At 38.5% G+C, this 72,089-nt stretch overlaps 3 protein-coding genes across 9 annotated transcripts; 1 reads left to right on the forward strand and 2 right to left on the reverse strand.

Annotated features, from left to right (window-relative positions):
• Window positions 1–5,906: 5,906 nt before the first annotated feature.
• On the reverse strand, window positions 5,907–13,783 carry LOC104091311 (U4/U6 small nuclear ribonucleoprotein Prp31 homolog). Of its 2 annotated transcripts, XM_009596624.4 has the most exons (9): window positions 13,636–13,754; window positions 13,233–13,331; window positions 11,290–11,355; window positions 9,795–9,926; window positions 8,465–9,357; window positions 8,248–8,318; window positions 7,596–7,698; window positions 7,357–7,432; window positions 5,907–6,217 (listed from the first exon to the last, which is right to left on the reverse strand). In XM_009596624.4, the coding sequence occupies exons 4-9, from the start codon at window positions 9,897–9,899 to the stop codon at window positions 6,110–6,112; spliced, it is 1,356 nt and encodes a 451-aa protein (XP_009594919.1). In that variant the 5' UTR covers window positions 9,900–9,926; window positions 11,290–11,355; window positions 13,233–13,331; window positions 13,636–13,754; the 3' UTR covers window positions 5,907–6,109. The 2 variants fall into 2 exon arrangements, with proteins under 2 accessions (XP_009594919.1, XP_009594918.1); XM_009596623.4 differs by lacking the exon at window positions 13,233–13,331 and having other exon boundaries at window positions 13,636–13,783.
• Window positions 13,784–25,719: 11,936 nt separating this feature from the next.
• Window positions 25,720–31,310, forward strand: LOC104091309 (uncharacterized). The gene is made up of 5 exons (XM_009596622.4): window positions 25,720–26,193; window positions 27,127–28,334; window positions 29,230–29,376; window positions 30,245–30,361; window positions 30,451–31,310. The coding sequence occupies exons 1-5, from the start codon at window positions 25,899–25,901 to the stop codon at window positions 31,084–31,086; spliced, it is 2,403 nt and encodes an 800-aa protein (XP_009594917.1). The 5' UTR covers window positions 25,720–25,898; the 3' UTR covers window positions 31,087–31,310.
• Window positions 31,311–32,825: 1,515 nt separating this feature from the next.
• LOC104091308 (probable glycosyltransferase At5g03795) lies at window positions 32,826–36,947 on the reverse strand. Of its 6 annotated transcripts, none has more exons than XM_070182724.1 (6): window positions 36,773–36,947; window positions 35,371–35,980; window positions 35,142–35,272; window positions 34,536–34,884; window positions 33,602–34,445; window positions 32,826–33,517 (listed from the first exon to the last, which is right to left on the reverse strand). In XM_070182724.1, exons 2-5 carry the CDS (start codon window positions 35,782–35,784, stop codon window positions 33,756–33,758), a joined length of 1,584 nt encoding a protein of 527 aa, XP_070038825.1. In that variant the 5' UTR covers window positions 35,785–35,980; window positions 36,773–36,947; the 3' UTR covers window positions 32,826–33,517; window positions 33,602–33,755. The 6 variants fall into 6 exon arrangements, with proteins under 6 accessions (XP_070038825.1, XP_033510728.1, XP_033510727.1 ...); XM_033654837.2 differs by having other exon boundaries at window positions 36,150–36,947; XM_033654836.2 differs by having other exon boundaries at window positions 36,116–36,947.
• Between the last annotated feature and the right edge of the window lie 35,142 nt (window positions 36,948–72,089).

A 72,089-nucleotide genomic window follows, 5' to 3' on the forward strand; every position in this document is an offset into this window, starting at 1 on the left:
GCTCCACCAGTAGCCAGGAATGGTCGCCCCAAAATAATTGAAACCTCCTCATCGGCCATGTAGTCAAGAATAATGAAATCAACGGGAAAAATGAACTTTCCCACTCGCACCAGCACATCTTCAATAATTCCTTCAGACGCTACTAATGACCGATCTGCTAGCTGTAGAGTTATAGTAGTAGGCCTGGGGGCTCCAAGATTCAGCTGCTTGAATACTGATAGTGGAATCAAATTAATGCTCGCTCCCAAATCGCATAAGGCTCTACCAACCACGTGTTTTCTATCGCCAAGGAAATTGTAAAACAACCCAGATCCTTCAACTTAGGCGGGATCTTACTCTGTACTCTAGCACTGCACTCCTCAGTAAGTGCAACCGTTTCAAACTCTGTCATCCTTATTTTGTTGGCCACAATGTCTCTCAAGTACTTGGCATATTTAGGTACTTCTTGCAGCACTTCTATCAAAAGTAGATTCACTCACACCTGGCTCCAGATATCTAAGAACTTTTTGTACTTGGACTCATCTTTAGACTTTTGCAACCTTTGAGGAAAAAAGGTGGTGGCCTTACCTCTATCTCCTGCCTATGTTTATCATTTTTCTTTTCAGCTTCTACCTCTGGTTTAGGTACCAATATTTCAAAAACTTCTTTAGACGTGTACTTTTTCGGCGGCACCTCCTCCAATGCTTTCCCACTTCTTAGATTAATTGTTTGCACTTGTTCAATAGGATTCTTCTCAGTATCACTTGGGAGTGCCCCATTAGGTCTAGCATTCTGAGTGGAGGCAACTTGCCCAACTTGCCTTTCCAAATTATTGAATTCTGTCCGAAGTTGTTAATTATCAAGCAAATGCTTCTTTAACAAGTCATTAGTAGTATCCTCTGCCAGTTGTTATGGAGTCTGTGGTACGTTGAAATTTCCTTAAGGCCTGTTACTATTCTGATTACCACCCCAAGAGAAGTTGGGATGATTTCTCCAGTTTGGATTGTAAGTGTTCTCATACTAAGTATTCTTGTTCATAGGACCTTTGTTGTGCTGCCCCACATAATAAATGGATTCAGGATTCAATGGACAATGGTTACTCGTGTGGCGTTCTCCACATATCTCACAACTTGTAGACATTTGTTGTACCTGCTGCATTTATTGTGCTTGTTGCATCGTCATCTTATTTACCCGATGGGCTGACTTTGCTATATTTCCCTCATGGCTGAGAATTCATCAAGCTCAATAATACATACTACCTTCTGTTGAAGTGTTCTCTGTAGTTTCCTGTCTCCTTGCCAATTGTTATCATTAGCCGTGAAATTGTTCAACGGGGTTTGGATTTCAGTGTACGGCCTAGCCATGCAACTACCTCCACATGCCGAATCAAGAATCATCTTGGATGCTTCGTCTAACCCATCAACAATAGTATGACCCAGGACTTCATCAGCCTGACAGTGATGTGGGCAATCTCTAAGTAGTTTTTTATATCTCTCCCAGGCTTGACATAGAGTCTTGCCATCTTTTTGTTGAAACCCCAGAATTTGGCTTCTCGGTGACTTTGTTTTCTTTATGGGAAAGAATTTGATAAGAAATTTTCGTGCTAGATCACCCTATGTTCGGATTGAGTTTGATGGCTCTTTATTCAACCACTCTTTTGCTTCCCCCAATAGAGAAAAGGGAAACAATGTCAGTCTGACATAGTCCTTGGGGACGTTCGGATAGTTTGTAATCTCAAAGTGCTTAGTTATGTCACGCTTCACGATAGCCTGAGTCATGTTTGCGAGACTAGGCCTTGCGGCCTCAATCACCGGCCTTACTTCATTTTCTGCCATCTCGATTAGCTGTGGTTGGAATACAATACCCAACTCTGCAATTCTTGCTCTTTCTTCCATCTCCCTCTTTAACCTGTGGAAGAGTCTTTCGGGTTCAGGATCTGGAGGAGGAAGGTTGTTCAAACTGTTGCTTCTTCTTAGCATTCAATGTGAACACCTGTAGAGTCAGAAATAGATAAACAGATTAACACTTGAACAAAAATAAATAAGAGCTTATTTTCGACAAATAACTAATTTCTAAATCCCCGACAACTGATGGTAGACTATAATCCTGTATTTTAGTCACTTATTACACTTTAATTCACTATACTTTACTTGTGTTGAGCTTTAATTGGTAGTGTTTTTGCACTTATTGTGTATATATATCTTGCAGGAGTGATTTCGAGTTATGTAGATATTGTGGAGCTAATTCGAGTTATTTGAAGCTTTGAAGTCTGACTAGAAGCCCAAGAAATTAAGTCAAGATTACGTTCGGGGATCGAAAACCAAGTCTGAATGTGAAAATTTGAAAAACTCATTTCTGGCACAATTTGCATCGCCCCGCGGCATGCCCCGCAGGGCGCGGGGCGCTAGTGCAAAAAGTGGCCAGAAATCATATTTTGGCATGTTCTAGAATTTCCTACATGTGTGTCGCATGGGGCAGTGCAGCAGCCCAAAAATGTTATGGTGACTTCCCAATTTCACTAAAAAGGGTAATTTCATCCGGGGATTATTGGGGGCGGCTTAAATACATCAAAACACCATTTTAGATGGACTTTTGACACATTTTCGACCTAAGGAGGCTAAGGAGGAGTTGGGAGAACACAAGCACAAGGATTTCATCATTCCTTTCTCGCTCAAGATCCGGGTTTGGATTGAATTTATGTTTTTCTATACTTTAGTTACATTTGTGAAAAACTTCTCCATGTCTATGGAGTAGATCCTTTTGGGTTTTGATGGATTTGGTGTATTGATGATTGTTTGTGGATTATAACTCTTTTTTATGTATTTGAATCATTTTTGAAAGATTTAATTGTTGCATTCATATTCACTTGTTCTTGTAATTGAAAGAGGCATAACTTGTAATATCTTTGCATTATATTGTTGGTTGAGTTCATAGATTCTTCTAAGTAATCGAAACAGGCTAGTTGAATCATTGATTAAACCTAGTTAGGAGAATAATCGAAAGAGGTTTTTCTAAAGACCGATCCATTATGCATTCTTGCATATCTTCAGAGAGCTTAAATTGGTTCATATTGAGAGGTTGGGACATAATCGAGAGAGGAGTTTCTACTAAATAATTGTACTGATAATTAGGTGAATTCGAGAGACTTAGTTGAACATTAGAAGTGAATTATCTAAACTTAAATCCCAAAAAATTATCTTGCACCTAACCTATCAAAATCCTATTTTCTCCCATTAATAACTTCATTTGCTTAGGCCTTGCTTCGATTGTCATTAGTCAATTAGCTCTAGATTCTCAATTAATTTTAGTATTAACGACATAAATCTAAATTGTTGATCATCTTGGATAGCAATCTAGCTACAAACTATGATAATACTGTCTAACTCCAATCCCTATGGATACGATATTATACTATACTATCTTTGACTAGCGAGCACAATGTAAGTGTGTGTTTTGTGCTCGTCCGCAACGGCGCCAGAAACTTGTTGGATCCAAACGCACATGCAAGTATACGCGGTCGACAAGTAATAAAGTGATAAAAAAAAGTACCGTTGTCACGAGGATTTATGATCAACTATTTTTTAATCTAAGCTATTTATATATTTAATACTCGAGTAAGTGTAAAGAAGATGATTGTGATTCTTATAACTAAATTACTATGAACTAATAAGCAAGCAAGAAAATAAGATCGCAAGTAGAGCAAACAAACACTTAGAAAAAATTCAATGAGATGGGGATATTTCAGGGTTATGGGATTGAGGTCTCTCCTATTGCGTTTTTCAGGTTGATGTAATCACTTGACTTATCTAATTTGTTGATTAGCAGGGTTTATTATGTTCGTGAAGTTCTTTCGACGCTTCGCTCGCCTATTCAAGCCAACCTAAGACTATATATCTATAGAATCAAACTTGACAAGAATGCATGTATATTTCCTGCAAAAATAACCAAGTAAAGCAACTAGAATATGTCTATCCTAATCACGAATCTATTCTCCGATGCCCGGATTCAAAAACTTACTTTATTCAATCCTATATGCAATTTATAGTTCCCACTTTCGAGTTCAACTATAAATTCGTAGATAGTATTTTATTGTTAGCTACGCAATAGAATAATTAAATGTAAGATTGAATAAATAAATTAATATGATAAACTCAAGCAAAACAATCGACCGTCAATTTACAATAGTCAAGAATGACCCATTACCCCAGAATAATATAGTTCTTAGCCACTCATGTTCATAACAATAATCAAAATATTATTTTTAAACATAAAAGGTATGAATACTAGGTGAAGGATGGAAGAATCGATAAATTTCGTGCTCCCGAGTGTTTTGTGCTTGTGTTTTCCTCTCAAAGTGGCGTCCCTCCTCCAAAATAGGTTTAGGTTTGCTTTTATACGAGTTGGAGCGTCTTGGGGTCTAAATAACCAAGTCCTAGGAGAAATAGGACAAGTTCCCGTCACCATTGCCCAGGGTAGCGTGGGGCGCTAGCCCTGGCGCTGGAAATTTTGAGAGTCTGAAAACTGTGCCACAGGTAGCACCCCACGCTACCTGTAGCGCTACTTTGTGACTTTTTCTCGTTTCTTCCCCTTTTCGCTTCAACTCACGCACCTTCGTCCCAAATTGCCTCCGGATGATTCCTAGACATAAAAATACAACAAATTAGCACAAATCATTACATTACACATCCGAAATCTACAAAACATGAGTAAAATGCGAAGCAATATGTATATAATTATACATACTTTAAGCCAAAAATCACACACCCACCCATTGCCATGCCGGCCAAAATCATAATTGTTCTGCTTCATTTTACATAACATTATAACTATTTGCGAATCAAATATCTCTGATTACAATTTTTCATATATTTTTAAAATGTTTTTACTTATAAAAAGTTATTGATTTAGAGTATGCTTTTTATGTGAGTAATTTACAATAATCTATTTTTGTGTGTTTAAAAGGCTTAATGGATAATGTCTGAATTGACCAGAGTTAGAAAATTTAGTCCTAGAACTGCCAACTCCACCATTCGTTTCGAAACAGAGGAAGTAATAATTATAATGAACCCACAACCAAACACTTCTACTAGATTGTGCTTTTATTTTCGGTTGCTAAATTTGGTTTTGCGAGTCAAATACCCCCCCCCCCCCCCCCCCCCATTTTATAGTGAAGAAAGAACCGAAAGGAATAGGTGGGACGAAAATTTTCAATTATGAAACGAGGAAAAAGCATAAGCGTTTCATGTACGAGGTCCAATTAGACAAATTGCGTGTGCATATGATTGGTTTTGCACTTTCATCATCACCATTGTTAAAGTGGTTTTGCACAATGCTTTTGGTCATACCTCAATAGTGTGGTCCTATCGCCACTCGAATATCTATGTTCAACATCGGACTGGTGGTTGGTCCAATACTGGACTGGTCCTATAACAACTCCTTTTTTCTTTCCTTTTTTCTTTTGATAACCATAATTTTACGGGTCCTGTTACCTCCACCAAAACTTGGACACATGAAAAAATCATCTAATATTTTTGCCAAAATTGAACCTAAAACCTCACCACTTCACTATCCATTAGGTCACACCCGAAAAGAAATCACCAGTATTATTTTTCCTTTCCTTTTTCTTCACCGAACAAAATAATATTCTTTCGGCAACTCTTTCACTAAAGATTTAGCACATGGCAACTGATCCTATAACAACTTGGTCTTTATTAGAGTTGACCAAGTTGAGCCATGACCAGCACACACGAAGGATAACCTCTGCTTAACAATTCATTTTTCCAACTCTACTAAATCATATCAGTTCACAGAAGCTGACGCAAAGATTACTGTACCTATTTTTTTCGAATTCTGGATGCTCTTCAATAGCTAACAGAAGACGATAGTTAAAATGAGCTAGACAAGCAATAACACAATTGAAATAGAGGTTAGGAAAATTAGTAGTACGTACCTAATTCTGATATTGATAAAGCTAAAACATATGTTACATTTGATGTATCAAACAATTTGCATGGTGTTTTCTTCTATCAAAAGCACAACCAAGAAAGGACAAAAGGTTGTATTTTCAGTAGTAGAAGCTTAATGTACTGAAAGGGCAAGAAAACTGAACATTGGCGCCACTAGGTTTGCTTCATGTTCTCTTAATCTTAGAAAACGTTCCAGTCTCAGAGAAATAGGTGCTTTGCGTTCCGCTGCCAAGCTGATTTGCAAGCGCCTGAGGATTTGATAGCTCGATCCCCTGACATAAAAGTTAATATTAGGATAACCAACACAAAACACAGAGAAGTATAGAGACAGAATAAGACAAAGGGGGGGAAAAGATTGACCGAGTTAGACCAACACAATCTTAAGAAATAACCAAATCAGAGACTGACACAATGAGTTCAAAAGGGCAACCTCAAAAGTGCACACATTGACAAGCTTATCCCCATCCACCCACATTTAGATATTATTTAGCAAAGATTCATGGGAACCGTATTACATTATAATTCCGGCTGAGCCTTCCCCAACTGACTTGGAGCATTCTTGCACAATCCTGGCATCTAGGTGGGGTTAAATAGGCGTGCAGGGTCATATTTTTTGGGTGGATCAAATGGATTGATACAATAAATTGGCAGTGTCTGTGTTTTCATTGATAACAATTCTTTTCACTACCACAATAATCCCTAATGCCACTTGTGAATGTCATAAGCAAGAGCCCAAAATCTACAAGTTACGGTCCACACAATGTTAATTTGTATTGTGAAGTAAATAGGAGTTTTTTGCTAATCATTCCAGATGAGAGAAAACCAGCTGCTAATTAGTGGAGGCAGGGGTAAGTTATCAGATTGCAGATAAGACTTATTGCATGCTAAAAAAATTAACTTAGTAGTTGGGTTGGCACCCTTTGATAAATGAACTATTTCAACTTTTTTCTGACAAGTAAACAGTATTATTATTATTTTTTCATTATTGTTGACAAAAAAGGACACGCTCCTGTTCACAAGACGTAAAGAGCAGTACTCCAAGAAAGTACAGAACAAAGACCAACAAATGTCAGTTTAGTGGTTTTTCCTTGCTTGTAAAATTGGAGATGCCCCTCTCGTTATGACTCAGGAATAACAACTTGACCAAAAGAAAGGTTTCATTTAACAGAACCTACACCAAGATTGAACCGGTAGGAATCATAGAAAGGTACAGTAACAAGCTGGGAAGGGACAGTGTTGCAATAATTCATAGTACAATTGTACAAAGTACCTAAAAACTTGACATGAAACATAAAGCCGAAAAACCTCAGCCTTCCGACTCCACATGCAGTACTTCAGACAATCTTGTGTATAATATTTGCTTAACAAGAAGGCAAAACAAATAAGTAATTAACCAGTAAAAAGAGCTTACTTGCACTGGGGTGAAGGCCAAACTTGAAGTCAACCCTGATGTGGCACCACTGCTTCCATAACTCTTCTCCTTGAATCTGGTAAATTGTCAAGCAATGAGAAATAAAGAGGCGTAAGACATAGACAGAACAAGTTAATAACATGATTGCTGCAAGCCCCGCATACTGCAAATTTCACTGGTCATTAATGTTCAAACAAGTGAGAACTTTTATGGGAAAAGAGAAAAGAAGAGAGACTTACTTCTTTGCTACTTTGGCAGCAAGCTTGCTTTGACCAACTGATACACGCAACTTGCCGCTTCCAGCCTGACCAAGCATGCCGTAGCCCTCCCCTAGTCCATCCCCTAATTCCAGGAAAGATTGAATATGAAGTAAAGAGCAACATCAGTCCTGATCTATACTAAAAAAAAAAGCTTGAAATTCTGAAAAACAAAATCATAAAAAGCACCAAAAGTTATCTCAGATTAGATTCGAGTCCTCTCATCCCATAAACTTTGCAAATACCCACAAGAATTTGTAACTAGTACTAGCTAACATTATATACTTGGTCTTTAGAATGCCCAAAGGAAAAGGATTCCTGAGAATGGGTAACACAAGGATAAGAATTTTTGCTTCAATGAGTTCTGGAAATCAAACAGCCAGATTCACTACCAAGTGCAGAACAGTTATTTCACTTGCAGGAGTTATGTACTCTAATTTGAATCAAAGATTTCATAAAATATGCAGTTGCAAACAACATTGTCGTCAATCACCACCAACCATACTTGAGAAATGAAACCATTTATTCAAGTGCAGTATTAACCAAACTTTTCCATTTCCACTTTTTGCTCTCATTTTGGGACTTCTATTTAATTTGGAAGGTGAAGGGGTTGCATTGAGCTAGTTGTTATTACCTAAGGAGCTTTCTTCAGGTACTCCAAACTGCATCCTGTTTGCTAGCTTCCGCATGTCCGTGATAGCATATCTGATGAAATATCACGAAAACATGTATGTCAAGCAAAAAACATGTGCTTAACCAGATATAACTCTGGAAACTTATTTAAAATAAATAGATAAATATATAAATCTGGAAACTTTAGTGCACATAAGATGAAGTGAAACATCCAGTACCTTTCCTTCATCTTTCTCAGACGACGACCACCTCTCTTTTTCTTAGGCTCAGAATCAGGAACTGGAAGAGGCTTTGGCTGCTTTGCAGGAGGTGGCTCTTGCCATTTCTCTATCTTTTTCTGGATCTCTTCCCTAAGAGTTCTTCCAGTTTTTCCAGTCGGGTCTCCACTGATTGAGTCCACACGTGCCGCTAATGTAGATTTTGCTGCCAGCAGTCTAACGGCTCGCATCCTTAAGGAAGGAGGTGCACTTTGAAATGTTTCTGTTTGCTCAATATAACCCACATGAAATTGGGAAGTTGCTGTGGAGAACCCTGCTAAAGTCTTCTTTTTGGCACCAAGAAGCTGGACATTACAAGCAGGCATTTTTGCCAATGACGAGAGACCACCAGCAGTACCCATAAGTTTTGCAGCAACTGCACTCCCAACTACAGCAGAAAGATTGGGAGCAATATATCCCATTCGACTCTCAACAAAATCAAGAACCTTTTTCTTTGCTGAATCAAGAGCAAGGGCTCTATCACATGCTTCCACTGTCTTCTGTAAAACATCTTCTGGCAATGGCTTGCCACTGGTAGTTGATGCCGTAACAGAGACAACCATGATGATAGCTGAGGGTAGCAATCCTTCCAAGTCAACAAGAGTCAGATCCATTTCATTGCCAATCTTCTTAACAACCCGAGCATAATCAATTGGGTGATGAACAAGTGACTCTAACTCAGGGAATTTCAATCGATACTTGTCGCGTATGAAATTGTGGATTATAACAATTTCATTCTCAATGTCAACTGATAAGGCATTACAGTCTACTATCAACTGATACTCTGGATCATCTTCGAGAACAATACCTCTATTCGTGACATCGGACTCCTTCTCAAGTGCATCTTCAACTTTCTGCAGCATTAATAGAATATCACCATTTGCAGAATTACTCCCAACACCATAGGGAAAGGGGATAGTTGGAGGTAAGACTAAGAGGAAAAAAAGTAAATAAAAAGCTCTAAGTTTCTAATTAACACATGGAACATTTAACCTCTAACTTCAACTCAGAAGGGGAAAAAAGGGCGATCTCACTTGCCCATCCATGTTAACATAATATAAGCAGAAATGGCACATGAGGAAAGAGAAAAGGTAACAGGAATAGAAAATATCAGAGATAAAAAGCACACAAGACCCTTGAATTTAACCAAGAAGAAAAGGGCATCAACAGCTATAATGTAAAAAACTTATGGGCAGTCCACATTGTTTTAATTGGGGCAACTTTTTATAAGCATAACCGGGGAGATGATGTGAACAGTGAGCACATGAAAGATCATAAGGTATGTACCAACCTGCATTATGTCAATGTAGCGACGTGATTTTTGCAGCTTGGAAACATTATCTAGATCGTCATAATTTAGTGCTTCTAAGTCTGCCAAGTCTCCGTCTTCCTCCATATGCTCAGCATCAAGATTCTCCTCATCCTAGTTAAATAAAGAGGAGAAAAGGGTCAGAGTTGGAAGACGATAGAAAAGGAATTTGATAACTGTATGGACAACATCTTCCACCCACAATTTTCTTCTACTGCTCCAAGAATCCCAACCCTAATCATAGAAAAACAGAAATATACGCAGTATGCCTTATGGAAACACCAGTTAACACAATATAACATTGACTTTTCTTTCACCCAGTACCCACAATAAGTTCTTATTATCCATTTTTAACTTCTAATACTCCCTCCGTTTCAATTTATGTGAACTTGTTTGACTGGATACGGAGTTCAAGAAAAAAGAGAAGACTTTTGAACTTCTTGTGTAAAATGAGTCACATATATTTTGTGTAACTATAAATCATTGCGTAAAGGTAAATTGTTTCAAAATATAAAAAGGGGCCATTCCTTTTTTTGGTACGGACTAAAATGAAAATAGGTTCACATAAATTGAAACGAAGGGAGTACATTTTTGTATATCATCCTAACATTAATATCTAATTGTTCCAATTTCCCACATTTTAAGGAATTGTTATCTATTACCTTTTCTCTCTCTCCACTCTATTTTTTTTTCAACCTCTCCCCCTCTCTTCTCACAATTTCTTACCCAATTTGATTGAGATCTCTCTGCAAATTTGATTTTGGATCAGGCTTTTACCTTTTCTATCTATCCCCTCTCCCATAGACATACAATTACTGACTTTGTATTCAACCATTCATCTCCTTTTATATTCGATTTCTCTGATTGAAGATTTGTTGGAATACTGTAGCTTTTTATTTAAATATTTTGATTTTGAATTGAATACTATAGTTTTTATTTGAATACCATAGTTTTGGTTTGAATATTGTATTTTTGAATTGAATACTGTAGTTTCAAATTGAATATTGTACTTTTGAATTAAATATTGTAATTTTGCATTGAATAGAATTGATTATGTAGTTTTGAATTACTGTATTTTTGAATTGATACTATAGCTCTGAATTAAATACTGTAGTTTCATAAAAAGTAGAGTGATGATAGAGATTGGTAGCTGTCTTGTGTTTTGAGGAATGAGAGAAACAAATTACAATATTGACTAAAGATACTTTTAATTAATTAAGGCTAACTTATAAGGATATTATCCCATATAATACGCTGCCATTGAAAAAACCAAGAGTCAACTTTGACTAGATTTGTTATACCGTATAATTAGCTATCGAATCCTATATGTAATGTCCATAATTACGGTATATCGTGTAAAAAGGGTCCGCAGGTGGTATAGTTGTGTTTCATTCCCTAGACAAAGTATAGAGGAAAACAGAAAATGAAGAAACGGAGATGGCTGATGAGTGGCAAAAAGTGAAAAAGATGTACTCACAAGAACATCAGCATCATTGTCTGACAACTCGTCCAGATCTGCCAGGAAAGAATCAGCAAGAGTTGCCTGCAACCAGGTAAAAATTATTAAATTACGACATTAATTACATAAGAAAATCCACCAGAAAATCAAAAAAGACATGTCAAGGGCACAATCAGTACAATTCTCATACATACAGAGAACACAGGGAACAGAATGGAAAAGGAAATATTCTCTATCAGCATATTTGGGAGTGGGCAACACATCTAATCATGCGCATCTCTCCTGCTGCTAGCAAGTAGTTATAAACATGTGCAACACACAGTCTTTAGTTTTTAGAGAGATGACACACAGCTCGGCATGACATCAGAGCAACCAAAGGTCTTGAGTTTAAGTTATTGTATTGAATATGTCTTAACAAATTGTTTCCCGTGCGGGCATAATTCTTTTTTTCCACAGTCAAACACATGAAAATATTTTTATATTAAAGGTGATGGTGTGACTTGACCAAGACCTAATATAAATAAACAATAGGGTCTCATTGCTAATGGCTTAAACTTTTAGACGAGGCATTCACACTTCACACAATTCAAAACAGCACACTGTATCACATCGGAAAAATGGATACAAATAATAATGTTGTTGTTGGTCAGGGAATGGGGAGAAACTGCAAATTCACATGGAGTTGGTTTGTCGAAAAAAATATAAAAAGGGACAAACTTCTTTTTTCTTTTGATAATGATGGTGTCAGAGCCACTATGTGCGCACCTAGACTATTTCATTGGTACCTACTACCCACCATGACTTAGGAAGATAGGAAGCAATCACCTACTCTCCCGTCCCGATTTATGTAGTGGTGTTTGATTGTGCATGAAGTTTAAGAATGAAAGAAAGATTTTTGAAACTTGTGGTCTAAAATTAACCATAGAAATTTTATGGATATAAATCATCTCATGAGAAGTTTGAAATTGAATTTTTATTAAATAGAGAAAGGTGTCACTTTTTGGGACAGACTAAAAAGGAAAGAATGTCGCATAAATTAGGACGGAAGGAGTAGTACTTTTTTTCTCTACTGAATTTGAACCCTAGTCCCCTATGGTTTTCACCCACTTGATTAACCACTAAGCCACACCATTGGTGCCTATGAAGGGGGCATACTCATTCTTATCGTATGTTTACTAAGTAGTGGGTAACAGGATGAGAATTAGCTTATGGACGGATAAGTGGCATGCTGACATGACCCTTGCAGAAGCATCCAGCAAGCGTCACAAACTTGTGACTAACAAGAACACAAATGAGTGTGTCACCATTTGAGGAGTATAAGTAATGAAAATGAAATGAAAACCAATATTTAGGAGGACTATCAAGGACAGAAGCGGGAAGAGAATGGGGTCTTTTTGCTACATTATGTGAGTAACAAATAGATGATGGAGAGGATAGAATTACATGGAGAGAGAAGGGAGAGAAATTGTTCATGATTACGCCAAATTATTGGAAACACTTGATATCGATATTACGGATGCTAACTAAACTCAAGTGCATTAGCTAAAAATCACAACTGAAGTGCCCAAACAAACTTTGGACTCATATATTGGGCACGACATAAAGGACTCATTCTCCAAGTCCAGGCTCTAAGAAGACTGCAGAAGAAAGTTTCTTTACTTTGCTTTGCATGTTGCCAAAACACTCCAGTTTCTTAAAAGAACATTAGTTTTCCCTCCAAGTAGAAGCATTGATTTATCTGGGTGTCCAAAATGCAATTCATTCCAAAAACAAAGGGGACATACAGAGAAGGAGACATCGTCTAAAACAAATCCTAAAACAGGTACTAGCACGCCACAAAATCCCAGATTGGTAAACCTGAGGTATAAGGAGCCAAAATTTTTTTAAATAACAATACAAATTCATGTGGACTTATTAGAATAAGCAACTGACAATTTTTCAGAAGTAAACAGTATCAGTACCTATCCAAAAAGAAACCTTTAAGTAAATGCGCGGAGCACATATACAAGGAGCACACATCTATGCTCAGGCTGAACTTCATGAAATTCCAAACATGTCTCCTTTAACCAAACCAAAAAAAAAAACGCAAAAAATCAAAAAACAAAACAAAATAAACTCCAAACATGTTTTTGTTCTTCACAATTAAACTAGGGAAAATTTTCTGACCACCAAAAACCAGTCTTTGCAAAGCACTATAAAGAACTATAATTTATTTCAATAAATTACTATGAGCATGGGAATAACCCACATATACCTACACACAAACACCCAATGATTCAGAGTATTGTTCCGTTAAGAAACCCTAATAAAAATTATAATCAATAGAAATCTCTAAAACATGAATTTAGGAAATTGGATAAATACCATTGTCCTTCCGTGCCCACAGCACACTTGATGATTTCGCCGCAAACACTAAATTTGTGTAATGATAATCTTCTGAAAAGGACTTGGACCTATAGAGTTGCAGAAGAGAAAATTGAACAAAAAATTAAGTACCTTTATTGACAGGAGAGAACTAGGGAATCCGGGTTATGAAAGAAGTCCAGAACCGACTCTAAATTCATGGGCCGGTAAAACTAGTAGGCCCACTACCAGAAGCCCACGTTCATGTCGACCCGGCCCATTTCTGCCACAAAAAATGATGCCGTTTGCACGACTTCTTGCGAGAAAAAAAACGAAATCGTCCCGCAAAACACTTTTCGATGCAAACTTTGGGGATGTGAATAATTCTCACTAAAAAAAATTAAAACTTTTAAACGAACAATGTTTATAGAAAGAAACAGAAGAATTAGTTTGGCAAGAAATGGTATCGAACCAAAATTTCAATGCAATATCATCTATAAATGCAAAGTACAATCTCTAATAATTTATCTATAACTTTTATAAGATAGGTTTTCTAGCACTTTTCGAAAAAGTGTTTTTGAACCTTGTAGATAAGTTCTTTAATAAGTATTTTGATGCTCTGTTATTTTATTACTCCTATATATTCTGTTTTCTTATTTGTTTAAGTAGAATATATAGATAATAGATTTTGCACTTTAATTTGATAGCCGCGGACATTATTTTTTCTGAAATATTGCTCAACAAGTTTAATTTCATATCTGAACTTTTACGGAGTGAGTTTTAAAGAGTAAAATATAAGGCATTCAGGCATGATACTTTAAAGAGGAACTTGGTGCATTTATTTTCATGCCTTGCCTAAATATAAGGTATTACACTTTGAGAGGGACGTAAATTGATACCTCTTGGTCTTACACGTCCTCCTTAATTAAACCTCATTGATTGATGTTAATTATTTAGACATATAAATATACTATGTCTCAATCACATTAAGTACTTATAGAAAGACTGATAAATTTGAATCAGAATTATAAAAAACTAATAAATTTATCCGCGCTTCACGCGGTTATGAAAAAAATAGTAAATTTAATATATGTATATTTGAGTTTAACTTTCGAATTTTTTTGAAAGTTTCTCGACATTTTTAAAAGAAGAAGATAAGTGAAATAGTAGGGAAAAAAAGAAATTAAAAAACAAATAAATATTCGCCCATCTACGATAAATATGAAACTTGGTCATTCCTCTTTTCTTCACATTTTTTAATTTTTTTTTCTTTTTTCCTATTTATTTTTCTAATATTCCCTCTTTAATAATATCTTATAGCATTACTGTCACGGCCCAATTCTCGCTATAAGTCGTGATGGGCCCCAACGTCACCGTCAGACAAGCCGAAGGTGAACCATCTAATTAATTATTCATTTTATTACTTTTTAAAATCATAATTTTTTATTAAATAAAGAAATTTGCGTATTTAAAATCATTGATACATACAATGCTAGTAAGATATAAAATAAAAGGTGACAATATTAAAGCAAAATTATTAACATCAACTAGAATATCTCAAAATCCGGTGTCACAAATGCATGAGCAACTACTAAGAAATACAATACCAATACAACATATGTCTGAAATGCAAAATAGGCAGGATAACATAACCGAACATGAAGGAGATTCTGTGTGCTGTGGATCGTAACATGGGATGCAACTCACCGTAAAGTCCCCGCAATAATTACGCCTTTGCGCCCAAAAGACCACCAAAAATATATACTTGCACATAAGCGTAGAAGTATAGCATGGGTACGTAAATCAATGTGTACCCAGTAAGTATCTAGCCTAATCCGGAAAGTAGTGACGAGGGGTCGATATCGACACTTACTAGCGATCCAATAAATCAAGTACAGTAGAAAGTAAACAAGTATGAAGCATCGGTAATTAAACAGTGAAATCAAATATAGGTACATGATACGATCTTCATCTGAACAGTAAACACAAAGTCCTCAAATATCGATTACCTCCTCAAATGGAGTATATAATATGGTCCCCACCAGATAGGTCATTATATCTCAAGTCAGAAAAACTCACAGATATACTGGCTTCTTATCAAATATTACGCACGATTCTGCCAAGGCGAGCGGCCTGATCCCATAAGAGTATTTCATGAAATTGTCTAGGCGAACGACCCAATCCCATAAGAATATTTACATGATACTGCCGAGCCGAACGACCTGATCCTATAAGAGTGTGTTATAATATCTTGCCGAGGCGAACGGCCCGATCCCATAAGAGTGTGATACATGATACTGTCAAGGCGAACGACCTGATCGCACAAGAGTGTGGTACATAATATTGTCAAGGCAAACGGCTAGATCCCATAAGAGTGTTGTTGAGGCGTTCAGCCAGATCCCATTAGAATATGAAGTTTTTACAGGTCTTCGACCCCACTCACGAATATACGTGTGAGTTATAGATTCAAGAAAAACTTTCCGATGAATACGCACAACGCGGGAGAAATCTGTAAGAGAAGTACAATTTCTACGACCAATCAAGTAGCTCGTCAAGTATCTAAAATAGCGAGTTCATTACCCTACACGAGTATAGTCTCAGGTCATAATGCGAATTAAAGCAATTAAACAGGTAAGAATAACTTCAATAGTACAATTAGAGCATGACGTGAATCTAAGTTTACCCGGACATAATCAGAAATTCTAGCATACGCACGGACACTCATCACCTCATACGTGCGTAGCTCCCATAACATGTAGCACATACAAAATATAATACCTACGGGGGTAATTTTTCCCTCATAAGGTTAGACACGAGACTTACCTCGCTCCGAAATTCAAATAACCAGCTCCAATGCCTCTCTAACTCCTCAATTCAAAGCCAAACGATCCGAAACTAGTCAAATAACATGCAAACCAATAAAAATATACCCTAACACTCATAATTAATTATTTTATAACAACTCTAAACTCCGCTCGAAAGGTCAACAAATTCAACCCTCGGGCCCACGTGCCGGATTTCGAAACCTTTCGAAGAGAAACTTTTCCCATAATGTCACGAACTCAAATATATGATTTATTCTAAATTCTATATCCAATTTCGTGGTCAAAATTTTAAAATATTAAATTCTAGGAAATTCAATATTTAAATCCATATACAATCCATGTATTTATCTTATAACAAGTGGAAATAACCTACCTCATCATATATGGCGAAAATGATCTTCAAGAATCACCCCCAAATCGCCCTACATGTGCTCCAAGAACTTAAAGTTAAAGAAAATGAGCTCAAAATTCTGAAATTAGATGTTTAATACACCTGTCAGGCCTTCTCTTTCGCGATCGCGATCATTACCCATGCGATCGCGGTTAACAAAAGTTCCAGCATAGTTTCCTTTATCGCGATCGTGGTGTACAAATTTTATTTTCTTCTTTATAGACATTCTTTGGTATAATAGCCATAACTTTTTGTATAAAATTTCAACTAATAAACTATTTATTTATCTTAAAACTAGATTCAAAGACTTACAACTTTAATTTTTGGATCATCTCCATATTTCTTATAGGTTGTAAGATATAACCTCTCGAAATCAGACCACTGTTAGCAAAAAATTCCTTCTACGCGATCGCGACCCTTTCTTCCGCGATCGCGATTCACAAGGCCTAGATTGCACTTTACTCTTAGCGATCACGGCTCAGACCTCCGCGATCGCATTGCACACCCCTAACACCAGTTATCAGCAGTTTCAAAAGGCCTAAAAGTGATCTGAAATCACCACAAAACTCACCCAAGGTCCGAGGAACCCCGTTCAATTATTCTAACAAGTTTATATACCCTATGTAAACTTGTCTGAAGGCTCGAAACACAAATTACAACATCGAAACCAAGAATTAAAGATTAAACTCAGTTTCTTAAACTCTCTTAACTTTCAAACCTTCATCCTTCGCCGAACGCGTCTGAATCACACGTAAACATTTCGGAACGACGCCAAATTTTGCGTACAAGTCACAAATCACAATACGAACCTATTCCAAGACTCGAAATCCCAAACGGATATCAATAACACCAAAGTCTGCTTCAACTCGAACTTAGAAAATTCTAAGACCTTCAAAATGCAGCTTTCCATAATAAGCACCAACATGCTCTAGGATCATCCGATACTTAACTCGAACATATGCCAAGTCCAAAATCATGATACGAACCTATTGGAACCTTCAAATCCCTATTCCTAGGTCGTTTACTCAAAAGTCAAATATTGGTCAACTCCTCCAACTTAAAGCTTCCGAATTGAGAATTTTTCATCCGAATCAACTCCGAACTTCCCGAAATTCAATTCGGACCATACGTATAAGTCATAAAATATAAAGTGAAGTTACTCAAAGCCTCAAACCACCGAACGACGCGCTAAAGTTCAAAATGACCGATCGGGTTGTTATATTCTCCCCTACTTAAATATACGTTCGTCATCGAACGTGCCAAGCACCGCTCCAGAGCTGTCCAAAATTATTGTTTAACACCTCGTGCGCCTGCCCGTGCCACCACAACCCATATGAGCACATTAGCTCAAACCAGACTGAAGATTCTTCCTGCTACCTTAGTCCACAAGCCTTAGAACTATATTCCAACATCCGAAATTCTTTGCAAGACCTGATTCTAATGTACGAGCACTGTATCAATCTCAACACGTTGGATCAAACATGATCATGCACCCATGCTGAACCCACGCAATGCACCGCATAATTCGTATGCCCATAATAACATCCTTCAAACATAGAAGCTGCAAAATTACTAACATGATGCTTGTAGTATACCTCATAACTGAAAGTACAAGGAGGGGTGAATTGTAGCCTTTTTAAATTTCTAGTCGACTACTCTTCAGATCTAGTCGACTTATGCGGAGACATCCTGAACCAAAACTGTTAGTACTTCAGTTTAAATAGATGCTACTCACAACAAACAGTAAGGTGTATAATAAAATATGAGAGCAGCAAAATAAATGACACCAGAAATTTTATACTGGTTTGGAACCAATGTGGTATCCTAATCTAGACTCCTTGGGTTACAAGGATGCTATCTCTTGAGCTCATTGTAATTTGGGTTAAGTACAACTTGTGTGATTTTTAACGTTCACCACTAACGTTTACAGGGTTGGTTTTCACTCGCTCACCAACAACGAACAAGGGTTGGTTTTTACTCGCTCACCAACAACGACCTTTTGATTTTCACTCGCTCACCAAAGAAATGAACAATGACACAACCTCTCGAATACACTGCCTCTCCAATATTTTTCTGTCTCTCTTCTCTCTTTTGTGTATACAGTAAATCTAAAAGTGAATTACAATTCTTGTTAAAAGTAGAGCAAAAAACTTGAAGTTGGGTAGACAATTATATAGAAGGTTGCGTGCTTTTTCTCTTCTATGAACTCTTATATATATATATATATATAGCCTTTTCAACTTGTTCTGGCTATTGCATAGCCCAAGGGAATTTTCTGTCCAAAGCCTTTTCCTGACCGTGCTTTATGAAACTTTCCATCTTGAAAATATTTGCTTTCACAATTAGCCTTGAGAGCTATCCAGATGACTTCTTGATTAGCTTTACTAATTAATCTTGACCATTCCTTGATTCTCTTGGACTTTGAGAATTATTTCCTTCTATATTTTGATACTCCAACGAACTCTTCATTAGTGCATGAACTTGGCCATACTTTGTAGCCTTCTTTTGAACTTGGATAGTGTATGATTCTTCCTTAATAGTTGTGGCTTTCCAAGTATAGTCCAGTAAGGATCTTTCTTCACTCCTTAATCTGTGACATATGAGATTAGAATCTCTTTATCTCCTTCGCTCCTTAATTTGCGGTTCTTTTCGAAAGTTGATCACCGTTACCATCCTTGGCTTGTAGTCTCGTAATGAAGCTTTCCTTTTGAGAAGATTGGTACTACTCCTTTCCATAATATCTTCTATGTACTTATATCACTTTATATTCATACCCTTGATTTAATCTACCTTCCAAACCATAGATCGTAGTATAGCCATACAGATATTCTCTTTCCATAACTAAAGAGGGAATGTAGTAATAATATTTTTCCATAAATAATAGTAGCATCTTTGAACTCCTATTACATTGAAAATATTCCTTTCTTGATCTTGGAAAATAATCTTCCATAATATAGTTTTTGTGCTATATCCATACAATATTTTCTTTCCATAGAAAATATATTCTTCCTTGGCCTTGTAGTAACTTTTTCATGTAGTAATTTCCGTCCACAAAATAATAGATCTTCTCCGTGATTTTAGCAACTTTCCTTTCAAGATATTGGAAAACTTTCCTTCTATAATTTTCGCAGATTCTTCTTCTGATATTGTAGTAAGCTATTCAATATTTAAAATTTGACTTTCAAATATTATTCCTTCTATGACGCTTGGAGATCAATTCTCTGAAAATAATCTTTCTTGATAATATTTTCGCTCATAAATTCTTCTCATGATATTCTCTTTCTTATATTTGTTTGGATCTTTATCAGCATCTTTTTTTTTTAAATAAACCTGTACAAAAATAAGATTAACACAAGTAAATATTCTTTAATTAATAATTATGTTGGTTTGTTATCATCAAAATTAATACGTGAAACCTTGAGACTAACAATAACACGTATAAGCCCTGATCCAATCCTTGTGATACTGCAACGATGAAAGCGACACGTAAAAGCTCATAACCACCCGCCAATCAATAAATCATGGAGTCTCTTCACTTGACAATAATCATTACCTCATTCTGAACTGAATAGTGATATTTTCTCTTTAATATACCTTGCATAAATCTGATTATACCGATTTCAGGTCTAATAACCTCGCCTCACCCAGTACAAGCTGCTCGGGCAGTAAGCCACCTCAAACACCGTCTAAAATCTCATATGACGCAGTCAATGTGCCAACGAGCTACAACTCAAATATGACCCATAAGGAAGAACGAGCTCTTGTATTACCTAGCCCGCGTAACGAATAAACCGGCCAAACAAATATCATGAACCTATCTCATGGATGAAAAACAAGGCACACAAAATAAGCACAAGGAAACGTACTCAACATCTCATTGTTGCGGCGTGCAACCGGATCCAAACATCACACTCGTGGCGGCGTGCCACCAGGTTCACATAACAATCAATAAGGAAATACCTACCAAGCCCTAATGCTCAAATCCACGAAATGCCCGAATGTCGACCACAAACACGCCAAGTACATAAATACAACCCTGGAGAGACGGATAGCACCATGCGCTACAAAACTCGACCCGACTAAGGCGCAATAAACGACAAGCTACACAGGACCATAACACATGTTTGAAGAATCAAGTTGTTTCACAACTCACGTCGCATAAAAAAAACTAGCACTTGAAATAGACAATGCCAGGAATACCATCCATTATGCCCGAAGACCCGTCTATAAGCGATGCTATGCCAAATAAGTATATATGATCTGGTATGAAATATACATTCACATTAGGCCTACCAACGGACCTCAAGCTGATTCCGATAATAGGTTTGTAACCTCCTAAAGATCCACAATGACCATATCCATGACACATACGATTAACCATTAAATCAGGAACAAACTTTCACAGTCCGTAACCAAAGAAATAGAGCGCCTCTCAGACGTAAACTCTCTCACCAGCGACCGTACTAGAATCTCCATACCGTTCACTACACATATCATGCCGCTACGCGAGAGTACAAGAATTTTGTCATATTCTCCTGAACCACTAGTAGAATAAACACTTAATCGGGTCGAAGCCCTTTCACTTAGCACATTTCAGAAGAAGGATCGCCACACACAACCAACTTTCCCTACCCCACAAAAGATGCAGAACTCAAGTCGTGTTCTAAACCACCATAATTCTTCCGAAATTCATTTACACATAACAAAGCCATCAAAATCAAATGCCTCCAAATCAATCAAATTGCGGCGGCTGTCAAGCCTGTACGTACATCCACGAATCACCTATGTAGCCTTACCATACCGAGGGAACCGACTGTTTCCACAACCATGCCGATTCAAACTACTACTAACTGACTCAATTTCTTCCAATTTACTCTTGACTTGCCTTTGAAATAATAGCTCTATTCAAATACTTAACAAACCTCAAATAACACTCATCCCGAGTGACCCCAAATCACGAGACCACATCGTCTCAATACACATAAGCCATCTCATATTCTCCTTATGCACTCGATAGTATCTCTAACCGACACACTTATTCTGAAATACCTTCTGCAACTCCAAAATTATTTCCTTTCCATCTTCCTAACACCGCACCGCAAACCCGATGATAGTATAGAAATTCTCCAAGTACCCTTCACACTTTGCCGCAAAACTCAAATCCTCATCCACATAATTAGCCCAAAAATCTTCGAGCACCACCTTAAATCTCGAATCCACTAGTACCATTATTGAGAGTCGCCTACTCTAATCCAGTCCTGATTATATATAACTAGATAACTAGTGCTCCGTTAGCACATGAACACTCCTAAGAAGCAACCGAAAGAGTCATTTCCCTTGTACATCACTCTCAAAGAAATAACAATTTTGAGTCATTCCCCAACCTTCACATAAACTGATAAGGCAAAAATATAGCACACACCCATAAAAATCCCTTGCTTGAATTACCTCTAATGTTCTCTTCCCTTAGTCACAACTGATCCACCAGTGTACCGACGATAAAAAATTTCACAGACACACAACCACGTTAGGGCTGCTTATCGGGCGGATCGTGCGATTATTTACTCTTAATGGTTTGGCTTATCGGTTATCGGCTTTTAAATGTATTAATCCGCTAGCCACCCGATAAGATATCAGGCAGATTGGTATCAGTTTAGCTATTATCGGGGGTTATCGGTTTATTTTCAGTTGATTGAAACTTAACATACTTCAGCACAGTCAACATTTCTCATACATATATATCAACTACATTCAAGTGGATGGTTATCGTCTCATACATAAGAATGTGGATTGCTTGGGGTACTAGAAGATGGGGACTGCTTGAGCATAAGAATACATAGTGCTGTTAGCATAACAGCCATAAGAATTTTACCAACAAAATTGCTCTTCTTCTTTGGATCTGTATAATCCAGGCCTACAATTAACAAAGAAAATTGGTATTTTAGACCCTAAAAACAAGTATTGCTAGAGACTTATATAGCACAAATTAGATCGATTCTAGGCCGTTGAATCAAGGATAATAGAAGGCTGAGATTTGATTTTGATTTCATTAAGCGAAACGACATAGTTTAAGCAAAAACTATGTCGTTTTAGCCCCTTCCCTGGCAGCCCCTTCATGGATTAGCCATTGCACTTTTGGCCACTTAAATCATTTCAATTTTGGCCTAATTTCCTCAATCCTACTTATTAAACTAAATTTACACAAACAAAATAATTAATTAAATAACTCATTCAAATGATCAATTAACTAGATTAATTTACCAATTGAACAGTTAGTTAATTACTAAAATGCACGAATGAAGAAAGAACTATTTTTTTGGGTATTTTTATGATAGGAAATATGCAATTAAAGACACAAAAATTAAGAAAAATAATTAAAATAACAAAACACTAAGGGGTCGTTTGGTATGAGGTGTAAGAAGGTATAGTGCTGGTATAAAAATTTAATATCACCTTAATACTTTAGCAAACCTGGTATAAGTTATCCCGGGATTATAATTAGTACCGGGATAACTTATATCTTATAGAGGGTGGGGTAATTAGTGGCGGGATAACTTATACCTTCTTCTTAGAAATTATGCAATTGTCATTTTTAATACAACATACCAAACAATGCATAAAAAATAATATAAGGATAATTAATCCCATAATAATTTATCTCAGTATAACTTATCCCGACATAAACCGTATTCAAACCAAACAACTCTCAGTGACTTTAGGAGGTGTTAATAGTGCAAAAATTAAGTATTCACGTTGACAATCTCGGCATTCTCAAGATTTTCCATTAGATTGACACATTAAACTACACAAGTGATACTTTTAGTTAAAAAGGAAAGAATTGCGGCGTGGGAGGATAATTGTCAATCTGTCATGTTAACATTCGAAATTACCAGTCTTTTTGTTCACCTGCTAATTTGACAACTAAATAAATAAGCTGTAAAGTATACGTAATGTAATTGGTTTTTCTGTGTCTACAACGTACACACACAAATAACATGCTACGCAACTAACGTTTGATGCAATTTATTGCTCGTTACAATCTTCATTATTTTATCACAAATTATGTACAATTGATTGAAACCATGACTTTTTACGGAACAAATATTTTAATATTAAATATAAACTGTAATCGTTCGTAATTCCTAATAAAAACTTTTTTAAGACAATCTTTTTCCAATGTAATTGTGGTACTCTTATGACTTGTTTGGATGATTGTTACCTATTGTATTGTATCGTATTGTTACTTTAAATACGATATTTGTTTTGATTGTTATTTAAATTTTATTGTATCGTATTATTAAATCCGTCGTTACTTTGTCCTTTTGTCTCATCTCACCCTTAATTATTATTTAATAATTTTATTTTATCATTTACCTTACCTTTTTATATAATAATTTTACCCTGTATCAAAATTTTTCTTTATAATATTACAAGTTTATTTTTATATTGCTGGTGCGTGATATCATAAAACAACGGCAAACGATACAATTTATCCAAATATTGTATTCATCAAATGATACAATACTGTTTATCCTAAAAAAATGGATAACAATTAAATTTGTAAGTGATTTTAAGGATATGTGGGTTAATTCAATACAAATGATAAATTGCGTTAGATTAAACAGATAAAGGACGTAATAAATTATTAAACCAATCAAGAGGAGTGATCCCGGACTTAGTAACAGCTTAATAAAATGCCTGCCTTCGATCCCGGGCTCATGTTACTGATGATTTGATGAACAAGAATAAGAACTTTGAATAACAGAGAAAATAAGAGTATATTGCCTTGATGTGCGTGTTACAATGTACAATGAATAATCAAACCCCCTTTATATAGTAGGGGAATTTTACCTCCTAAGTACAATTCGGTAAAAATCTTCTGTTTAACTAATCACCGGTTCTCTGCCGATACGTACCGAGATTCACGCCGTAACATCCGGGTGGTTACGGATATCACAGCCTTTTGTTGGTCGTGCTCGATTATCTGGTAATGCTCTCCGAGGCCTTTGGGATTCGAACCGAACCTGGGGGTCATGGTTCCGATACTCCCGAGGGCAGGCATTTTGTCCGGAACCCCGCTCGAGGGGCTCCTTGCCTCGATTTCGGTTCCTTACCGTCACGTCTCTCGCTCCGTTTACTTCATCGGAAATCGATGTGTCCCATGGACTCGGTTTTGCCCGTATACAAATACAATACAGTACAATACAATACAATACGATAAATTATGAAACGATACGTAACAACTATCCAAACAAACAAGTTTATAGATAAAACTGATTTTATTTCGGTGTTGGGACCTCAAGTATATCCTAGACCGACTAATACAATATGAAGCTTGCACTGCTATCATCCTGAGTATTAACATAATTAAGTTTCTGAAACTCAAACTAAATTTCGAAATAATACTAATAGGTTATTACGTGTTAATATTAAATGACTTATATATTTAGCTTTGAAAAAAATATAATCAAAAGTACTTTTTAAAAATTTGGCAATACTAATTTCTGATCAAAAGTGCATTTCAAATTAGATTCTAACACAAACTGTTTTTTGTCAAAATTATTTTTGAGAAGTTTGGCAATACTAATTTCAGCTCAAAAGTGATTTTCAAATTAGATACTGTTTTTATCAAAATTACTTTTGAGAAGTACATTTTTTAAAATAAGTTTGATTTAAAAAAAATATAAATCTTACCCAAAACGCGTCGTAAATTTGAGAGTTAAAATTTCTTATCCCATCGACAAAGAAATAGTCATAGGCTCATAGCTCATAGCTCATAGTACTCTAGTTCCAAACACAGCAGGCCCCTTTTTAGCATTCAAAAATCTGTTTTTTCAAACTCATAGTAGGACCCAAAAAAAGGAAATCGCAGAGAAGCAGGACCGAAACGCCACGTAGTAAAACCCACGGGTTTCCAGAATACCCAAATTCGTCCGTCTTCTCTTCCCCATATAAAGGCGCCATTTGCATACGCATTCCCCCATTTAAAAACCCCTAAACCCTCACTCACGCACATCGCATTTTGCATTTCAAGTTCTCTCTTCTCTATCTGTGTGTGTCATGCGAAAATGATGTCTCGTGTATATGCAACGGACACTCAGTCGAAATCCTCCGATATCGCCGCCACCGTACTCGCCGCCTCGTCTCCGCTTCAGATCCTCGCCGCGTGCGACGCCGTTGAGTCGTTCTTACACAAGCATACACCTGACCAGTCCCGATGGTTCTTCTACATCACTTTCCCAACCCTAATTTGTAAACTCTTCGGCTTCGACGACTCAGCTTCTGCTCCGGCTGCCGTCAAGTCTCTCTCTCCTTCCGGCTGGATCGATATTGCCGCTTTATCCAACGATTCTCAGCTCGCAGGTTTGCTTCTCAAGCTCCACGCCTTTCCATTTCCGAGCTAATGACTTTGTCTTTTCTTCCATTTTCTCGGATTAGTCGTTCCGAAAAGGAACAATTTCTTATAATTGTCTCTATTTTATCATCACAATGTTATGCTTTGCAAGTAAAATATTCAGCTACAACTAGTTTTTTTTATAATGCTTTTATAATTGTTCTGTTTTTATCATTAAATGTTACGGTTTGCAGGTAGAATTTTCAGCTAATTATTTTGTCTTCACTTCCATTTTTTTTGCTAGTGTGGAAAATGTACTCGTTTTTAAATGCTATTTTGTGAACATCATCAGCTTCCATAAATTTCTCGCAATTTCTGTGCTTTTTGGATTTTTTTATTCTTAATATTGTTATCATTACAATGTTGTGGTTTACAGGCAGAATTTCTGCTATTTAATTTGTTCTCTCTGCCATTTTTTCGGTCACTAACTAAATTACTCATTTTGTGAAGTGAATCCTCTTCATATTCTAGAATTTTCTAACAATTTCCTTTCGAGTTTCAGAATTTTAGGTTTTATAGTAACAGTAGTTATGGGTTATAGGTAGAATTTTCATCTAATTAATTTCTTTTCTCTTGTCATATGGTGATTACCTAAATTACTCATCATGAAAGTTAATTTATAAACCTCCTGAATTCTGGAGTTTTCTTACAATTTCTTTATGCTTTATAATATTCTTAATCGTTTTATTTTTATCATCCCAAATGTTCTGGTTTCATGGTAGAGTCTTCATCTAACTAATTTTGATTGATCTGCCATTTTTGGCTGGCTATAGTAAATTACACATTTCCAAAGTGAATTTATAATCCTCCTCTGATTCCAGAAGCTTCTTACTGTTTCTTTATGTTTTGCAATGTTTTTAATTATTTTTTAGTTTTTTGGTAACAAATGTTGTTGGTTACAGGTAGAATTTTCAGCTTATTGTCGCCCAATGGCGTGTTGCTATCTTCTATTGCGGCTGCAGATGGGTCGTCTCTAGTTAAATATGTATTTCCTGTTGAAAGGTTACCCGAATGGGTTCGTTATATGCTTCAAAATGATAGAGATTCACGGGTTTTGTCTGACTTATGCCCCTTGTTCAAAAATAGGTTGAAGGAGGACTCAGTTAAGGGTTCTTCATTTCAGGTTCAGTTGAATGTGTTTGAATATTACATGTTCTGGTTTACCTATTACCCTGTTTGTCGAGGTAATAGTGAGGGTCCTCAAACTGTAAGAGTTAAGAGAAGCAGAAGGTTTAGAATGGAGAATTGGGCTTATTCAATTCCAGGTTTGTCAAGCACCAAACGTGGGACGGAGCAGAAGAATGAGGGTAATTTGTATATGCGCCTTTTGTATGCATATCTCCATGCATATGTGCCTGTAGGTGATGTGAAGGCACATCAACCATATAGGAGCTCACTGCTTCATTACTCTTTTGCTTATGACACTCCAGTTGTTGAAAAAGCAGAGTTCTTGGTTAATACACTAATACAATTTTGGTTAGTTGATAATGATTTCTCACCGTTGCCTGTGAATTTGTGCAAATCCTTTGGTGTGTCGTTCCCTTTTCGGACAGTATTGGGCGAGACTCCTCCTACTTCAGGATTAGGCGAAGTAGTAAATGTGTTTGTTAAGTATCTTAATCTGAGTTCAGTTGCACCAACTGATGGAACTGACCAGTTTGACTATACTGAAAGTCCTAGGTGGAAAGTCGGGGGGACATTTAACGCTGTTCAATCTAGAAATGTTGTTACCATTGTGGATTCTGGTAACTCTTGGAACTCGTGGATTCAGAGGCCATTATACAGATTTATATTGAGGACATTCCTGTATTGTCCAGTGGAAAGTTCTATTAAAAATGCATCACAGGTGTTCACCTTGTGGGTTAGTTACCTGGAGCCCTGGACCATTTGTATGGAAGAATTTGCAGAACTTGATGCAAATTTGGGGAAGTCTAATGCAAGTACACTGAAGGAGGTTACCCAGTCAACTCCACATGCCTATACCTCTTCTTGGCAAGTTTTTGTATTAGCTAACTACTTATACTACAGCTCTTTGGTCATGCATTTTATTGGTTTTGCCCACAAGTTTCTTCATACAGATCCAGAAGTGATAGTCAACATGATTTCAAAGGTCTGTTCCATTTTCACATCTTTCCTTTGGTGGTTACTATTGCACGAAAGCTTCCAGTGCATGTTATTTGGGTGTTTGTTGCTATAATGAGTGACTGAATGCATGACATGTGTACGGTCTTAGTTTGGCATGTTTGGTCATCAATTTCTCTGATAGGGCTTCTTTAACTTTCAACTAGCTAAATGAAAACTGTTCCAGATAACACGAGTCTGGTGTTTCAGTTTCAACAGAAACTGTCGATTGTTATTTTGGAAATTAATGGAGATACCACTTTAACCTTTTTTGGGGGGGTTAATTTGAAGTGATTTTGCCCAACTCCTTGATCCTAGAGGGTCTGGGATCCACAACTGCATATCCAGCTCCATATTTTAAACCTGAAATATAAACATTCCCTGCACTAAGATAGATAATTAATTGGAGAACAAATGAAACATACAGATCGGCCTAGATGCCTGCCATATGTGATGAAACAAATGCTATGCAATGAGTCATTTGAAGAGTTTGGTGTAACAAATCGCATGATGTTAGATGACAGAGGAAAGTTGTCTTAGTTGCCTTGCTAGAACAATAAATCATGATACACTTGGACGTTGGTGAACTGTAAGATCTAATGACATAGGAGCCTTGAGTTGTGGGATCTTGACTTTGCTAATGTTATGAAAAAATTGTCAACAGACTAGAATTCGCCAGGAGCTGGTGATCAAATTATTTTGAGCCAAGTCCTGTAATCATATGCTTCTCAGAGCATGTGTTGTTGCTTTCCAGTGGTCTGTTAAACTCTGCGTTTGTTGCTTGTCTTTATCCTGATTGACAATCAGATTAGTTAGGTACTCCACATGCTTTTATTTTACTCTCGTTCTTCTCATCCCTTCTTAAACTATGCTTTTTTATGCAGGTGATAAGAATATTAACTTCATCCACAGAACTAGTGGACCTCATAAAAAATGTGGACACTGTATTTCATTCGAAACCAACTGGATCATCTAAATCAGTGCTTAATGCTTTGCATAGACATGTTCCTGCTATTCGTGAGCAATTACAGGTGCTGTAACTTCTCTTCTTACCAGTTGCTTAATTCATTGATAGCAGCTGGCGCACTTTATGTTGATCTTTTCTCTTAGAGTTATTACCCGAAATGTACCCTCATTTGACCGGTAGAAGCATCTTGTCAGCAAGTATCACAAGTAATTGGAGAAATGATGATCCTTGCATTATCTTATCTCCATTGTTCACTGAGCGGGGGGTCTATCGGAAACATCCTCTCTACCTTTATAAGGTAGGGGTAAGGTCTGCGTACACACTACCCTCCCCAGACCCCGTTTATGGGATTACACTGGGTCTATTGTTGTTGTTGTTGTTGTTGATGATGATGATCCCTGCATTGTAATAGTACAATATGATACCTGTAGATGGTGTGTAGTTCCCTTAAAGTAATGAATGGAAAATAGGAAAAAGATATGCATTACTTTATATTATTTCATTTATATTTTCCGATCTTCACTTGCAAAATTCCAACCTACCTGTCTGGGCCATTTGGAGAAATGAGTTGGCACTGATTTTTGTAGGGCCTGAATCTTGGTTTCTTTTCATGAAGAAAGTGATTTATGTGTACTGCGTTTACCATTATGAAACCTATTATCGTCTTCCTAAAATCGGTCATGCGCTGGGAATTATACGAGAAACTGTCTCTGATTGCAAGTGTTCTAGGACGATGATTAAGGGTTTGTAATATAAATGTGCAAGTTTGTCTAATGAGATTCTTCATGCCCAAGCCCCAAGGCCCATCAGATTTTCCATAAAGTATTGTCTTTCTTGTGTGACCTTTCTAGTAAGGCTAAATTCTATGCTTATCCATGTGAGCTCCAATATCACTTCTTTACAATTCTTATGTTCTTTTCCTGTTGTGTCAGGACTGGGAGGACGGCCTATCTGAGACTGATGCTGATGGTTCTTTTTTGCATGAGAACTGGAACAAAGATTTACGACTTTTCAGTGATGGTGAAGATGGTGGACAAAAGTTGCTTCAGGTGATCAATATTTAGCACTCTAGATATCCGTTCCGTGTAGGTTGTGCTTGTGTATATATGTTACTAACTCAGTCCAACCTGTTTGTCAGCTCTTTGTATTGCGAGCAGAATCTGAACTGCAATCAATTGGTGGGGAAAATCTTACACAAAACCTCCAGTGTTTGGACAGACTAAAATCTGAGCTTGGCCAGTTATTTGGTGGCCCTATCTTGAAGCCCCTGAATACGCCAGAAATTGTACAGTGTGACCACTCACGGGATGAAATCTTTACACCCAGAAGTTTTGGCAACAGAACAATGGCCGATATTAAATACAAGGGTGATTGGATGAAGCGGCCCATCTCAGATGATGAAATCGCGTGGCTGGCAAGGGTGCTTGTAAAGCTATCAGGCTGGTTGAACGAGAGTCTTGGGTTGATCCAGGTCGATAGCAGCCAAGAGGCTCCTTCTTGGCCATATGTTGACTTGTCCAATGATGCAAGGAGTGTATGTGGACTGACGGAGATGATTAAAGTTGTGTTGTGCTCTTTCATTTCCTGGCTTCTCGTGTTACGCGTGTCTGGGGTGAGGTTCATGAGAAAGCATGGCTTCAGGGTGAATCTCAGGGTCTTCGCATCAAAGAAGGTAGTAGTGATGTTGCTTATCGTTGGTGCTTTCAGTCTACTCAAGAGAGCTTTTGCAGCGTCGGGCAATGTGTACATGGTAAATCAAGCAACACTACAGTAAGAAGATTACGAAGATAGGTATAGGAGTGAACGAAAAAAGAATAGAAATACTCGAGCAAAAAGAAAGGAAATTAAAAATCTGCTGTCTTCCAAAGTTTTGTTTTGTTTTGTTTTGTTTTGTTTGTAAATGAGCTTATCTTGTGCAGCATGGAGAATTGATGTAACAACCTTTGTGCAAGCCTTGAGTCCTTCGACTCAGTTATATAGTTCTTGCTCCTAGCTGAAGCTATAAGCTTTGATGTGCCTTATCGAGTACTGTGCACCCAGTCATCAGAGAAGTCTTTGCGTAGGAATTACAAAAGCCTTTGCGTTTTTTGAAGCGATTATTACTGCTCTTTTTGTTTTCGTTTTTTCTTCAGATCGTTTTGTTAGATTCTTAAGGAGCTTGGTACTCATCAGAGAAGTTCATTTAGGGTCGTTTGGTACCCGGGATAAGGTAGGATAAGGTGTGAGATTAAATTTATACCATATTTGGTTGACGGTATAAATTTATTCCGCAGGATATCCCAGGATATGGGATAAATTAATCAAGTGATTATAATCCCAAGATTAGAACCCCGGAATAATTTAATCTGCGTATCAAATGACCCCTAAGGAGCTTTGGGAAACTCACCTCTTCACATGCCTCATCATACTTGCCCCTTTCTTGGTACGACGAATTTTTGGTAAACTCACAGGTAAACATTCGCTTTCAAGTTAACCATTTTCCACTATCAGGTTAATTAATAACCTGTCACAGATAACTACTTCTTACTGTTAAATTTTTTACCCCGGCGATGTATATAATTTAAGTATAGTTTTATATAGCGTGTACATAAGCACATTAAACTGGTCATTTGGTGCAAAAGGCAAATTCTTTGTTTTTGGTTTGTTTTTCAAACTATCTTAGTCAAGCAGTTGCCTGATTATATTAAGATACTGGATATTTAGACTCTTAACAATGGACATTTTTGTCATTTGAGAGTTTTATATGAGACGTATTAATCCTAATAACTTGAGCGATAACGTTCTCTTTGATAAAGGAAGTTGTCGTGAAACTCTGGCATCTCTTTTCTTTAGACAGTGAGTAGAATGCTTACCAACATTTATCTTTGTTTTAGTTCTCAGTGGCTTAAGCAGGAAATTTTGTTCGCCGCTGCGTCACAATTTGAAAAGGTATTTTTACCCCATATATTATTTTATATTATCTAACATATAAATTTAGTAGAAAAAAATTGACGAAGCCGTGTCACGTTTGTATCTATGTGAGCTAGTGTTTTCAATGTCAGATCTCGGACGTACTTATGGCATCATATCTAAAGTGTTAATTATAAAACTCTCCCTGCATTTCCACAACGAAGAGGGGTCGTCATTGGTATGAAATATGAAGCAGCGAAGGATAATCATCTAGTAAATGTTGCATTAGAGGCGGATCTAAGATTTAAATTTTATGGGTTTAATCTTTGAAGTTCTTATAATTGAACCCATTATATTTGTTAAGTTATGAGTTCATATCTACTATTTGTTGCATTTTTCGTGATTTATCACATATAAATTTGTAATATGCGCTGAAAGTTTTGGGTTTAAATAAACACAATGACAATGAGCTGCATTCGCCCCAGAGTGGCATCTAAGTAGTTGAAACGGATATTAGTGCAGTTTAACTTGCAATAGCAAGTCATTTTACCAGTGATTTTAGTAGTTGTAATACATTACACCGTCAGTGTATAAAACTTAAACTCGACTAATATAGGGCAGAAATGTAGAAATCACTATTTGTTCTTGTGATTACTGAAAAAATATACACTGGTACATATATTCACAGCAGAAAAGTAGATGGGAATTTCTCTCCCTGGTATACTTGAATATTCTACATTGTATTCAATACAATTACCAACTAGATGAATATTCTCCAGTCTTACTGTGTCGGACATTAGAGCATTATTCAAAAATGTAAATTCCTTTTCTATATATACTACTATAACTTTAGAATTCTATGAGAATGAACTCCCTGCTCATTTCTAAGAGTATCTTCTGGAAAATAAAATCAAGGATCATCTACGGATAACCTGGTTTATACCGAAGAAAATTCAACTTCAGCGGAAACCTTATGAAAATAGGGAACAACAACAATAAATCCAGTGAAATTCCACAAGTGGGGTCTGAGGAGGGTAGAGTGTACGCAGAGCTTACTCCTGACGTATGAGGATAGAGAGGTTATTTCCGGTAGACCCTCGGCTCAGGAACTGTGAAAATAGGGAAAATGTGTGAAAATGCTGATGACATGAGACAAAGTCTTAACTGCGATATCTTTCCTCCTCCGGCTGTAATGTGCATGTGCAACTTGGGACCTGTAATCCTTGCACCACTATTGAGTACTACCTGAATCGCAGCAGAGTCTGCAGTTGGAAAAAGAGATACGAACGGACAGGAATAACCAATCGGTGAAACCTCTGCCATCAGAAAGAAATTGGTCTTATCAATAAAGCTATGTTCATTTGTGTTCTTTCAAGTGAAGTGGAAAAAGCTTTCAATACCTCATATCATTTCAAGAGTGTACAAGTGAAGAGAATTAGTCACCAGCAATTCTTGAAATATCGGCCTATAAATGTCAAAAAGAGCCCTTATGGTTCATGTTGATGTTCAATCGAGCAGACGGGCAAGTTGAGAGCAGTCTGAACTCGAGAGGGATTATGATATCTGTGATACTTGAAGCTGGTTGAGCCTGCTAGTCCAAATGGAATGCAAAATCATGTGGAACAGATCATATCTAGTAGGTATTGAGTTCCAATGGAAATGCTTCTGCAGCCTTTTGACATTATTTTGCATGACCAAATACTGTCTTAGAGGTATACTTAACAAAATCTCCTTCAGTTTAGGAATATCTTTCTCAGCAACAACCACAGAAAAAGCACTCCAATCGAGCACTTCGTCAAATGGGAGGGCTAGATTATCAGCAATGATCACTGGCACACACTCGTAGTATATTGCCTCGACGATCCTTGGGCTGTTCACTTCAAAGCCCATTGGACAAAGGCAGTACTTGCTTGATTTCATGTGTTCAGGATAAGACATAATTCTTGAGACTCTATTGGGTAGAGGCCCGTAAATCCTCATGTCTTCATCTCTGTCGCTCCAGTACTGGAGAAGTTTGGGACGGACTGGACCGTGCATATTTCCAGCAAAGAAGGCAAGAATTGGGCGTTGTGACACTCTTTTTCCACCAAGATTTCTAAGTGGCTTCTGAACGTTCCTAATGGCGGTCTCTGGGAGGGAAACATCTTTCCCAGCTTTAAATATTCCTTCAGATATATCTGCATTGCAGAGAGCTTTAATAGTGTTTCTAATTAGCTCCTCATGTTCTTTTAAAATGTAAGGCCCCTGTAACAATTGGTAATGCACATCGTTGTAAGAAATTAAAGGATACTATACTGCCAAGATTATATTTTTAATTAAGAATTTGATGCATACCCAATCATGGCAAGCAACTAGAAAATGATCTGTTCCATGTGTGCGATTCCAGAACGGGTACTTTGCAGCTAGCATATTAACATAGTCGCGCAGGAATACTGACAGCGGCTTAAGATTGTGTGAGTTAGGTATGTAAAGTGCCAGCTGCAACTGACGTGCACTATATGGCAGATAGAATAGGTGAGCCTTTTCTGGGTCCCTGGTGACAAAGTAGCGGCTTTCCTCCATCAACTTCATGAACCATCCTTCAGATGAATAAATTCCCATAAGATGAGGTTCGTGGAAAATAGGTCTCTCTCCTTCTTTGTAAATGTAAACTTTGAGTAAAAGTTCCATCAACTCGTAACTCCTGCAATGTCAATCCAAAATTGTGCTTAAACAAAAAGAACCATTATGAAAGAGATGCCAAAGGTATGTACAATACTATAAAGCTTTTATTAGGCTATACTTGCTGAGGGAAGAAAACAATTGTGATTTGTTTGCACCACAAATAGGCAAAGAGATGAGTGGTTAAAGGTAACTCTACCCTAACAAAATCAGACACACAACCATTGAGTAACATCATATCAGATAAAGAGCTATGTAAGGAACTATAACCCATCATACCTCTTAAAGATGGAAATATTCTTAAACAGCGGAGCATATAAGTCTGTATCATTGGTGACCAGAGGAGCTTTCTCAATCTCGCTTTTAGCATATGCAAGTGCCTCATTTGGTGTCAAAGAAGCTATAAATCTCTGGAGATGACTACATTAGATTTAAAAACAAGATAACAAGAAGGAAGAATGACTTTACTAATCGCTCCTGAGGAATATAAGCACATTATCAGACTTACCTGCAAGTGATCGGGCACAACAGGTGGAGGTGGATAAATAATCTTTTCTACTACGCGTGCATGCTTCCTGTGTCTCCTACGCCTAAGAAGTCTTTCTCGTCTTTCCAGAACTCGCTTTGATCGGTTTGTTGTGGCTGTAGATTGGAGTGAAACAACTGTGGGCAAATGCCTACTCATTTTCAACTGGTTATCTGATGTCACCGAAAGTTCCCTCGAATTTTTTCCACGATTGAAGTGTTGGTAAGATGAAACATCCAAGGGTGGAGATACAACCCATTCAGTGAAAGGATTAGGGAGTGTGGAAATTTGAAAAATGACCCTGAACACTGTTAAAATAGTGCCTATAACAAACAGTTTCCTCCAGTTAACTCTGAACAACAGAACAACAATTATTGGCCGGAGGAATTTCCTCATCTCATTTAGCAAACTAACTCTCCTGCCTATACTACAAATATCCAACCATGTACTAACTCTCCTGCCTATACTACAAATATCCAACCATGTTAATGAAATGATATGTACATTGAAGTAAATCTGATTTCAATCCAATTGGCAACCTAAAACAGCCATCCCATGCATCCAACAAGTTCCTCAGCGCAAAGTAGGAGATCTGTCAAAAGAATAGGATGAAAGAAATCAATAAGTTCATTCAAACATGCAAGGATATGAATCCACCGGAAAATGCCTTAACTATGGCACATGAAAATCAAAAACTTATTTAACCATTCTAGGTAAGGAAATTAACTATTCTTTGAAGAGTAAAAGGAAATTTCTGTCACCGAGAATTTTACTCTTCTAAGTCTTGGTAGTATGATGTATTGGATTGAGGCGTAGTAGCTGTTGACCGTAATAGGATAGAAAATCTTGGAATCATTACAGAAAATAGCCACAACTATGACAACAACAATTAGTACGACATGAGTAAAAACAGAAGAGAGATCATTTGATGGAATAAGACGACACCAACAGGATAAGTAAATATAGGTCTAAACTCGGTGTTTATGCCAAATTTAGCAGTTATAGATAAATGTGGAATATATATCACTTAACCATGATTAAGTGCAAAATGTGTGTATAAAAGACATATTGCATTCATTCGTTTTGTGTAAACACATTAGTTGCTGGAAGTAAACAACTCTAATCTTTTCACGATCTAATGTTAACAGCAACCTTAGAGATTCCTTTTTCTGATACATAATAAAGCGATCTTTAGTCCTAATAACTTTCAATATAACAGATTATCACAAGCTAACGATATGCATAATTATCCCCAAAGTAAAGAAGTAAAAATGTGGCCAAATAAGTATGAATTCAGAAAATGAATTACTTGCACATTATAATCAAACAAAATGCATGCATAAAAAATGGAGTATGACTTATTTCATTACAAAGGCAACTAAACTTTAGAGATGTCAAATTGTGTAATTGTTACCTTTATTATAGGAAGATAAACGGACGGCAGCCATACGACGCCGAAGAGTCGCCGGAGAAATTGTAACAAAAAAAGGGAATAGAAATTGGAGAGGGAATGGAAATTTGGAAGAGAAAGTTAATCTGAGAAGGGAAAGAGCGAAATTGGCGGTAACTGTTTGTTTCCATATTTGTATTGGCCGTTGTCAGTTGTCAATTCCTTTCAACTGCGCCTCTCTTTTTAATTTTTCCGTAGATAAAGGATCAGAGGAGATAATTAAAAAGTAAAAACTTGTATTGCAAATTTGCAATTTGCAAGAATATGTATGGTTTTAATAAATACTTAAAAATTATTCGCAATATCAATATAAACTTATTTCCAATTGCACATATATATAAGTCATACGTAAAACATATAAGGTGGTTATATTAATAATTTTCAACATTGAGGGATTACTGACGGTGGCGGAGGCAAGATCTTCGCTAAGGGGTTCAAAAAGAAAAAAGTTAAAAAAAATTATAACTACTGGGAATTTAACCTATGACCTTACAAAAGTTTTGAACCCTTTGACCACTAAGCTACACTTTTGGATTGTGTCAAGGGGATTCAAAACTTAATATATAGAGGTAAAAAAAAAGATTTTGCCTTATATATAAAGTGTAATTTTTCGGCAAATGGGGTTCGGGTGAACCCCCATCCGCCCCTAAATCCGCCCCTGGTTACTTATGTTTTAAAAGAAAACTTATGTGTTTATTGTATGTTTTTCCTCATCTTAAACAAAGGCGGATCTCAAAATTTCAATAAATTAGGTTTAAATTTTATGTTCTTACTGTCGAGCTCATTGTAATTTTATAATTATAAGTTCAAACAGTATAATATTTATTGAAATATTTAGTGACTTTTCATACATATATATACCTAAGCTTAGTCCGCGTTAAAAATACTGAGTTTTGTTGGAGACAACCTTATTATCTAAATCTCGCTTAAAGGGGTAAACTTATCCACTCCCTTTTGTCTCTAGAAAAACAAAAAAAACAGAAATAAGCCGATTTACAACGGGTAATTGAAAAATAGTCATATTTTTAAATGTAACCAAAATTTAGTCACATTTTTATATAAAGATAAAATTTGAACAAAAATACCCTTAAAAATTCGGAAAAATTCCAACATAATATGTTGGAATTCGAATATTTTTAAAAAGATATTCCAACATAATGTGCTCGAGTTCCAAAATAATATGCTGAAAGTTTATATGCAGGAGCTACATAATCCAGCATAATATGCTGGAACTTTCCTTGTTTCATTTAAGGTATTTTTGTCCAAATTTTATCTTCGCATAAAATAATGGCTATTTTTCAATGACTTTGCAAACGCTGACTATTTTTCGATTAAAAGTCTGACAACTGGCTAGCCCGTGCTATTTTCACTTGGAATTTTTACCTATATGTACTACATTAGAAATTTATTTACCCTCATTATTTAGGTTTTAACTTAATTACAAGTTGATATACAATTTACCAATTATATACAAATTAGTATTAATGAGTATCCCATTATATTAGGAATTTAACAGGGAATTCCCTCTTCGCTATCTCTCTTTGATCTCTCTCTATGTCTCTCTCTCATTCTCTATCAGTATTCTTATATTAATATCTTCATGTGGATTAACTGAAGAAATTATACTAATGTTAAGTGAAAAAAGAGAGAGAAGATTAGTACCTAGCAAAGTTCATGTCTCAGATCCTATGAAAACGAGGAAGTAAATAAGAAAGAAATTAGCTCTGATGAAGAGAATCATGCTAGTTATCATTTTTTTTTAGCTTTTTGGAATCAATAAATAACATAGTATTAATTAGAAGCGAGTAGATTGAATTGGAAACTATTTTAATCCATTAAAAACTCCATTGACAACCATTAAAAAGCTTCAAAGCTTTGGATTTGAAAATAGAATTTTATGAAATTATTTTTTGTTTGGATTGAGTGTTGTTGCAAATGATTGGGAATATCCGTTGGAGTTTATATCTCAAATTTGAGACAATTTGGTGAAGATTCGAGTTGGTTTTGGTTGAAATTTCAGATTGAAACTCGCAAAAGAAGACATGAACAAATTGTATATATTTTTTATGTCGAATGTTGAAACGGTATACAAAATATCTACAACTTACATAATTGTATATAAGTTGTATATAAATTGTATGTAAATTGTAGTTTTTGACCGGATTCTGTACAACAAATGTGTATTTATGATTTTATGTTGTAGATAAATTATAGATTCTGACCGAATTTGTATATATTTTGTAAAAAACTTTTGTTACTTCCTATAAATATAAAAACTAGATAAAATCGGGTAAATAAGTTTAAAATCTTGTATATATACGAAAAAGTCCCTTTTCACTTTTGTCTCGATATTGTGTACTGGGCTCCCTTTTCATGGGCCAACCATCCAATCTATAATTCATTCCGAATTTTATGATTGCACTTTGACCATACGTTCGTTTAAATGTGAATTTAATTTTTTTTACAGGTAATTAAAACTTTTAGTACACCATTTTATCTCTATATCTTTGTAAACCAAACATGGGAAAGAAAAAGACGTTAACTTCCATTTCTCCACACTATTCTTGCAACTATGGAAGGGAAAGTAGAAAAGTAGAATTTTCACTTTTAATTGGTTTTGTTCAAATAGAGACTGAAAGGAAAGTGAGAGAATAAAACTCTTCATTCATTAGGGCTTATCTTTTACTTTTTCCAGGAGGAGCCAACTTCAGAAAATTAACAGAAAACACTACTAGAAAACGACTAGATTCCGACCGGAATTTCCAACTGAAAAAAGTGGTCGGAAGTTTTCGTCGAATTCCGTCGAAAATTTAGAAAAAGTTTTTTTTTTTTTTAAATTTGTAGTTACCGGCCACATCGGTCGGAATTTTTTCTCGCAAAATTCTGCGTGCCAGCGTTCGTCACGACTCAAAATCTCACTTGTCATGATGACGCCTATCTCAATACTAGACAAGCCGACAATCTCAATAAACCACCATATCTTTTAAGTTTAAAAATATAGTATTTAAATGCAATAGAAGAAGTCTCAAAAATACATATATAAACACCCCCAAAACCCGGTCTAACTGAGTACATGAGTATCTAATATGAATATAAAGTCTGACTGATAAAACACTGTCTGAAAGTATGGAACAATACAATAACTGAAGAAAAGAGAGACAAGGTCAGCAGACACCGAGCAGCTACCTTGATAGTCTCCAACAGATAAATCCTCAAATCTGGCAACCACCGTATCCGGAAGTACCTGGATCTGCACACGAGGTGCAGAGTGTAGTATGAGTACAACCAACTCAATAAGTAATAAAACTAACCTCTGGGCTGAAAGTAGTGACGAGCTCCGCATGTACAATCCAGTATAAATAATAACAATACATAAATGTAGGCATACTTTCAAGTTCAACACTTGCTTTCGGTACAAATAAAACAGATCAATTCTGAATAATACGAGGAATATGACATCTCTGTATCTACATGCCAATGTACGTACTGTATGTGATGCACCTTAATGAAAACTCCGTGTACTCACAATCTAAAATACTCAATCACTCAGTACTGTATATGACCAATCTAGTACATGGAAGATCCATCCCAAAATATATATGTATATCCATCAACTGACAGTCAGTCGCTCAGTACTGTATAAGGCCAATCCAACCCAGAGGAAGATCCATCCCCAAATATCAATGATTCAGATAAGATCCATGTCCAGAAAAAATTCATCCCTCAATATAAATACTTCGGGCTAGATCCATCCCTCAATATATATATATATATATATATATATATATATATATATATATATATATATATATACACACACACACACACACACATATATAACTACGCTCACTGTGGGGGTGCAGACTCCGGAGGGGCTCCTTCAGCCCAAGCGCTGTAATAGCCAGATCCAAGCATAAATAAATAAACATAACTATCACTCAGAATCTCCAGTCTCTCGGGCTCTCAAAAACATGAAAAATCAACCCGACATGATGATATTAAGTATCAATGAATGACAACAGAGACTGAGATATGATATGCAAGTGATAGATGTGACTCAGTACAAAATTATAAATTTTAAAAAATAGTTCAACAACAATACGACCCATGTGGGTCCCAAAATATATCGGCGCATCACCAAATCATGATCTTTAACATGAGTCTCAGCTCAATTTCTCTAACACGTGGAGAATGTGCGGATAATGATATTTATTTAATTATGCAACTCCACGAAATCAATTAAGTCACAATTCCTATGATGCACGCTCACACGCCCGTCACCTAGCGTGTGCGTCATCTCCAAACAATTCATACAACATGTAATTCAGAGATTCATACCCTCAGAACCAAGTTTAGAAATGTTACTTACCTCAAACCGTGTAATTCTTTATTCCGCTATACCCTTGTCATGAGAATTGGTCTCCGAACAATTAATTCGATTCTGTCAATACCAATTATTGTAATTAATTCCATAAGAAAATACTAATTTTCAATAAAAATCCGAAATTACTCAAAAATTGCCCCTGGGGCCCACATCTCGGAACCCGACAAAAGTTACAAAATATGAACGCCCATCCAATCATGAGTCCAACCATACAAATTTACTAAATTCCGACATCAACTCGACCCTCAAATCTTCAATTAAAGTCTTTGAAGATTTCTACCATTTTCAACCCAATCTTTACCCATTTGAACTCAAAAATCTTCCCACAAACCTTATTGGTATAAGCATGTATAAATAATACTCTTACACCCAAGAATCATACTCCTAATTAACCATCTTCTATCCAAATCTGAAATTGAAAAACTAGGGTATGAAACCTTACCTCTTAGATGAAGAAGTTGAGAGATTTCTTGTTGGATTTCAAGGTTTGAGCAAGATTTGATGAACAAGACACTTGAGCTTCTTCCTCTCTCTAGAACACTCTCACTTCTCTCTAAAAATATCAAGTTTTAGCTCAAAAATGAGTTAACCCCTCTCCCTACCCGGCCTTGGGGGGTATTAAATAGGCTTTTACGTGCGCGGCCACACACCTGGGCAAGTGGCCGCGCATCCGGCCACGCACCTGAGGCAGAAAGTCTCAAATATGTGCGGCCGCGCATATGACACAGGTCCAGTAAAATTGCCATAACTTTCTGTATACATATCCAATGTCACACCCCAAACCTGGGGGCAAGACCTGCACCCGGTGCCTCACCTATCCCTGCGTACCAACTTGCGACTAAGAGACTCTGAACATATGATGTCATACTTTGGCCATGGGCCGCATTGCAAGACAACTGCGAATGCTGACTAAATATCAATATAAATCTGGGCCGACAAGGCCGTCATAATTACTACAGCTAACAAACCAACCAAATATACATACAAGGCCTACAAGCCCAATATGCTCCACTAACTGACAAGATATGTCTACAAGCCTCTACTGGTAGATATACTGCGATCGGAACAGCTCCCCGACCTACTCATAACATATATACATATATACACGTTGTACATAAAGCTCTAGACCCGACAACTCCGAAAGGCATGGAGCTTACCAATCAAGCTGAACTCGGGCAACACTTAATGAGGAGGTCTACCCGTCTGTCTGTCTGAACCTGCACGCATAAAATGCAGTGCCCCCAGAAAAAGGAACGTTAGTACGAAATAATATACTGAGTATGTAAGGCAATATACTGAAAGCTGAAACTGAATTGATAATAGAATAACTGAAAGTAACTGGGAGTCAAAGATAATCTGAAGATATGCTTACCTGCTGATACTGACTCAACTCTCTCAATAGTAAGTAAAATAGTTGTCCGGCCTTATAAGGTTCGGTACATATATATATATAACTGCTCTGCCATAGTAGGGTCGCTCATAGGTGCTCGGCCAGACTAGGCTCTGTATCTCGACCAACTGGTCTCGCTCATAGGCGCTCGGCCATAGTAGGCTCGGTATATAACTTACCATATTATCAGAGGTTGCCAAATAGGGGCCGCCCATCGATTATAGCTTGATGGTAATGAAAATACTGTATTACTGTATATATAGGCTCTCTGCTCTCTTGACTGGAAGAAGAAAAAATACTCAATTGGATATGAAGTCCCGATACGGAGAATATTGTAACTTACATGACTAGGAAAATATACGTAAATTCTGGGATATGAATTTTTCTTTATGCCTCGTTATCAAACTTGTGTAAATACGAGATCATGCAAAATTAAGGAAGAGCTTAGCCTTAACATACCTGTAGTAGGAAAAATCCGTATAATATTCTTGAAGGGGTTGCACCGTACTCCTTTAGAGTCGCAAAATCTCACGTTGCTACGGTGCTAAGAAATCTCGTTGGAATCTGAAGATGGCGCTGCACTACTTATACGAAACAAACACCAAACAAAGATATTTTTTAGTCAAAAACTTTCTCACCGTTGTCTCCTTCCCGCTGACCTCTAAGTTCCCATTTGAGACCAATATGGTGTATCTTGTCAAATAATTTGTAGTATCCTTTTGAATTGGTAGTGATGGACAAATCGTCACCCCTTGAATTCCACTAATCTTAGCCCCACTTCCAAATAAAGATGACACCCAAACATTTAAATGGCCACCTTTCATGCCTAATTATAAGTCACTTAATGTGTTTCAAGGGGCTGCCACATTTTTTTTACTTTAGTCTTTATCCAAAGACTTCAATTAATCCACCACTAATTATTAATTAACTAGGTAATATCTCATTATCCAATAATTAATCAATTACCTACATAATTAAGAATTATTTCCACTTACTTAAAATACTACTCATTTTTCACATACTTTATACATCTTACTATCATGGTCATGTGGTACCTTGTATGGCACTAGTCTATAATACCGAGTATTTTAGCTCGGGCCGTATTTTATCCCAATATGTCAAACTTGGACGAAAATTCATTTTCTTTGACTTGCTTCCACTCTCACCTTTACAAATTTATTCATCATTTGTTTGAAATAACATAATGCTTATAATCTCAAATAATTCCATTCCCGAACTTCCATTAATTTATTTATGGCGTACTTTCACGTACGAAATATGGGGTGTAACATCATTCCCCCCTTTGGAACATTCGTCCTCGAATGTTGACTGATGCACTTATCATTTTCATAACTTATAGCTTTTGTGAATACCTTAATAATCTCATTGCCATTTAGGCAATTGTTCTGTGAATAAATCCAAAGGCCAGGGCATTCTCCCCTTTAGTCCTCTTTCTTACGCTACGACTTGTGGTCGGAATCCTTCCAATCTCGTAACTGTTGCTACCTTCTTTCATGTAGCTTGTACGATTCCGACCTTGTAAGTGCGCCTATGCGACTCTTCTCTCCTTTTTCCTCCAGCTTTTAGTCAATCTCTAGGCTTTACTTTGTGAACATATACAAAGCTTGACAAGATGTCCCTCTGGGCATTTATAGGTATACTGAAGTTCTTCGCTCGATACTTTGTTGAACTTACGAATATTGCTATACCTTATTTCATAGACCCGTCTATCCCTTCGTATGACTTTACTGCATCAAGGTAGGTCATACTATACCATAACTCTTACTTCAATTTATCGTTATTGAGGTATGCTACCAAACTCCAGGTTACTTTTATTGCTTATCCTATAGGTATAAATCTCAGTTTTTTAATGCTTCTTCATTACCGTTCATCTTAAGAATGATGGCCTAATCTCATGTCATACTTTGTAACTTGTATCCGTTCATTGTTGATTCACCTCAATGTTGATCTACAATCCACCACTTGAAGACTTGAAACTTCTTACGTAATCCATTACCGCTAGGGCCCACATCTCATCGGGGACATCTGGAGTAATTAGATTGATCCACCTAGGGGTGACACTATACCTCCATAACCGTACTTTATAGCATCCCAATATGACTCACTTTATATGGGTATTTTAGTCCCTTACAATTTATGAAATCCTCTTCAAGTCATTACTCAATCGAAGGCCCAAACGTCATCCTTTATCTATCACAATCACACCCTCATTCTACTACCAGGGCAGCATTCCATCTTTTCTAAATGCTACTAGTCTTAGACTCCTTTGAGTTTGTTCAGGCTATATTGAGCTTTCTATAACTTAGAGGAACCATCAGCTCCCTTGTTTTCCTAGGGTTAATTCCGAGGACTTATACATTTCTTGTCAACTCCTCACTCACCCCTTCTTATCCTTACCCTGTCTTTCTAAAACCTGTCGCTTTACCGTACCTTAGCTTACGACCGATTTCCTTATGCTTTTTTGGGACATCAAGCGAGACAACGCATCGTTTATAACTCTTCTTTTACCCTCTAATTAGACCTTTCGGTACTTAGAAACCATAGGCTGGAAGGTATGCCACTGACAACGCTGCTATCATTTCTTGGATACTGAATCCTCGCGCTTCTAGCCTTTTATCCGCAGTATGGACTATTCACAACCTTCTGCATTTGAGTATCTCGTATATTGTTCCCCTTTATATTTCTTACCTTAAAATCTTGCATCGTATCTTCTATCTCTTTCATGACCTCCCTTCCACATAGGTATAATTCATGTTCACAACTTGAAGCTTTATTATAATATTTGCACCTCTGGGCATACACAATTCGGTGGGAGCTTCATACTGACTTCTTATGAGGCTGGTACTTCTTCTAACTGGCTTTATCGTAGATCCATTATAGAATATAGTTGTTGTACTATCTCTCTTATATCTCTGATATTAAGAGTAATTCTGCAATATTCTCAATCACGATTTCTATAATTTTCTTGGTCTAATAATCAGACTTCTGATTTACTTCGTTGATGTAACTCTTTAGTTTCCTCTTCCTTCTGATCAGCCTTTATGTAGGCTTAAGCCATCTTCCGATCTGTGGCTCATGGTATTACTTTAGCCCTTCATGGACGCTATGAAATATTCAGGATACAATCTTCTAACAATTTAATCCTTTGTCTATGACCTGAACTCAATTCTTTCTTTTAACTTATACCGGAGTCTTCTACGACTGTATGATTGTCAACATATATGCTGCATGGCTTATACTCTGAACTCTTAAGTGCGTTCATAGCGTAACTAACTCGGGATCATTGATCGAATAATTCATTTCGTTCCTTTTTAGCTTTCTTTAACGTAAGCTATCACTTTTTCTGGTCTTTCTGCCCCCTTGTTGCGTGCACACTTAGCTTATCTTAGTTCCCACACATGCCGGAGTTTTCGTGTAACTCATATGATCTTGAATATTACTTTTAATTTTACTTCCCATTCATTAGCCACGGTAGGTGCCACTTTCCTTTGGAGTGCTTACAATGTTGTTGTGAGACTATTGTCACACGACCATTTCCTCTTTAGGTCCTTGTGCTTAGGTTGAAGCCTTCTCCCTTATTCCCTCAGCTAATCTTTCGTTGTGGTAGTTAGGGAGAACCCTTGACTCTTGTAAAGCTGTGAGCTTATTACGGACCTTTTGATGTCCTTCCTTGCCTATAATTATCCGTAGTTGCTTACCTCCATGCCCTTGTGCTTGTAGGGTTGTTTCTGAACTGATATTTTATCTGTCTTCCTAGTGGCATTCTCTTTTATCCCCGTAACATTCATACAATACCTTTAACTACCTCGACTCTTATTTGAATAAATCTCAAGTATTATAATGACATTACTGCGAGGCTGAATTCTCCATGTTGGGGTTTACTATATTTATCTTGCATGATTTGATGATTTGTCTGTAACCTCTTGTTTAGTCATGACTAGGCTCTTCCTGAATCAACTACTAACTACTCGTTGGACCATTCTCATATCCATATTCCGTGTAATCTTTCTTGGGTTATTTCGTTTGTCTTAACTTACCTCACGTACTGGCTCCTTATCTATCAATAACATCCCGGGCAGGAACCCTTACTTCTTTTTCTTGACGTCGTGCTTACATAATGTTCTGGAATCATAGCATATCTATAACATTTGAATAAATGCAATCTCATCCCTTTCTCATTTTTATCGCATTCTTCCTTTATCATTCCATAGTTACTAGATTCACTTAATTCTGACTTAATGCCACATCACTCCATATTCCTCCTCTTTAGGGGAGTACTAAGAGTTGGAGCTACGACGACCTGCCTATAGATTTTTTCCTCTTCATCTTTGGCGTCCTTTCACATCATCAATGACCCTTACTCGCCTTGCAGTAATCCTTCTGTACCAAGGATAACAAAATTCCTTACTCGCGATGGTGATACTTAGTGTAACTGGCATATACAGTCCCTTAAGCTTAACTTTTCTCACATTGCTTGCTTTAGGGAAGCGTCTTCCTGAGTGACCATTCTCTGAATTCATCTTGGATCTTCTTCTGTTTTCCATTCTATTATCGCCAAAACGTAATCTGAAATTCTCATGATGCTGACTATTACCAAATCACTCAGTCCCTAATTCATTTTTAGTTTATCTTGTTCACCAGTCCATACTGATTTCTATTACTCCAGGGTCTAACTTTTCCTTCTGTTAATCACGTTAGAGTTGCAAACTTATTTCTCGAAATGAGGATGTGACTGTATGGCCTGTACTCTTTTGTTGTCTTAAGGCCCATCACCTCTCGTCTCTTTCTTCATTTGACTATAGATTCTGTAACACCTTACCGTTGTCATCCATGTATCACATCTCACTCATAATTCTTCCTTATCTCTCTTCTCATTACTCTGCTAAAATTTCCTGCCTATCCCTTTCTTGTGAAAACGTCAACAAGATATTCTTTCGCTTTTAGCTCTCCTTGCTTCATTCATCGGCTCTTCGGGTTGCTCAACGTCCCTTCTCTACTAGGGACGAGAGTCACACTAAGGTAATATTTATCCCTTCCAAGCTTTCAATGCCTATCTTCGGAAATTTTGATCATGCTAGTATTCATATCTAATCATAATATTCTAGAGTGCATCACCTGGGTGTCTCACAAGAAGATCTATTAGCACATTTGTAATATCCTTCGGAAATGTCAAGTAACGCAAACAATCCATTCACCATTTTGGTTTACTCTAACCCCAGCCGGATCCTGATGTTCCGTCCTTTTCTTAAACTACATCTGTTAGCCCCCATAGGGCATAACTGAGACGGGTGCGGCCAATTGTACATACCTCTATTATTGATGAAGGTAACTCAAAATGCTTATATCTCTCTTCCTGAATTGTAGATAATGTTCATCTCTACTAATTAGGTACCTCGTACCCTTCTTTACCAATCGAAACTTGTATCTTCTGATTCTTTCATTGCTTTTTACCATACGAGTGGAGAGATATTATTATTATTATTATTATTATTATTATTATTATTATTATTATTATTATTATTATTATTATTATTATTATTATTATTATTATTATTATTATTATTATTATTATTATTATTATTATTATTATTATTATTATTATTTTTTCCTTATGGATCCTTATCAAGAAGCTTACACCTTTCAGTACCTACATGATCCACTGAAAACCTCACATCTACTTATCATAAGCATGATACAAAGTCAAGTTCCTCTGACTCAACACTTCTATAGCCATATCTCTTACTAACCGTCTTTCTGGATGTAGGTATCGCCTTATTATGAATAAAATAGAGTTTAATAGTTTGAATTCTTACAACTGAGCTCTACAACACGATCTAGAGTAAGAAGAAATAGTGACAGTCTTAAATGCCCTGTAGCCTCCTGCTTATAAGTGTGGTACACAACACACCTATAAACAAGACTCTACTAGACACGGCTTGAAGACTCCCTAGGACAGAATTGCTCTGATACTACTTTGTCACGTCCCGAACCTGGGGGCGAGATCGGCACCCGGTGCCTCACCTATCCTTGCGTACCAACGTGCGACTAAGAGACTCTGAACATATGATGTCATACTTTGGCCATGGGCCATATTGCAAGACAACTGCGAATGCTGACTAAATATCAATATAAAGCTGGGCCGACAAGGCCGTCATAATTACTACAACTGACAAACCAACCAAATATACATACAAGTCCTACAAGCCCAACATGCTACACTAACTGATAGGATATGTCTACAAGCCTCTACTGGTGGATATACTGCGATCGGAACAGATCCCCAACCTACTCATAACATATAGACATATATACACAAGATGTACATTGTCACGACCCAAAACTAACCCCTGTCGTGATGGCGCCTATCGTGGAACTAGGCAAGCCAACTCATTTCCAAAAAAAATTGATATTTTCATTTTAAAGATAATTTCAAGGTTATTTAACATAAAACCTCCATTTAAAGAGTTCAAATCAAAGAAAAATAGAAGTGCGGAAAAGAAAAGCCCGACATCAGGGTGTCACTAGTCATGAGCATCTGCTACAATCTACCTAACAATATCAAGGCTAACTCAGCTTGAAAAATAGCTAAATACAACTAGAGGAAGATAAGAGGGAGAAGAGCAGGGGCTGCGATCGCCAAACAGCTACCTTGCTATCTCCAAGAAAATCTGCAACCAGAACACTCAATAACCGCTACCGTGTCCAGCTATACCTGAATCTGCACATAAGGTGCAGGGAGTAACGTGAGTACGCCAACTCAGTAAGTAACAACAACAAATAAAGACTGAGCAGTAGTGACGAGCAATAAAGCATATAACGTTCATATCAGGAAATCTCAGTAAAATACCACATGCTTTTAAAATCAGGATTTGAATCAAACATCTCGTTTAAACCCAGTTCCAGTAAAAATCATTTAAAGATATTTTTCCAACAGTTTTTCAAACGAAGACTCAATGCAAAAGTGAGCAAAAATGATGAAATCATAAACAGCCCCTCGGACAAAACATCACTCATATACAGCCCCTCGGGCAAACCTCACAGTCACTTGTGCCACTCGGGCATACCTCACAATCACTCTTGCCACTCGGGCATACCTCACAATCACTCATGCCTCCCAGTCACTCAGCACCCGGCACTCTCACTCAATAGGTACCTGCGCTCACTGGGGGTGTGTACAGACTCCAGAGGGGCTCCTTCAGCCCAAGCGCTATAATCTGCACGGACAACTCACGTGCGATAATAATTAAGTATGCTGCAGGCGGGCAGCCCCGATGCACACTCATCCTCACCAATCAGGCCCTCGGCCTCACTCAGTCATAAGTATGCTGTAGGCGGGCAGCCCCGATCCACACTCATCCTCACAAATCAGGCCCTCGGCCTCACTCAGTCATAAGTAACTCAAGCCTCTCGGGCATTTCAGTAAAACAGGGCATTCGGCCCAAAACATTTATATGTATCAAAATAGAGTCATAAAACTGAGTTATGCGGTAAACAAGTATAAACATGACTGAGTATAGATTTTCAATCGAAAACAATGAGAGGATGGTAAGAAACAACCCCTAAGGGTCCAAACAGCATTGGCGCAAGGCCCAAACATGGCATTCAACCCAGTTTACAGAAATTCTTTCTAAAACATATAAGTATCAAATGGTTTCAACAAAGCATGCAACTTTACAGTTGCTACGGGACAGACCAAGTCACAAATCCCCAACAGTGCATGCCCACACGCCCGTCACCTAGCATGTGCGTCACTAAAAGTAGTAAAATAATATAAAAATCTAGGGTTTCATACCCTCAGGACTAGATTTACAATCGCTACTTACCTCAAACAAGTCAAATCTCTAACCCGCAATGATCTTGCCTCTGGACTCAGCCTCCAAATTCTCCGAATCTATTCACAATCAGTACAATACTATCAATACGTGCTAATGGAATGAATTCCACAAGAAAAACTACAAAAATTAGACCAAAACCCGAAATTGGCTCAAACCCGGCCCCCGGGCCCACGTCTCGAAATCTGACAAAATTTACAAAACTAGAAAGCTCATTCACTCACGAGTCTAACCATAGCAAATTCATCAAAATCCGACATCGTTTGGTCCTTCAAATCCTTAAATTACTCTCCAAAATTTCCAAGCCCTAACCCCTCTTTTTCACAAATTACCATGATTAAAACAACGGGAAATGACCATATATACAAGTATTAGGGCTCAAGTAACTTACCTCAACGAAATCCCCTTGATTCCCTCTTCAAACCTCTCCCAAAAGCTCCAAAAACCGAGTTGAAATTGTGAAGAATGACCAAAATTCGTGAAGGGTTCTATTTATGGTTTCTGCCTAGGTTTTTCGCACCTGCGGCCATTTTCTCGCACCCGCGCGACCGGACCTGCGGTCCAAGAAGCCGCACCTGCGCAACTCACTTAATCACCCAGATTTCGCACATGCGGACCCCTTCCTCGCACCTGTGGACTCGCATCTGCGGTCCTAGGTGCGCATCTACGAAACCAGTCCAAACTTCTTATCTCCGCATCTGCGCTCAAAGCCTCGCACATGCGGGCTCGCAGATGTGGCCAATTCTTCGCACCTGCGTTCCCAGCCTTGGCCCAGTGTCTTCCACACCTACGCACTCCCCACGCGCACCAGCGGCCTCTTACCTGCGACCCTTTCTTCCGCAGGTGCGGAAATAGCAGAAGCAACAGCTCCAGGTGCAATTTCCAATTTCAACAAATCCGTTAACCACCCGGAATCATCCCGAGGCCCTCAGGACCTCAACCAAAAATACCAACAAGTCATATATCAACATACCAACTTAGTCGAACCTTCAAATCACTCAAACACAACATCAAATCATCAAATTACCGTCAGATTCAAGCCTAAGAACTTCTAAATTTCCAAATTCGGCAACCGATGCCAAAACCAACCAAACCACGTCCGAATGACCTCAAATTTTGCACACACGTCACAAATGACACTACAAACCTACTCCAACTTCTAGAATTCCATTCCGACCCCGATATCAAATTTTCACTGCCGATTGAAATCGTCAAATTTCCAATTTGTCCAATTCAAGCCTAATTCTACCACGGACCTCCAAATCACATTCCGGATGCACTCCTAAGTCCAAAATCACCTAACGAAGCTAACGGAACCATCAGAATTCAAATCCGAGATCATTTACATATAGGTCAACATCCAGTTGACTTTTCCAACTTAAGTTTCTACTTAAGAGACTAAGTGTCTCAATTCACCCCGAGTTCCCTCCGGACCAGAACCAACTAACCCGATATAACATAATATAGCTGAATAACACAAAAAGAAGTAGAAATGGGGAAAACGGGGCTATAACTCTCGAAACGACCGGCCAGATCGTTACATCCTCCCCCTCTTAAACATCCGTTCGTCCTCGAACGGGTCTAGAAACATACGTGGAGTCTCGAATAGGAGTGGATATCTGCTCCGCATCTCCTGCTCGGTCTCCCAGGTGGCATCCTCCACAGGATGACCTCTCCATTGCACCTTCACTGAAGCTATATCCTTTGACCTCAACCTTCGAACCTGCCGATCTAAAATAGCCACCGGCTCCACATCATAAGTCATATCACCCTCCAAGTGGACCGTGCTGAAATCCAAAACATGGGTCGGATATGCAATATACTTCCGGAGCATGGAAACATGAAACACTGGATGCACACTCGACAAGCTGGGTGGCAAGGCAAGCTTATAAGCCACCCCTCCTATCCTCTGAAGCACCTCAAAAGGCCCAATGAACCGGGGGCTCAACTTTCCCCTTTTCCCAAACCTCATAACACCCTTCACGGGTGATACCTTCAGCAAAACCTTCTCCCCAACCATAAAAGACACATCACAGACCTTCCTATCCGCGTAGCTCTTCTGCCTGGACTGCGCCGTGTGAAGCCGCTCCTGCATCACTTTCACCTTATCTAATGCATCCTGGACCAAGTCTCTACCTAAGAGCCTAGCCTCACCCGGCTCAAACCATCCAACCGGAGATCTACACCTCCTCCCATACAAAGCCTCGTACGGAGCCATCTGAATACTCGACTGATAACTGTTGTTATATTCAAACTCCGCGAGTGGCAGAAACTGGTCCCATGAACCCCCAAAGTCAATGACACAAGAACGCAACATGTCCTCCAATATCTGAATAGTGCGCTCGAACTGCCCGTCCGTCTGAGGGTGAAAAGCCGTGCTTAACTCAACCTGAGTACCCAACTCTCGCTGCACGGCCCTCCAAAACTACGATGTGAACTGAGTACCCCTATCTGAAATGATGGAAACTGGGACACCATGCAGGCGAACGACCTCTCGGATGTATATCGCAGCCAACTGCTCTGAAGAGTAAGTAGTACCAACTGGAATGAAGTGCGCAGACTTGGTCAGTCGATCCACAATCACCCAAATAGCGTCGAACTTCCTCGAAGTCCGTGGGAGCCCAACTACAAAGTCCATAGTGATCCACTCCCACTTCCACTCTGGGATCTCTAACCTCTGAAGAAAGCCACCCGGTCTCTGATGCTCATACTTAACCTGCTGACAGTTTAGACACTGAGCCACAAACCCAACTATATCCTTCTTCATCCGCCTCCACCAATAGTGCTGCCTCAAATCCTGGTACATCTTCGCGGCACCCGGATGGATGGAATACCACGAGCTGTGGGCCTCCTCAAGAATCAGCTATCGAAGCCCATCTACATTAGGCACACATATCCAGCCCTGCATTCTCAGCACCCCGTCATCACCAATAGTCACATCCCTAGCATCACCTCTCCAAACCCTGTCCTGAAGAACAAGCAAGTGAGGGTTATCATACTGACGCTCCCTGATACGGTCATAAAGAGAAGACCTGGAGACCACACAAGCCAATACCTGACTAGGCTCCGAAATATCCAATCTGACAAGCTGGCCCGCTAAGGCCTGAACATCCAATGCCAAAGGTCTCTCTGCTGCTGGAAGATATGCTAAACTCCCTAAACTCTCTGCCCGGTGACTCAAAGCATCGGCCATAACATTGGCCTTCCCTGGATGGTACAAAATAGTGATATCATAGTCCTTAAGAAGCTCCAACCATCTCCGCTGACGCAAATTAAGATCTTTCTGCTTTAACAGATACTGCAGACTCCGGTGATCTGTATAGATCTCACAATGAACCCCATACAAATAATGACGCCAAATCTTCAAGGCGTGAACAATGGCTGCTAACTCAAGATCATGGATAGGATAGTTCTTCTCATGGGTCTTCAACTGGAGCGAGGCATAGGCAATCACCCTACCCTCCTGCATCAAAACACAACCAATGCCTATCCCTGAGGCATCATAATACATGGTGTAAGAACCTGAAGCTGATGGCAGAACTAACACTGCAGCTGTGGTCAAAGTAGTCTTGAGCTTCTGAAAGCTCTCCCCATATTCATCCGACCACCTGAATGGAGCACCCTTTTGGGTCAATTTGGTTAAGGGCAATGCAATAGATGAAAATCTCTCCACAAAGCGACGGTAATAACCCGCCAAACCAAGAAAGCTCCTAATCTTCGTGGCTGAGGACGATCTAGGCCAACTCTGCACCGCCTCTATCTTTTTCGGATCCACCCGAATACCCTCGCTGGACACCACGTGCCCCAAGAATGCTACTGAACTGAGCCAAAACTCACATTTGGAGAACTTTGCATAAAGCTTCTCCTCCCTCAATCTCTGTAATGCAATCTTCAAATGCTGAGCGTGCTCCTCCTAGCTACGAGAGTACAACAGGATGTCATCAATGAATACACCGATGAATGAGTCCAAATAGGGCTGGAATACACTGTTCATCAAATGCATGAATGCTGCTGGGGCATTGGTCAGCCCAAAAGACATCACCAAGAACTCATAATGGCCATATCGGGTCCTGAAAGCTGTATTGAGAATATCTAAATCCCAAATCTTCAGTTGGTGATAGCCGGACCTCAAATCAATCTTAGAGAACACCCTCACTCCTTGAAGTTGGTCGAATAAATCATCAATACGAGTCAAAGGATACTTGTTCTTGACTGTGACCTTGTTCAACTGCCTGTAATCAATACACATTCTCATGGAACCATCCTTCTTTTTCACAAATAGAACTGGTGCACCCCAAGGTGACACACTAGGCCGAATAAACCCCTTATCGAGGAGTTCCTGAAGCTGTTCTTTTAATTCCTTCAACTCCGCCGGTGCCATACGATACGATGAAATAGAAATGGGCTGAGTGCCCGGCACCAAATCAATACCAAAGTCAATATCCCAGTCAGGCGGCATGCCCGGTAGGTCTGCAGGAAATACATTCGGAAAATCACGTACCACCGGAACAGAATCAATGATAGGAGTATCTGCACTAACATCCCTCACAAAAGCCAAATAAGATAGGCAACCCTTCTCAACCATGCGCTGAGCCTTCAAATATGAAATCACCCTACTTGGTACATAATCTACAGAACCGCTCCACTCAACCCTCGGAATTCCCGGCATAGACAACGTCACCGTCTTAGCGTGACAATCTAGAACATCATGACATGGAGATAACCAATCCATACCCAATATCACATCAAAGTCAACCATACTGAGCAACAATAGATCCACTCGGGTCTCCAGACCCCCAATAGTCACCACATATGACCGATATACGTGGTCCACAATAATAGTATCGCCCACAGGAGTAGATACATGTACAGATGAAACTAAGGACTCACGGGGCATATCCAGAAAATGGGCAAAATACGAGAAAACATATGAATACGTGGAACCAGGGTCAAATAATACTGAGGCATCTCTGTGGCAAACTAAGACAATACCTGTAATCACATCATCTGAAGCAATAACATCTGGTCTGGCAGGGAGAGAATAGAAACGGGCCTGACCACCCCCTGATCTGCCTCCCCTTCTAGGGCGACCCCTAGCTGACTGACCTCCACCCCGAGCTGACTGGGCGGGTGGTGAGGTAACTGGTGCTGTAGTCGGGGGCTGACTCCTCTGCTGAGATGGGCCTCCATGACAACGAGGACACTGACTCCACATATGCCCAAGCTCCCCACACTCAAAATAACTCCCTGGTGCTGGCGGCGGAAACTGAAGGGAACCCCTAGCACTAGGATGACTAGTAGAAGAACCTGGCATGGAAGAGCCCTGAACAGGTGGAGCACGGGACAAACTTTGAACTGGAAGGGCACTAAGTGATGAGTGGCCCTGATGAGAACTGTGAGAACCATGGCCAGATGATGCACCCCGATGAAATGGACGAGCTGACTGAGCCTGTCTGAAATGACGACCTCTACCGTGCTGGAACTGACCCCCCAAAAGGAGCATCACTGAATCCACCCTGACCACGAGGCCTCTTGGCCTCCCACTCAACCCTCTCCTAACCGCGAACCATCTCAATCTGCCGAGCAATGTCGATAACCTCATCAAAGGTAGCACCCAAAACCCGTTCCCTGGTCATGAGCAACTATAACTGATAAGTGAGGCCATCAATAAACCTTATGATCCTCTCTCTATCTGTGGGAACCAACCAGATAGCATGACGGGCCAACTCAGAGAACCGTATCTCATACTGCGTCACAGACATATCACCCTGGTGGAGCCGCTCAAACTGTCTACGCAACTCCTTTATGCGGGATCGAGGCACGAACTTCACCAAAAAGACCACGGAGAACTGCTGCCAAGTAAGGGGTGCTGCGCCAACAGGCCTATGCCTCTCGTAAGTCTCCCACCATCTGAGTGCAGCCCCAGAAAACTGAAAGGTAGTGAATAAGACCCCACAAGTTTCCAAAATACCAGCAGTACGGAGTATCCTCTGACACCTGTCCAAAAAGTCCTGAGCATCCTCTCTCTCTGTGCCACTGAAAGGTGGTGGCTGAAGTCTCCCAAACCTCTCCAACCTGCGTTGATCATCCTCAGGCATAGCAGGAACCACATAATCCCGAGCAACAGCAACCGGCTGGGCTGGTGGTGCCTCTGGTGTCCGAAGTCCCTGAATAACCTGCTCGGTTGTGCGAGCGACGGGAGTCTGAGTGCCTCCCCTGGCCTGAGAAGTGGCTGCGGCCGTCGAAATAGAGACCGCCTGAGCAAGGCCACTACACGCTATCATAATCTGAGCTAGGGCCTCCTGAAGGCATGGAATCACAATAGGCACAGGTGGTGCCTGAGCTGGTGCATCAACAACTGGAACTTGGTCCTAATCTGGGACAACCGGTGGATCTATAGGTACTTCCCCAACTGCTGTACGGGTTGTACCTCTGCCCCTACCATGGCCTCTACCGCGACCTCGGCCTCTCGCGGCCCTGGCTGGTGGTACTGGTGGCTGGCCCTCCCGACCGGTGGTACGAGTCCTCACCATCTGTGAGAGAATGAAACAACAGATGTTTAATTACTAGAATCAATAAATTCGCACGATAAGAATCCAAGAATGTGAAGTTTCCTAAAGGTTCTGCAGCCTCCTGAAGATAAGTACAGACGTCTCCATACCGATCCGCAAGACTCTACTAAACCCGCTCATGACTCGTGAGACCTATGTAACCTAGGCTCTGATACCAATCTGTCACGACCCAAAACTAACCCCTGTCGTGATGGCACTTATCGTGAAACTAGGCAAGCTGAATCATTTCCAAAACAAACCGATATTTTCATTTTAAAGTTAATTTCAAGGTTATTTAACATAAAACCTCCATTTAAAGAGTTCAAATCAAAGAAAAACAGAAGTGCAGAAAAAGAAAAGCCCGACATCGGGGTGTCACTAGTCATGAACATCTGCTACAATCTGTCTAATAATATCAAGGCTAACTCACCCTAGAAAATACCTAAATACAACTAGAGGAAGATAAGTGGGAGACGAGCAGGGGCTGTGATCGCCAAACAACTACCTTGCTATCTCCAAGAAAATCTGCAACCAGAACACTCAATAACCGCTACCGTGTCCAGCTATACCTGAATCTGCACACAAGGTGCAGGGAGTAACGTGAGTACGTCAACTCAGTAAGTAACAACAATAAATAAAGACTGAGCAGTAGTGGCGAGCAATAAAGCATATAACGTTCATATAAGGAAATCTCAGTAAAATATCACATGCTTTTAAAATCAGGATTTGAATCAAACATCTCGTTTAAACCCAGTTCCAGTAAAAATCATTTAAAGATATTTTTCCAACAGTTTTTCAAACGAAGGATCAATGCAAAAGTGAGCAAAAATGATGAAATCATAAACATCCCCTCGGGCAAAACATCACTCATATACAGCCCTTCGGGCAAACCTCACAGTCATTCATGCCACTCGGGCATACCTCACAATCACTCTTGCCACTCGGGCATACCTCAAAATCACTCATGCCTCCCAGTCACTCAGCACTCGGCACTCGCACTCAGTAGGTACCTGTGCTCACTGGGGGTGTGTACAGACTCCGGAGGGGCTCCTTCAGCCCAAGCGCTATAATCTGTACGGACAACTCACGTGCGATAATAATAAAGTATGCTGCAGGCGGGCAGCCCCGATCCATACTCATCCTCACCAGTCATGCCCTCGGCCTCACTCAGTCATAAGTATACTACAGGCGGGCAGCCCCGATCCACACTCATCCTTACAAATCAGGCCCTCGGCCTCACTCATTCATAAGCAACTCAAGCCTCTCGGGCATTTCAGTAAAACAGGGCATTCGGCCCAAAATATTTATATGCATCAAAATAGAGTCATAAAACTGAGTTATGCGGTAAACAAGTATAAACATGACTGAGTATAGATTTTCAATCGAAAACAATGAGAGGATGGTGAGAAACAGCCCCTAAGGGTCCAAACAGCATTGGCGCAAGGCCCAAACATGGCATTCAGCCCAATTTACAGAAATTCTTTCTAAAACATATAAGTATCAAATGGTTTCAACAAAGTATGCAGCTTTACAGTTGCTACGGGACGGACCAAGTCAAAAATCCCCAACAGTGCACGCCCACACGCCAGTCACCTAGCATGTGCGTCACTAAAAATAGTAAAATGATACAAAAATCCGGGGTTTCATACCCTTAGGACTAACCATACCAAATTCATCAAAATTCGACATCATTTGGTCCTTCAAATCCTTAAATTACTCTCCAAAATTTCCAAGCCCTAACCCTTTTTTTTCACAAATTACCATGATTAAAACAACGAAAAATCACCATATATACAAGTATTAGGGCTCAAGTAACTTACCTCAACGAAATCCCCTTGATTCCCTCTTCAAACCTCTCCCAAAAGCTCCAAAAACCGAGTTGAAATTGTGAAGAATGACCAAAATTCGCGAAGGGTTCTATTTATGGTTTCTGCCTAGGTTTTTCACACCTGCGGCCATTTTCTCGCACCCGCGCGACCGCACCTGCGGTCCAAGAAGCCGCACCTGCGCAAATCACTTAATCACCTAGATTTCGCACCTATAGACCCCTTCCTCGCACTTGCGGACTCGCATCTGCGGTCCCAGGTGCGCATCTGCGAAACTAGTCCAAGCTTCTCATCTCCGCATCTGCGCTCAAAGCCTCGCACCTGCGGGCTCGCAGATGCGGCCAATTTTTCACACCTGTGTTCCCAGCCTTGGCCCAGCGTCTTTCACACCTGCGCACTCCCCACGCGCACCAGCGGCCTTGCACCTGCGACCCTTTCTTCCACAGGTGCGGAAATAGCAGAAACAGCAGCTCCAGCTGCAATTTCCAACTTCAACAAATCCGTTAACCACCCGGAATCACCCCGAGGCCCTCGGGACCTCAACCAAAAATACCAATAAGTTATATATCAACATACCAACTTAGTCGAACCTTCGAATCACTCAAAACAACATCAAATCATCAAATTACCGTCGGATTCAAGCCTAAGAACTTCTAAATTTCCAAATTCGGCAACTGATGCCAAAACCAACCAAACCACGTCCGAATGACCTCAAATTTTGCACACACGTCACAAATAACAATATGAACCTACTCCTACTTTCGGAATTCCATTCCGACCCCGATATCAAATTTTCCACTGCCGACTGAAATCGTTAAATTTCTAATTTGGCCAATTCAAGCCTAATTCTACCACGGACCTCCAAATCACATTCCAGAAGCACTCCTAAGTCCAAAATCACCTAACAGAGCTAACGAAACCATCAGAATTCAAATCCGAGATCGTTTATACATAGGTCAATATCCAATTGACTTTTCCTACTTAAGTTTCTACTTAAGAGACTAAGTGTCTCAATTCACCCCGAGTTCCTTCCGGACCTAAACCAACTAACCCGATATAGCATAATATAGCTGAATAACATAAAAGAAGTAGAAATGGAGAAAACGTGGCTATAACTCTCGAAACGACCGGCCGAGTCGTTACATACATAAAGCTCTAGACCCGACAACTCTGAAAGACATGGAGCTTACCGATCAAGCTGAACTCGGGCAACACTTAATGAGGAGGTCTACCCGTCTGTCTGTCTGAACCTGCACACATGTAAGGCAATATACTGGAAGCTAAAACTGAACTGATAATATAATAACTGAAAGTAACTGGGAGACAAAGATAATCTGAAGATATGCTTACCTGCTGATACTGATTCAACTCTCTCAATAGTAAGTAAAATAGCTGTCCGGCCTTATAAGGCTCGATATATATATATATATATATATATATATATATATATATATATATATATATATATATATATATATATATATATATATATATATATATGCTCATAGGCGCTCGGCCATATTAGGCTCTGTATCTCGACCAACTAGGCTCGCTCATAGGCGCTCAGCTACATTAGGCTCGGTGTATAACTTACCATTTGATCAGAGATTTCCTAATAGGGGAATGCCCATTGATTATAGCTCGATGGTAATAAAAATACTGTAATACTGTATATATAGGCTTTCTGCTCTCTTGACTGGAAGAAGGAAAAATATTCAATTGAATATGAAGTCCCGATATGGAGAATATTATAACTTACAAGACTAGGAAAATATACGTAAATTCCGGGATATGAATTTTTCTTTATGCCTCGTTATCAAACTTGTGTAAATATGAGATCATGCAAAATGAAGGAAGAGCTTAGCCTTAACATACCCGGAGTAGGGAAAAATGCGTATAATATTCTTGAAAAGGTTGCACCGTACTCCTTTAGAGTCGCAAAATCTCACGTTGCTAAGGTGGTAAGAAATCTCGTTGGAATCTGAAGATGGCGCTGCATTACTTATACGAAACAAACACCAAACAAAGATATTTTTTAGTCAAAAACTTTCTCACCGTTGTCTCCTTCCCCCTGACCTCTAAGTTCCCATTTGAGACCAATATGGTGTATCTTGTCAAATAATTTGTAGTATCCTTTTGAATTGGTAGTGATGGACAAACCGTCACCCCTTGAATGCCACTAATCTTAGCCCCACTTCCAAATAAAGATGACACCCAAACATTTAAATGGCCACCTTTCATGCCTAATTATGAGTCACTTAATGTGTTTCAAGGGGCTGCCATGATTTTTGTTTGCTTTAATCTTTATCCAAAGACTTCAATTAATCCACCATTAATTATTAATTAACTAGGTAATGTCCCATTACCCAATAATTAATCCATTACTCACATAATTAAAAATTATTTTTACTTACTTAAAATACTACTCACTTTTCACATACCTTATACATCTTACTATCATGGTCATGTGGTACCCTGTATGGCACTAGTCCATAAATACCAAGTATTTTAGCTCGGGCCGTATTTTATCCCAACATGTCAAACTTGGACGAAAATTTATTTTCTTTGACTTGCTTCCCCTCTCACCTTTACGAATTTACTCATCATTTGTTTGAAATAGCATAATTCTTATAATCTCTAAATAATCCCATTCCCAAACTTCCATTAATTTATTTATGGCATACTTTCACGTACGAAATATGGGGTGTAACATCCAAATGACAAACGGTTTGATGCGTTGGAAACTAGTCTCAAAGGTCTTTAATTTGATAGGTTATAAACTATACAACTCTTCATATCATGAGAGTTATGCACGTTTGAAGTTAGATCTTGTGCAAACTCTCTTGAAATTTTATCCATCATATAATTTTCAACTTGACTTAGCCTTAGGGCTCTTCTTAGATCCTAAACCATTCTTGAGCCGTGGACTATCTGTTGTGAAATTAATTGATTTTGTTGTACCTTTGGAATGGTTGTGGCCTACGGGCAATTTGTAAATACGAGTTGATGATATTGTGCTGTTGTGATAATATTCTGTGTGAATTGTTGTGTGATTTGAGTTACTGTAATGCGGCATATAAGGGTGGCATTCCATTGTTGACATTATGCAGGCATAAGGGTGGTATTTCACTATTGTTATGTGTGTTGGGATATTTTCTGGGCGGAGTGATAAGGGAGGCTATTAAACAGAGTGATAAGGGAGGCTATTATATGAGCAATAAGGGTGGCTATAGGAGCGATAAGGATGGCTATTGATATTATCAAGACGGAGGGATAAGGGAGACTATTATAGGAGTGATAAGGGTGGCTATAGGAGAGATAAGAGTGGCTATTGTTAGAGATGATATGTAATGATGTGGGGTTATTGTGTTGGTAATATTTCATGTGATGTTGTGATTTTCCTTGTGTTTATTTTTATATCTCATGGAACCTGTCTTGTTGTTTCGGTAAACTTGATAATAGTCTGATTTATGTTGAAATTGTGAGTATGTGGCTTGGGCCGAGCGAATTATGTTATATGGGATCGGGTTGCACGCCGCAACGGGTATGATTAATGTTATATGTGATCGGGTTGCGCGCCGCAACATATATGAAATGTGGGCACGAGGTGCCGGGAAAAATATGATGATTTTTATTATTGCCACGTGAGTTGTCCGTGCTGTTTTGATAGAAATATGGGCACGAGGTGCCGTGGAAATATGAAAGTGGGTTGAGACCAGTGTTACGAAAATAAGAAAGTGGCCTGAGACCCGTGTTTTATGATTATGAAATGAGGTGTCACAGACTGACTTTTATTTGAAAGAATTTATATTCGAAAGATATTTATTTGAAAGAAGTATGTTTGAAAGATATTTATTTGAAAGAAGTGTATTCGGAAGGTATTTATTCGAAAGAATTATATGTGAAAGATTTATATTTGAAGGACTTGATTAATTGGTTGTACATGTGTTCCTTATTCGTTTGAGCAATAATTATGGTGTTCTTGTTGCCTTGCTATTTATATCACTGGTTGATTTTTGTTGCCATCACTGCTAGTTATTTTTCAGTACTATTGTATAATGCTATAATGCACAGGTTATTTGACTAGTGAGTGTCTTGACTGTACCTTGTCACTACTCCACCGAGGTTAGTCTTGATACTTACTGAGTACCGATTATGGTGTAATCATACTACACTTCTGAATATTTTTGTGCAGAGCCATGTATTGGAGATATCAGATTCGGACATAGATTAGAGTGTGATTGCAAGGATTCAAGGTAGAGCTGCTTGGTCGTCGCAGTCCCTTGGATTATTTCCATTTTATTGTATTGTCAACTTTTATTCGAACAATATTGTATATTCGATCCTTGTGATCATTGCATGTATTCAGTTAGAGTTTGTGACTCAGTATTACCAGTCTTGGGAGGTTGTTATTATTATTTCCATTGTAGGTTTCGACACTTGTATTAAATTATAGGTTTCAAAAAAAAAAATGGCTCGAAATGTAATTGTAATCAGCTTACCTAGTCTTAGAGACTAGGTGCCATCACGACACCTGTGGTGAGATTTTTGGGTCGTGACAAGTTGGTATCAGAGCTCTAGGTTCATAGGTTCTACGAGTCACGAACGAGTCTTGCGGATCGGTACAGAGACGTTTGTACTTATCTTCTAGAGGCTACAGAACTGTTAGGAAATTTCCACTTCTTTCATTCCTGTCATGCGGAATTTGTTGATTTTGGAGTTGAGCCTTAGTATCTCTATTCTCTCACATATAGTGAGGACACATGCTATCGGGTCATCTAAGCATACACCCGCGCATTCTGCTAGGGACGCAAGAGGCCGTGGCCAAGGTAGAGGCTGAGAAAGGGCACGTGCCGCAGCTAGAGCACCTGTCAGAGTAGTAGTTGAGGAGCCGCCAGTAGCTCCGGTTAGGGGACAAGTGCCGAAAGCACCTGTTGTTACCCCCGAACTTCAGGATACTTTAGCACAGTTCCTGAACATGTTTGGTACATTAACTCAGGCAGGATTGATCTCCGTTGCACCAAATATTTCACAGATTGGGGGAGGAGTTTAGACTTCTACCGCACGTACTCCAGAGCAACAAGTTCACATTGGTCAGGTTTTGGGTGTGGTTCCGGTACAACCTGTTATTCCGGTTCAGCCTGAGGTCAGGCCAGAGGCATCATAAGAAGAATAAAAGAGACTTGAGAGATTTAAGAGGTATAGTCCACCTACCTTTAGTGGCACAACTACCGAGGATTCCCAGGGATTTCTGGAAAAGTGTTACCGTATTCTCCGCACCATGGGTATTATGGAAGTGAGTGGAGTTGCCTTTACTATATTTCAGCTATCACGAGCAGCGTATCAATGGGGGCAAGTTTATGAATAGGGTAGACCAGTCGACGCAAGACCACCAACTTGGGCTCAATTTGTAGAGGTATTTTTGAAAGAATTTGTTCCCCAGACTCTCCGGGATGCGTGGCGCACGGAGTTTGAACGGTTGCATCAGGGCACCATGACAGTGTCAAAATATGCCATCAGGTTTAGTGAGTTAGCCCGTCATGCACCTGTTTTGGTTCCTACAGTCAGAGAGTGAGTCCGCAGATTCATTAAGGGGTTCGATTATGATCTTAAAAATATGCATGGCTCGAGAATTGCAGTCTGATACTCCATTTCAGCAAGTGGTAGAGATTGTCAGAATGTTAGAACGTGTTAGGAATGAGGAAAAGGGAGTCTAAGGAGACTAAGAGGTCTCGAAATTATAGAGGATTCAATGGATTCTACTTTGCATCTTGAACTCATCATGGAGGAGGCTCGGGCAGTCGGTCAGCCCAGTCCTCAATTCAGAGTACTCGTAGTGCTCCAATTAATACTTTTAGTGCACCACCAGCACGAGGTTCTTATAATGGTTATTCTAATCATCCGGCACAGACTCAGTACGAGCAGCCGCAACCTCAGAGGGGTTGTTATGAGTGTGGTGATACCAGGCACATCATAAGATATTGTCCCAGACTTGGGAGAGGAGAATTTCATCAAAACACTCAGGCTATAGGCTCTATTCCAGTTACTACCCCACATGCACTGCCAGTTAGGGGTGGATGACAGGCGAGTATAGGGCGTCCTAGAGGGGAAGGCCCGACCCGTTGATATAATTGTTATGAATTGGCTGAGGCCGTTACACCAGATGGTGTTGTTACAAGTATGATTTAATTCATAATAGAGGAGCACTATTCTTATTTTGATTCGATTCCGATTATCGAGGTGAAATCTCCTTTCATGCTCCTTATATGGTGAGTTTGTGAATTTGTACTCCACTCCCGTGTTTATCCCTATTGGGAGATTTGATGGTATTAACCCGTGTCTATCATTTTGTTTTGCACAATATTATGGACTATGAGTCCAAAAGTGACTTTCTATTACTCACTACAGTGGGTTTTGATATAAATTCGAGATAGTTTGAGTAAAAATTTGTGAATTATATGCCCTACCGGTATGAGGGTTCATTATGTGTTGTGAAATTGCTGTCGAGATTTATTTAAAAGAAGGAAAAAGAAATGGAAAAGTTTCAGTTGGCACGATGTGCATAATACTTGTGATTCAGAGTTGAGGATGGGATCCTCGCGTTTCAATGTGAATTGATATGTTTAAACTGGGTTATGTACCGCGGTGGAAGTTATACCGAGATGAGATCTTTGTGGTTAAATTCATATGTTTTAAATTCTCCCTTGTGAAATTTTTTGCATTATAATACAGACAGGGAGCTATGCCTGCTGGGCTTGCTTGAAAATTCATTTGTATGTTTATCTCCGCATGTTGGTCATAATTGTGTTCTGCTTGTTGTGTTTTAGCCTACGAGGTGTGTGCAGATGGCGTTAAATGTGACTTGTTAATTTGGGTGAATAATTACGAGGTTTTCATGTTCCTCAAATATTTATCAGTCTTGTGAAGAGTTAAAACTAGGCTTTAATTGAGATCAGATTTATTTTCCAGAGCTGAGATTGATTATGGGCCTATGTATGATGTGTTACGTTGTATGAATGTGCCGTGCGAGTGTAGTCACAAGTTGCTATAGTCGGTTGAGTCTAATACCGTGTGTCGATGTGAAAAATTAGGTCTTTTTGAAATTGATGGGAGTGTAAGAAATTTGGTCTTAAGGCTTGTAAGTGTAAACAGGAGGAATAATCTCAATTGAGATGGTGTTGTTGGACCCATGTTAGTTTGCGGCGAAGTAGAATCACTCTCGAGTATGTGTGTAAGAATACACTTAGTAATTTAATATCCTCAGAAAGATTCTTGGAACGTTCGAGGACGAACGTATGTTTAAGAGGGGGAGAATGTAATGACCCGACTTGTCATTATGAGAATTTACGTCTCGTTCAATGACTTAAGGTCTCGAGCAGCTTCGTAATATGTGATATGACTTGCGTACAAGGTTGATTTTGGAAATTTGAAAGTTCATAAGTTTTTTAGGCTTGAATTGATGCACGATTCGTGATTCTAGTGTTGTTGGAGGATGTGAGGCCCCTCGAATTTCCTATTAGTCCGAGGCCATAAGCACGCTCACATGTCTCTTAAGTGTCGTCTTGCCTTTCCACGAGAGGTTAATGACTGGAACAACTTAGATGATCATGATATTAAGTGTAGGAGGTGTATTGGATGTTGTTAGGGTCTAAGGAGATCCCTAGAACTAAGACAAGTTGAGAGCTATGCAATGGGCTAAAGTTTCGAATATTTTCGCACAAGATACGACTTCAAATGCATGCAACTACCAAAATATAAAGGCTTAGGTTGTTATATAACTATCAAATTAAATATCTTTGAGTCTAGTTTCCAACGCATCAAATAGTTTGTCATTTCGATGTTCCTATAAAAAGTTATAGGAGTTTTACTAAAGACTATCCTGTTAGAAAAATGGGCCGCATTTTGGGCGCCCAGGAGGATGCCAGGCGCGAATCAAAACGCCAAAGTTAGAAGTAAGATTTTTGGGGCGTTTTGGTTGGTGCTGGGCGCGGACCGGGATGCCAAAGGTGTGAAATTGAAATAAAAGGGATGGGGAGAGAGAAATAGCCTCATTCTTTAGAGATTAAACCTCCCCTCTCATCCTCAAGTCATCCAAGATTTCTCATACTACCTAAGGTGAGTTTTTAAGTGTGTTTTTATGATGATTCCACTTCTCAATCACTAGTTACAACAAGGTTTTGTATTGGATTCCATAGGATTTCTTCAAAATCTCAAGAACACCCCAAAAGTTAACTTTCAAGAATTTGTCTACAAGGGGTAATCTTTCACCCTTAAACCTACATGCTTGGATTGTTAGTGAATATATGAGCAACAAATAAGTATTAGCACTTATAAGATGGTGATTGGAAGCCTTAATTACTTAATCTAGATTATTGGGTGTTGTAGAGATTCTGTAATGAGTTAATTAGAAAAATTTGGTAGATGTGAGTTCATTGATGATTATAAAGGTGCTAAGAAGTTTGTTAGTGGACAAAGGATGTTGTATTATATCTTGTTGGTGGGAAGAAGGGATTGCTGGATGAAGAAACACCATTACTAGAGGTAGTAAAATGCTATGTATTCTAGGTGTTTGATAAAATGCCTAAATGACCAAATATCTGGAAATTTATTTACTAATATTGGTCCAATTGAATTATGTTGATGTGGATTGAAGTTGTAAGAGTAGTGGGAGGTTTTAATACCACTAAAGTGCTGAATTAAGAAAGCTCAATTTGTGGCGATATTATTTCCGAGGGATTATCAAGGAAATCATCGGGATTTGAGCCGTCCGGAGGTGGCTTCACTCGCGGAGATCATTTAAAGACTCAGTTTAGTTTCGTCAAGGTAAGTATCTTGCCTAACTGTAAGTGGGGGAATTACCCCTCAGGCATTGAGTCTTATGTGAAAATTGTATAATTGAAAATCATGTACTCGAGGTGACAAGTACGTACTTTGTTTATATGTGCAAATTAAACCGGTTGAAATTCGTAGACGCCCTTATGTGTTAAATTGGAAAATTATTAGAACTTAGTAAATCCTTGATTTGTCATGCCTCATTTTTTGTTTATAGAGTTTGTATTTTATATTATAATTTTGTGTGATTGCCACTTGGATTTTTATGTGAATTTCGTGTGTTTGTTGATTTGATATTTCTTGGAAATAATAACATTATGGATTTTTCATCTGTAAATAATTAATTAAATAAGTTTAAATTGAGGCATTTATATATTTATCTAAAATTTGGATTAAAGAAGGCGTTGTCCTATGATGAGTTATTTTCCCATCCTTGTGGTTGTTTTTGAGATTTTATATACATTGTGTTGAGCCGTGGACTATCTGTTGTGAAATTAATTGACTTTGTTATAGCTTTGTAATGGTTGTGGCCTACGGGAAATTTGTCAATACGAGTTGATGATGATGTGCTGTTGTGATAATATTCTGTGTGAATTGTTATGTGATTTGGGTTACTGTTATGCGGCGTATAAGGGCGGCATTCCATTGTTGACATTATGCGGGCATAAGGGTGGTATTTCATTATTGTTATGTGTGTTGGGATATTATCTGGGCGGAGTGGTAAGGGAGGCTATTAAACGGAGCGATAAATGAGGTTATTATATGAGCGATAAGGGTGGCTATAGGAGCGATAAGGGTGGCTATAAGAGCGATAAAGGTGGCTATTGATATTGTCAGGGCGGAGGGATAAAGGAGTCTATTATAGGAGTGATAAGGGTGGCTATATGAGGGATAAGGGTGGCTATTGTCAGGGATGATATGTGATGATGTGGGGTTATTGTGTTGGTAATTTTTATGTGATGTTGTGATTTTCCTTGTGTTTATTTTTATATCTTGTGCAACTTGTCTTGTTGTTTCGGTAAACTTGATAATAGACTGATTTATCTTGAAATTGTGAGCATGTGGCTAGTGCCGAGCGGATTATGTTATATGGGATCGGGTTGCACGCCGTAACATGTATGATTAATGTCATATGAGATCGGGTTGCCTGCAACATATATGAAATATGGGCATGAGGTGCCGGGAAAAATATGATGATTTTTATTACTGGCACGTGAGTTGTCCGTGCGGTTTTGATAGAAATATGGGCACGAGGTGCCGTGAAAATATGAAAGTGGGCTGAGACTTGTATTACGAAAATATGAAAGTGGACCGAGACCCGTGTTTTATGATTTTGAAATGAGGTGTCACATAGTGACTTTTATTTGAAAGAATTTATATTCGGAAGATATTTATTTGAAAGAAATATATTCGAAAGATCTTTATTTGAAAGAATTTTATATTCGAAAGATATTTATTTGAAAGAAGTATATTTGGAAGGTATTTATTCGAAAGAATTATATGTGAAAGATTTATATTTGAAGGACTTGAATAATTGGTTGTACATATGTTCCTTATTCGTTTGAGCAATAATTATGGTGTTCTTGTTGCCTTGCTGTTTATATCACTGGTTGATTTTTGTTGCTATCACTGCTAGTTATTTTTCAGTACTATTTTTTACTGCTATATTGCATATGTTATTTGACTAGTGAGTGTCTTGACTGTACCTCGTCACTACTCCACCGAGGTTAGTCTTGATACTTACTGGGTACCGACTGTGGTGTACTCATACTACCACTTCTGCATATTTTTGTGCAGATCCAGGTATTGGAGATATCGGATGCGGACAGAGATTAAAGTGTGATCGCAAGGATTCAAGGTAGAGCTGCTTGGTCGTCGCAGTCCCTTGGAGTCTTTCCATTTTATTGTACTGTTAACTCTTATTCGAACAATATTGTATATTCGATCCTTGTGATCATTGCATGTATTTAGTTAGAGTTCGTAACTCAGTATTACCAGTTTTGGGAGGTTGTTATTATTATTTCCACTGTAGGTTTTGACACTTGTATTAAATTATAGGTTTAAAAAAAAAGGCTCGAAATGTAATTGTAATCGGCTTACCTAGTCTTAGAGACTAGGTTCCATCACGACACCTGTGGTGGGATTTTTCGGTCGTGACACCAGACCAAACGACCTTTTTAGCCAACCCGGTCACGACTCGCTTTATGACCCGCCCCATCTCTCTTTCAATCTTGGCCGTTGATCTTAGAGATCAATGGTCCACAAACCATATCCCCTTTTTTAATCCACCAAACCCTTAACCCTAAAGACCATTCCCCTCCTAATAGTCGCCCCAAACCCTCTCGAATGTTCTCTCGTCTCTGAAAGAAACCCTATAAGCCGCCTCTGATTCTCTCCGATTCCAACCTAAACATGGAGTCAATCCATGATTTACTTACCTATTTTGAGGTACTACGATGGTGTATACGCACTTGTGGTGTTACTTAAGTTCTTGCCTTATTTTTGGCAAGCATTATCTTCCGAGATATGGCATGGTTGACTCTGATTCTGTGGAGATTTGGACGATGTCTCATCTATATACATTATACAAGGAAGTATCATTGATTCTTGGTTCTATTCTCATACGTTTGGACCCAACTAGGGTTTGAGAATCTCCTTCTCCTTTGCCGATTTTGATTGCATGCGATATATTCTTTCCTTCTTTGTGTTTGATTGATAATTTTCCATGTTTGTCCGCTTAATTTGAATATTATATAAACCCTTCCCCCAAACCCCTAAAAAGGGACCTCAATCACTAAAATTACCACTATTCTCTCATTCTCACTTGTCTTATACTACTGTCTTTTGGCCGACTGAAAGCCAAGGCCACCGTAATTCGATTATCAGACCTTTCTCAGTGTGAGCACTGCCCGGGGTTCATTCGAAATCCTTGGGAACTCTAACGCCTTGAGATTCCTGGGTTCTACTGCTCGTCTTGCTACTGATGTTTGAGATATTTTTGAAATTGTTCTTCTTGTCTACTTGTTTGTCAATTAGTAATGGGTAAGTACCTTTGGCCCTTGCAATTTCATTCTCTTTTCGTTTGAGTTCCTGCTTTGTATATCTATGTCCCTGAAGCTTTTATGAATCAACATGCTATCATTCGTATCCTTGTCTTCTCTAAAGTTATTCTTGAGGCTCTATACTTCTCTAGTATCTGAACTTGCCTAATTTTTAATCTTGATTCTGGATCTCTTAAGCATGTTTACCCTAATGTGTGTTTGAATGCTTATCACCCGCTACTCTTCCTGAGTTTATCCCCCTACTTTGTTCTGCATCCTTGTGATAGATCAACTAATGTGTTCTAACGTATCTGATACTCTACTATGACCAATTCCTAACTATAGTGTCAGTCAATTGTGAGCTTAATGTGTGTTACATGCTTTGTTCAATCCGTTGTTGTTTAATAATACTTATAGTCTATAAGGTGAGACGCAATATCTAGCCTTTATGTGGCAATCTGGTTCTTAATGTGTCTTTGCCTATTATAAATTCTGGCTTACTAAACCTGTTTAGTCTGCTATGTTATGTTGATGTTTGTTGTCAATCCCGAGTTTGCCTTTCTGCCTTGTTCTGGATTATTATGCCAACCTTAGGAAGTAATTGAATTCATGCTTAACTCATTACTCTTCTGGTCCTGCTGTTCATAAGGACCTATTATCATTGTATGCTTGCTGACTTGCTCAACCTTGCATTCTTAGTACCAGTTAGGCCCTTAGGAATAAACCTAATGACTGACCTTCTTTCACCACACATGGCCAAATAGTATTAGACTTGATGCTTGCTTCTCTTACTGTTGAAGCTTGATATGTCTCTTATATTGTGGCTAATGTTCAGCATGCTAAAGTTTTTCCTCTTCTACATTAGATAATTGCTTGATCATGAACTTAATCTGTTATGCTATTCCTTTTATTAGGCTTTTCATGATAGATACCTTCATGTGAAGGTGGTGCTTTGCTTGTTTCTTGTCTGATTCTGCTAGACTCTCATCTAAGGTTCTATAGGCTGATTCTGAATCATGTTTCATTTTAAAACTCTTTGTAATGGCTTACTATCCTATGGTGGTCAATCTTGGCACTCTTAAACTTTCTTTCTAGAATTACAAGCATAAACTTGCCTCATATGTGCCTTGTGTACCTTTCAATTTACCCTGATCCTGTTTATATGTCTTGACTAGAGATGCTGTTAGCTATAGTTTTAAGATCCAAGTGTTTAAGTTGTTTAGTTAAATCCAATAAGCACATTGTCACCTGTATGGCTGAATTTGGCATCCATTTGGGTAAGTAAGTTATTTGTTTGGGCCTGGTATGTTGAACCTGTTGTGGGACTGAAAGTCTGAAATGCACTGTCTGCATCTGGAGTTTGGGCCTGCAGTC

This window comes from Nicotiana tomentosiformis, chromosome 8 (assembly GCF_000390325.3).
Source record: "Nicotiana tomentosiformis chromosome 8, ASM39032v3, whole genome shotgun sequence".
In the NCBI taxonomy this organism is placed as follows: domain Eukaryota; kingdom Viridiplantae; phylum Streptophyta; class Magnoliopsida; order Solanales; family Solanaceae; genus Nicotiana; species Nicotiana tomentosiformis.

Bases quoted from the DNA above. Each gene is read 5' to 3' on its own strand.
- LOC104091309 (XM_009596622.4), top strand. From the start codon at position 25,899: ATGATGTCTCGTGTATATGCAACGGACACTCAGTCGAAATCCTCCGAT. The intron at 28,335-29,229 runs GTCTGTTCCATT...TTTTTTATGCAG, and splicing joins TAGTCAACATGATTTCAAAG to GTGATAAGAATATTAACTTC. The intron at 30,362-30,450 runs GTGATCAATATT...CCTGTTTGTCAG, and splicing joins GTGGACAAAAGTTGCTTCAG to CTCTTTGTATTGCGAGCAGA.
- LOC104091311 (XM_009596623.4), bottom strand. The intron at 9,927-11,289 runs GTGAGTACATCT...TTATTTAACTAG, and splicing joins ACAATGATGCTGATGTTCTT to GATGAGGAGAATCTTGATGC. The intron at 7,699-8,247 runs GTAATAACAACT...TCCTGGAATTAG, and splicing joins ACCTGAAGAAAGCTCCTTAG to GGGATGGACTAGGGGAGGGC.
- LOC104091308 (XM_070182724.1), bottom strand. From the start codon at position 35,784: ATGAGGAAATTCCTCCGGCCAATAATTGTTGTTCTGTTGTTCAGAGTT. The intron at 35,273-35,370 runs GTAAGTCTGATA...AGTCATCTCCAG, and splicing joins TTGTGCCCGATCACTTGCAG to AGATTTATAGCTTCTTTGAC. The intron at 34,885-35,141 runs GTATGATGGGTT...TTGACATTGCAG, and splicing joins AATATTTCCATCTTTAAGAG to GAGTTACGAGTTGATGGAAC.